Source organism: Neomonachus schauinslandi, chromosome X, assembly GCF_002201575.2.
Source record: "Neomonachus schauinslandi chromosome X, ASM220157v2, whole genome shotgun sequence".
NCBI lineage: Eukaryota > Metazoa > Chordata > Mammalia > Carnivora > Phocidae > Neomonachus > Neomonachus schauinslandi.
This window is the reverse complement of record NC_058419.1, coordinates 122,462,719-122,534,807: the sequence shown is the minus strand read 5'-3', so window position 1 is coordinate 122,534,807 and position 72,089 is coordinate 122,462,719.

Here is a 72,089-nt window from a genome sequence, read left to right as displayed (position 1 = left end):
ATTAAGCTGCATATAGCCATTCTTCCTGCCCCTAGGATAAGGGAACCTTGACCCAATGGTCTAAGAAGGGCTCAGTATCCATTATGAAAAGATCTATTTTTAATCATTTTTGGTACGATTAAATTTTCCACTGAAAATGTCATGGTCACACCATTGAGGAATCTCTTGATTCACAAAACATTAAAATTAAATCAGTGGGGCTTGAAAGCACAGTATACTTTTCTACCTTCATTTCCAATATAATGAATATATTTAATATTTTCTCCCTTTTGGCTCAAAATAGAACTTTGAAAAATGTCATACATGAGAAAGATCATGGGGAGGGAGATGGGGAAAGGGAAAAAATGAGGAATGTTCTCAAAATAGAAGACAAACATCCCTGAAAGAAGGAAACAATGATGGAAAGGAAATAAATTTCAAAATATGGAAAATGTATCCTTAAAAGAGCAGAAGAAAGAACCAGCTTGAGAAAAATTTTTTTAGAATACTATTTTCCAAAGTACTGTTTCTTATTATAAAAATAATGCTCACTCATTATAAAACACTCAGCAAACAAAGAAAAGCATACAAAGGGGATAAAAATCATTCAAAGGCCACCCTACAGAGAAAAACATTTTAACATTTTTGGGTATTTCTTTCAAGTCCTTTTTATATTCCTTATTTTTACAAAATGGGGGCATACACAATAATGGTTTTAGATTCTCCTTTTTAAAAAATTTGATATTATGTTGTGAGCATTTCCCCATGTAAAATAGTGTTTCAAAATGTGATTTTATTAGTTATATTGGGAGTCCGTAAAGTAGAACTCATGGGCCAAATATTGACCACCATCTGTTTTCACAAAGCCCACATGTTAAGGGTAGTTTTCACACTGAAATCGAATGGCTTGAAAAATCAAAATAAGAATAACTGTTTATGACACATGAAAATGATATAAAATTCCCCTTTCAGTGTCCATAAATAAAGTCTTATTGGAACAGAGCCATGTCATTCATTTATGTATTGACTATGGCCTTTTTTGCCCCACAAAGGCAGTTAGGTAATTGTGATGGAGACTATATGACCCTCAAAGCCTGAAATTTTCACTTTTTGGCTTCTTACAGAAAGAGTCTGCTGACCCCTGATCTATATAATTATATAACCTCTGCATATATCATAATTTATATGTTTTATCATGTTTATACATTTTATAATTATTTCCCTACTACTGAGCATCATGGAGTTTCTCCTGGCTATTTTAGGTAATTTGGTTATGAATTTTCTTGACCTAAATTATGGTTGGCATCTCTGAATATTTTTCTGGGTAATTAACTATGGGCCAAAAGTCATGGATATTTTTATACCTCTTCACATATTGTCTTCCAGAAAGAAAGAAAGGGTATATCCTGTTCATTGCCAATGGTGCTTAGAAAAAATGGGGGCTCTGAATTGGCACCATGGTGCTTCCTCCAGAGAGGTCTATCATTTCCAACCAACCCACAAATAGGAAATTATTAGCTGTCTTTCTCTCTCTATAATTCTTACAACACTTTTTCATGGTATTGATAGCTAGAAAATGATCTACATCCACCTAGTCCATGCACCTAGAGTGCTGCAAAACTTTCATCTTAACACCCAGTGGGCATTTGAACCAGTAAAATAACCCATATGTTCGCTTGACCTCTGGAAAGCAATCAGTCCAGGCAAGCATCAGAGAATAGAATTGTAACAACAGAGAGATCCCTGCTAAGGCAATGGAGCTGACAGATTGATGAGGCAAACTGCTCATAGAGCAGAATGCAAGGCAGATGGTTCCTCATCCGAGGCTGGGCAACCAGAATCATAAGCAATTATAAAGAATTCAAATTTCAGTGCAAATCAGCTCTTTGCACTCCATCTAATGGAATGTCAGGAAAAAAGGCAACTTGATACCACCATGGTTTGGTTTGTTAATTTGATGGGTGAAAATGGTGTGGTGGTCATTTGCATTACTTCTGTTAGCTGCCCCTTGAATTACTGGGGAGTTCATCTTTGAACTACTTTGTAAGATTTCTTTATATTTTAAGAAGATAAATGCTTTGTCTCCTAAGTACAACTCATGCAAGACTCCTATGCATTTCTCATGAGTTTTTGATATGTATGACTTATAAATGGAGAACACTGCGTTAAGTGAGGTTAAGCAAGGCTGTTTAATGGAAGGCTTCTCTAAGCCTTTAATATGATATGGTGAAATTTTGAATCAACAGGTGGGAAAGTAAAATGTGGCATTTGCTAAAATTATTGACAATGGGCACTGATGTTTACTAGGCATCTTTCAGAATATACGTTAATCTGTTTTGTAGCTGAATTTTGGGAATCTGTAGTAGGAAGCAGGAAATATACAAAATATTCTGAAAAAATATTGAATCCTACTGAAAAACAAATAGGATTAATTAGAAATATTAATACATGGCTGAATACAAAATAAATATAATAAAACAGCAGTTCTCCTAAGCACAAGAAACAACTAGTTTTAAAATATTATCTAAAAAGGGCCTATCCCAATAGAAATTAAAACAAAAAAAAAATCTAGACATAACCTTAATAGGAAATATATTAAAACCTATCTAGAATAATAAAAAAACTTCACTAAGCAATATAAAATTAGACTTGTACAAACAAACAAAAAAACATGTTTCAGGATTCGAAATATGAATATTTTAATTATTTCCATTTGGAAAAATTTCCAAATATGTTGTAGATTTATATAATGACAATAAAAACCCTCAATGGATATTTTTAGGAACATGTAATTTTTTCTAAAGTCCATCTGAAATTAATGAGTAATCTTATTAGTTAAGACCTTCAAAAATTAGCAAGAGAAGACTAAGGTGACATAGCAAAATATTTTATGTATGAGGACCATATAAGATTCACACAGGTGTAGCCAAGAAGAGACCAGACTCTTTCTTTGTCCATACCATGTGAGCTGCATTTCCCAATTAGAGATATCACAACTGGCAAATTCTCTGTAGGATAAGAGACAAGGGGCTGAAAAAAATCCTAAAAGAAATAATGGCTGAAAATTTCTCCAGTTTGAACATAGAATAATTCAAGAAGCTGAATGAACACCAAAGAGGATGAACCCCATTAAATCCATGCCAAGACACATCTTAATTAAACTTCTGAAAGTAAGCTAAACACGCAGGAGGAAAAATCTTGAAAGTAGCTACACACACACACACACACACACTAAAAAATTTAAAAACACCCAAAAAACAAAAAAGCAACTTACCCATGAGGTGGGAAAAAAAAAATCAAATGACAGCAGATTTCTCACAAGAAACCATGAAGGCCATTTGAAAGTGGCACAATATTTTTCAGATAATGAAAGAAAAAAAAAAACGCTGTCAATGCAGATTTCTATATTGAGTGAAAATATCCTTCAGGAATAGAAAGGTAATTAAGACATTCTCAGATGAAGGAAATCTAAGAGAATCTGTCATTAGCAGGCCTACATCAAATAATGGCTAAAATAAATTCTCTAAATAAAAGGGAAATGGTAAAAGAAGAAATCTTAGGACATCAGGAAGGAAAAAATACAATACGCAAAAATATGGGTAAATATTTTTTCCCCTTGAGTTTTCTAAATTATATTTGAGGATTGAAGCAAAAACCAGAACATTGTCTGATGTCATTCTTGGTGTCTGCTGAAAAAATACTTAAGATAATTTTAATATAAAAGGGAGAAGGTGAAGGGAGACAAAGTTTGTATACTAAAACTGATAAAATGGAGACATCAGTAGATGGTGGGAGGGGCGCCTGGGTGGCTCAGTCGTTAAGTGTCTGCCTTCGGCTCAGGTCATGATCCCAGAGTCCTGGGATCAAGCCCCGCATCGGGCTCCCTGCTCAGCGGGAAGCCTGCTTCTCCCTCTCCCACTCCCCCTGCTTGTGTTCCCTCTCTCGCTGTGTCTCTCTATGTCAAATAAATAAATAAAATCTTTAAAAAAAAAAAAAGTAGACTGTGGGATAGTTATGAACATATAATATCTAGAGAAACCACCAAAAAGTTATACAAAAAGACACAGTAAAATCACTGTAGATAAACTAAAATGAGATTCTAAATAAACTTCAAGTAACCCACAGGAAGGCAGGAGATAGAAAACAGAGAAATGAAAAACAGGTTAAAAAAAAAGTGGCATAATTAAGCACTAACATATCAAAAATTGTATTAAATGTAAATGGTCTAAATATACCAATTAAAAGACAGATCGGCATCCATCCGTGATAAATATCTCAGAAAAGCAGAAACAGGGAAACTTTCTCAGCTGGATAAAGGACAGCTATATACTTGCAGCTAACAGGATAGTTAATGGTGCAAACCTGAATGTTTTGCCCTAAGATAGAGAAACAAGGCAAAAATGTCCACTCTCATCATCTTACCCAACTTGCTGGTAGTTCTAGTTAGTGCAATAAGAAAGTAAAAGACAGGTCAGAAAGGAAGAAATAAAACCATTCTTAGGTGTGACACCAAAAGCACAAACCATAAAAGAAATCATTGATAAATTAGTCTTGGTCAAGATACAAAACTTTGGCTTTGTGGAAGATCCTATTAAAGGGTAAAAAGACAAGCTATAGAGTGGGAGAAAATATTTGTAAACCATATATCTGACAAAACACTTGTATCTAGAAGATATAAAGAACCCTCAAAACAACAGTGAAAAGCAAACAATCCAATGAGACTAAGTTCAGGAGACATACACGGACATTTCACTGAAGAAGTGAAAATATGGCAAATAAGAACATGAAAAAATGTTCAACTTTATTAGCTATTCCAGAGATGCAAATTAAAACCACCATGAGGGGTGTCTGGCTTTCCCAGTTGGTAGAGCATCCAACTCTTGATGGCTACCACGAGATTTCTTGGTGGTGATGGAAATATGATACATCTTGACTGTATCAATGTCCATATCCTGGTTGTGATGTTGTACTACACTTTTGCAAAATATTACTATTGTAGGAAACTATATACATGGTACATGTGACATCTCTTATTTCTCGAAACTCTAGGTCTAATTATCTCAAAATAACATGTTTAATTACAATAAAAAAGGAATAAAGCTGTTTTCAAAAACAGCAACAAAGAAGAGCCTTTAACTGGATGGAGGCACATGCGTGATATGACCATTAAAATGACATATGGGGGCACCTAGGGGGCTCAATCAGTTGGGTGTCCCGCTCTTGATTTCAGCCCAGGTCATGATCTCAGGGTTATGAGACTGAGCCCTGTGTCTGTCTCTGTGCTCAGTGGGGAGTCTGCTTGAGATCCCCACCCCATGCCCTCCTCCACCCCCCCACACTCCTTCTCTCTCAAACAAAAATAAATATATCCTAAAAAATAAAAATGGCATATGCCATTTAAAAAATTGTCAGAATATATAAAAAATTTTGTCAAGAATTTGTGAGATTTTTCTTCACTTTGTCTTTTCCAAACAAATGTTACATTTCAAATAGAAAAAATATACTCCAATGGCCCAGCACTGGAAGGTTGTGGAATAGTTATTTAGTGTAGCTAGATCTGGCCAACAATGACATGTGTTGGGCCCACTGTTAACAAACTCAAAACCAAGTGTCATTACTACTTACCATTCACCTGCCAGAGAAAGGGCTCATTGGTATCAGTCCTGCCATGTGTCCAAATTCTTGCTTTATTATGGAACTAGTTCATTAATGAGGCCCTGCATCGTCCTGAATGAAGACGTCACCGGAGGGGAGCTACTTTCTATTTTATTTTCCTCATTAGTTGGTGGTGAATGTGGAATACACAGCCTGGCAGAAATAATAGCCCATTTTAATGGGCTCACCTTGCTCCTAATGAAGACAGGATGAAGCCACTTCACCCTTAATAGCAGCTGCCCTTTACTGACCTTGGAATATAGGGCTACAGTCTTTTCACGTTTATCCATGAAGCACAGATGGGCTCAGAACCAGCTTCTATGGCACAGCTCTGGAGTGCATTAGAAATCACCCAAATGTCTTGGAAGCTCTATTTAATAATGGAGTGGCCTTCTTGAGCAATGACAAAGGGGATGCGCACTCTTTGGTCTTGAGTTTTTAAGCAACTTTGCTCTGAGCCTCTGTCCATCAGTGCCTTGGAGACTGTTCACACCTTGGAGTTGCTGGATGTGACTGGGCCTCACCGGACTCCACTTCACATTTACACCACCTACTGCTCCTCTCCTCCATCTGAAAAATTCACCTATCAGCCAAGCCACATCTGAGGGACCTCTGAGGGACTGTTAGATTGGATCACTTGAAATTGCCATTTGTACAGGTCAAGAATAACTAAATGTTGGCAAATTCATGGGGTTCATGACCAGTGGTTCTCCACCTGGGGCAATTTTGCCCTCCCTGAGGACACTTGGCAATGTTTGGACCCATTTTGGGTTGTTATTAATGGGAGGACGTGGTACCGGAATTCGTCAGGTTGAGGTCAAGGACACTGCTAAATACCCTACAATGCAGAGAACAGCCCTGCCACACGTACACACAACAAAGACTCATCCAGCCCCAAATTTCAAAGGGTCACAGTGGAGAAATCCTGCTACAGTCCAAGGAATCACCCATGGGCCAAACGGCAATCCATGGGCCACAGATAACCCTTGCAAATCATTTTGTTTGTTCTCTGCGTTGTCCCAAACTTAATGGTAGTTAGATTAATAGTACCATCAGCTGAACCTCCGTTGTTACAGTGAACCTACTCATGTCTTTACACCACCTGCCTGACCCATGGACACAGCTGACCTTCCAACCCTCTGGTGTTGAAGAACCATATACTAAATCCATGCTTCTCAAACAGTAGCAATTTTGCATTCCCATTTCCCCCTCCCCGTCCTAGAGACACTTGGCAATGTCTGAAGATGTTCTTGGTTGTCACAACTGGGAGAAATTCGTGGTGTTGGGGTTGCTATTGGGATCTAGTGTGTAAAGGCCAGGGACATTGATCCTCATCCTGTAATGCACAGGGCATCCCCCACAACAAAAAAATCATCTACTGCAAATGTCAGTGGTGCCAAGGTGGAGAAACTGTTTCCATCCAATATGATGTAGGATATAAGAACATGCACCCAAAGCCACACTGCCTGGTTCTAATGGTTTCAGCACTTGCTTGTTGTGTCTGCTTGAGTAGATTAGCTAAAACGGTAATAATGATGATTTTTGCCTCAGGTTTATAGGAAGGATTGAGTAAGTAATTATAGGTTATTTCCTTTGAATGGTGCTGGGTACATTGATGTTGGCTATTATTACCTTTAGAATTCTCTTTAAGATAAAAATTGCAGGATCTAATCATTGACAGAAAATTCATCAAAAGTATCTAGACTGCTGGAATTAATTTGAGATTCTAGTTTTTGCTTTTTGGGTTTTTTTTTTTTTTTTTTTTTTTTTACACCCAGTAGAGCTCATTCCCTTCTAACTAACATGCACCCATGTTGGCTTAATGGAATAATTTTGAACAGGATGTTCACAATGGCAGAACATTATTGTACAAGTTCTATAGGTAGAAAGCTAGCTCATCACAGGTAAGCAATGACTTTTTGTGGGCTGAGGGTTTTTTTTGTTTGTTTGTTTTTTTGCATTGTTTTCATCCCAGAAAAGTGGCCACCCTGTTGAAACCAGGACAGGCTGCCCTCCATTAAACATGATATGCTAGAGTACAGTACCACAGTTTTCCAGTATAGAAAAAGAGCCACTTAGACCAGCATAGAGCTTGAGCTGTCACATTCTTATCCCCATACTCCTAAGAATGGGTGTGCAACAGTGTATAAATGTGTGCTCCCATTTCATGAGTGTCCCAGAAAGCCTGGGTTACCCCTCCAACCTGATCCCCTGTAGTTTATCAAAGATAAGCCATACTTGAGGGGCTCCAGCCTGATTTGGACGTGTAAAAAGACAAAGATTCTGCAGAAATTATTTGGATTAGAAACAAAGGAGACAGCTGGTAAATAAGCAGGTCAGTTTTTCTCATTAAGGTATGGGGAAAAGTCGGCCGCGTCCTGAATGCCCTGCTCACCTTCAGCGGAGAAGGAAGAACAATCTTATCAGGTAAGGTCATTCCGCTTTGCAGCTCTGCAATGCCTGTCTCGCCCTTCATTAATCCACAGGGGCAGGCGGGAGGAAACCTGTGACTCTTTATCACCGAGACACCGACGAAAACAAGGCAGGCTGTCAGGAGTCTCCATTTCAATTCCATGATTCAAAAATAAAAATCAGGATTCTTCTTCTCCTCTCTTATTTGCTTCTTGTTTATGTTGTCAGGGAGGCTCTCATCTGATCACCTGTGTTGTGAGTTTGTCTTTTTCATTGTCTGAGTTTTACTGTATTTGAGAAAATTGCAAAGGTTTGTGATCACGGCAGCATCTTCTTGTGGCTTGGAGGGCTGCTTTAGAGAACCATCACAAACTCACTGAGTCTGTTGGACAGGATTCCGGGACAGCCTGGCAGCTGGGCTCTCGGTCAGAGTTAAATAAACAGCAATTGGGATGGCTAGAGAGAACCAATATGAGGAAACAGTTTCCCAGCATTTGCTGGGGTCTTTTCACCTGTGGAACCCAAGTGATCTAAAAGGAAGATAAATTAGAGGCACATTCTGTTGTACAGATGGTTTCCTTCAGTCTGCCTTGGGCATGACAAGTTTAAAGGACATGTGACTGAGTGATGTAGATACATCTTTCCCATTGTATGGGCTCTATTTTGATGGCATATTTCCCCCCTTCTGGGTCTTTTCCTTGACAAAAGGGAGCTGTCTCCTGTGAAGGGAGATGAAAGAGCTCAAGCAAATTCTGAATTTCCCTCTATCCTTGCCTTCCCATCAGAGGATATTAATAAGACCTGGGAGAGTGAGTCCAAAGATGGGTATACTATGACACGCTGGGCAAATCTGTCCATACTCATTCATGTATTGTCATTATGTATTATGGTGGGTTTTGCTCTACAATAGCACAACTGAGTCTATGTGACAGAGACTGCACTGCCTAAAAAGCCGAACACACTTACTAACCGTACTCTACAGGAAAAGTTTGCTGACCCTTGTTTGGAGGTAAGGAATCAGAGACCCAGAGTGCGGAGATAGTTTTTCAAGACCACAGAGGCAGATAAGGTTGGACGCAGGCACCATGTTTGTTTTTAGGGCTTCCTGATAGAGTCATAAGTTCGTCTCTAACATTTACCAAAAACGTTAACACTCATCACATGGTGGCACATTCTCTATCACAAATTAACTTCACCTGTAAGAGATGTCTTTGTGTGATGACAGCAAGGAAGAAAAGAGAGCGCGGATGGATGGATTGCCAGCATTTAAGTTGGGGCTGTTTCCTCCCAAACAATATTTCGGGCTACACTTCACTCACACTGTGCCCACCTGCATTAAGGATGGAATGTCACTTTCTAAATCATTCAGAACCTGACCAATGGTTATGCAATGGCAGGCTGCTAGTCAATTTGCTCGCTCGTTCCTGTGCACAGTTTGTGAATCACTTGTGTTCTCTACCTCTTAAGTCTATGGAAATCAGTTTAACTGAGTTCAGAAGTGTGTGGGCATGGGTGGGAATTCTTTTGATTCTATTAAATGGGGAAAAAAATCTGTTCTCATTTTTCTAAAAATGGTTATTTTAATCAATTCATGAGTCTTGCAGAGATGTGAAAGTGAAGGGCACCTCTGGTCGGAGGGGTTGCAGACAGAGTCAGAATCCCATCTATGAACTCATAATAACAGACTGATAGACACAATGGGGAAAATCATTTTTCATCACTTCAATACTGGGACCAATTTCATGTTTGACCTCAGAGGTTCACATGCATCCTACTTCTTGAATATTTCACACGGGTTAAAAATTACATTGATATTTCCAGCCATTTCCAGAAAAACAAATTTGAGTGTGGCTTGTCAGACTTTCACGGAAATACAGAGGGGCAAAAAAAAAAAAAGTTCATTGATGGGACAAAGAGGGCTGTTGACTTTCCCTCCACAAGTTCATGAACTTTCTTTCCTGTTTGGGTAGTTTTATTATTTATAGAAATGGAGTCATCTCAAGATGGACTTCAAAAACACATATTACACTTTTCCTTGGGCGTTTCCAGTGTTGCCTGGAAAGATTTGGTAGAAAAGTCCGCAATGCTTGGAGTTAACTGGAAAGTTGAGAATTTCTCAGGAACATGCTCAGTATGGGTGTGCTGTCTTCCCAGCTTACCTTGACAGTAGGGTTGAAACCTCTGAACAGTCCAAGGGTTAGGATGACAAAGAGCCATGTTATGAAGGGATCCTGCCCCTTTTCCCAAACTCCCCCTTGTTTTAAGACCACACTTTAGTGAAGTCTGTGGTTCGTCTATGTCAGAAACCATAGTTTCTGATTCGGTCTCTCTGGGTATGGGCACTGAGGGTCGCTCTTGACGTTTTTACCAAATTCAAGGTGGTTTCTGAAGCTTTACTTTGGATGGAGCAGGTGCAGAAGATTCAGAACTGTCCTGGAGCAGAGTTATCCTTGTAGAAGACCAGTGCCCCTCAGAATTGTCACGTGTTCCTTTAAAAGGAGTTCCATTTTTCAAACGGTTTGTGATTCGACTGCAAGCCAAATGCTACAACACTCATGGAAGGCTGTCAGATGCAGGAGCTCCTCAAAAGCTCAGAGATACAGAACCGTATGAATGTGGTTTACAAGTTTCCAACCAGCACTTCCCAAATGTGTTGGGCAGTAGAAACTGTCTGTCTCGGGAGAATAACAACCTCCCACACACCTGCATTGCATGAAATACGATGTTGGAAGGGCTGCACGATGTTATTAAAAGGCAGATTATCAGGCGCCTGGGTGGCTCAGTCGTTAAGCGTCTGCCTTCGGCTCAGGTCATGATCCCAGGGTCCTGGGATCGAGCCCCACATCGGGCTCCCTGCTTGGCTGGAAGCCTGCTTCCCCCTCTCCCACTCCCACTCTCCCTGCTTGTGTTCCTGTTCTCGCTCTTTCTCTCTCTGTCAAATAAATAAATAAAATCTTTTTTTAAAAAAAGGCGGATTATCATTCTGGAGGCCTGGGGATGGGGCTGGAGAGTGCCCCTTTCTGACAAGCTCCCAGGTGGGGCTGATGCTGCTGGTCCATAGACACTGAGAAGCAAAGGGATGGGGACCACCCACGAAAGTTGCAGCTTCTGTCTTCCCATGCTTTGTGCCTCCTTCATTTGAACCACCCGGTATCGTCCATCCTTAGTTACTGTTGTTTGAATCCCCACCAAGTCAAGCACAGCTGCACATTATAATCACCTGAAAAGCTTTTAAACTAACTCAGTAGTGCCTCAGTGGCTCAGTCAGTTAAGCATCTGACTCCTGGTTTCAGCTCGGATCATGATCTTGGGGTCGTGGGATCGAGTCCCGCATCGGGAGTCTGCTTGGGATGCTCCCTCTGCCTCTCCTCCTGCTCGCTCTCTCTCCATCTCTTTCTCTAAAATAAATAAATCAATGTTTAAAAAATTAAATAAAAGAAAACAGCCAGGTCCCAGAACGATGAAATCAGTATCTCTAGAGCACTGTCTGGACATTTTTTTTTTTTAAATCGGGGGTGACATTCATAGAACATAAAAGTAACCATTTAAAAATGTACAACCTAATAGCTTCTAGCACATTCACAAGCATGAGCTCGACCTTGTTTTTGCACATTGCATGGCTCCCAAAGAAACTCTGTACCTGGTGCCCCCGGACCTCAGCTTCGTCCCGGCAACCAAGTAAACTGCTTTCTGTCTTTATGCATCTTCCCATTCTGGACATTTGATATGCATAGAATCATACAATATGTGGTCTTTTGTGTCCGGCTCTGTTCACTCAGCTTGAGGCTCTCAAGGATCAGCCACACTCTAGCAGGTGTCAGAAGGTTACTGCTCTTTATGGCCCAGTACTATCCCACAGAGGGGCTGGACCCCATTTTGTGGATCCGTTAGTCTGTTGATGGACATATGGGCTGTCTTCGACCTTTGCCGATGGTGACTAGCACGGCTATGAATGCTTGCTGGCATACCTCTGTTTGGACACCTGTTTACATTCTTTTTAGATCTGTGCCTAGGTGTGGAACTGAAGAATCATAGGCTAATTGCATTTTTAATTTATTGAAGAAATGGCAAACTTTTTTGACAGTGGCTGCACCACCTCACATTGCCACTGGACACTGCTATTTTTTAAAAGTACCCCACTGAGTTCTGTCACCACCCAGTGTGGACAAGGACGGTCCTACAAGGCAGGTTGTCTCTGTTAACACTCCTGATACATACTTGTTTAATTCAGTGGGGTCCCTGGGCCCATAGCATCAGCATTAGCTGGGAACTTGTTAGAAGTGTAAATTCTTGTTTCCCACGTGAGGCCTACTTAATCGGACACCCCGAGGGTGGCGAGGGGCAGTCCCCATTTTAAGCAAGTCCTCCGGAGGACTTTACAACTTCGGAACTGATGCCCTCCACACAACTTCATCACTTGCAATGTGTTCACTTAATTCTACCTCCTGTGCATCTTCCCACATTGTGAATCATGATTTGAAAGTATAGTTAAATACCTGTATATACGATTTTAAAACAAAACAAGCCCATTTTGTATTTAACTGTTCCTTTTGGGGGGGTGGGGACAACATTTGGGTCTTCCCATTCTTTCTGCCTAATATAAACAGTACTCAGTGAATATTCTTGACAATAAATATTTGCCAACATGTCTGAATATTTCCACTGCTTAAGTTTTGAATTATAATTAGCAGATTACAGTCTGGACCCCTTCCTCCTTTACACGGGTTGGTTAATTCAGTGGGTGTGGGTTTTCTCTGTGCATGGAAAATGGATACTTTCATACATCCCAAATGAGGAAGACGATATGGAATATTGGTGATGTCTAGCACATTGTTGCTGTGTTACCAATTATGGGTTGATTTACTTCCCAAATCAGGGGGGAATAAATATGGAGCCGTATTCATGCTCTAGAGTTCCAGTCTCTGTTTTTTTTTTTTCCCCAATATTTAGGATGCTCTGGCCAGCTATTTAATTTCTCAGTCCGTTGTTTCTCTGTCTACAACTGAAGAGAGTTCGCAGAGCAGTTTAGCATCATCAGGTGAGAGAATGAACAAGTGGGGAACACACTTATTCACCGAAACACAATGCAACTTCTGACATGTTTTCCTAACTCTGTCCACTGCTTTGAGAAGTTCACTCCTAGAGGATGCCCCGTCAAGGAGTATCCTCATTTGATATGAGGCTTTAATAAGCCTGCCCTAAGCGGTTTTCTTGGCTCTGAATTCTTAAGGGGCCACAGAATCTTTGTTCTTTGCATGTGCATAGTTCTGTGCCTGTTTGAACCGACGACCCAAATTTCTGGGTGTCCCTTCATCTCACGCAGGATTTGTAAACAGAATATTCCTAGATTATATTCCACTTCTTAAAAAGAAAAGCCATGGATGAGGGAATGCATCACTGTTATATGACTAGGTTTGGTTTGAGTCCAAAAAGAATATTTACCTTGCTTGTATGCTTGTGTTTTTTTTTTAAGATTTATTTATTTGAGAAAGAGCGTGTGTGCACAACGGGAGGGGGGAGAGGCAGAAGGAGAGAACCTAAAGCAGATTCCCCAATGAACGTGGAGACCAACACAGGGCTCGATCCCACAACCCAGAGATCATGACCTGAGCCAAAATCAAGATGCGTAACCGACTGAGCCACCCAGGCGCCCCTTGTATGCTGGTTTTTATACACAGCAATTTTGCTCTGTCATTGGTTTGTACAGTTAAAAAAAAAAGCCCAAACAAGGAAAAATGTGGGGAAAAGCAGCCAAGGAATAAGGCCCACAAACGTGGAGACTCTAATAACTGAATACTTGAACTCAATAAATTCTAGCCAACGTGGAAAACTCTTCTTGTCTTGACGGTGTGACATCAAAAATACAGATACCATAAAACCAAACAACCTGCCCAGTTTGAGATGATAAGAATCAAGAACCCAAATCAAGTTCCCAGTGCACTTAACATAAAACATATGTTTGGAGGACATCCCAGGTATGAGGAGGAACACAGCCCTGTTGCATCTTCCCTGATAACAAAAAATGTGAATAAATCCTCACTCTCCCTCCTTTTTTTTTTTTTTTTTTGCCCCTGATGCAGGGTTAAGGGGAAAATTTAATATTGTTGGTTAGCATATTTGCTCCCAAGGCCTTTCCATGTTTATGCTGTGCTATTTCTTTTATATTCCTCTTTACGGAGGTCACTTCAAATCCTTTTTACAGAAGAGGCAACAGAAAAACAGAAAAGCAAAACCGAGCAAGCCAACAGATACAGTAAGGTGCCAGACAAACTTGGTAGTGCTTTGTCTTTTCCAAACCTCCATAGCATGGTCCCTACTTCACTGGAAACTAGGACACCAACGTGAACATAAGTAACACTGTCCATTTCCACGAGGTGCCTGTAACAAGTCTTGGCTTTCACTCTCAATTAGGAAAATCTCTAGACCGTGAGAGGTGCCACCAGCGATAATAGGCTATAGAGCTGCTTTAATAGCTTTAAAAGGTCCTTGCCCACCCAGTCCCTGCACCATCAATGATATTTCTTGCAATAAAGATGGGTTTTGAAAAGACGATTCTGGAGCAGATCAGAGGAGATTTTGACATGTTTTCATGAGCCCAAATGAGAAGGCATGGGATCTGTGAAAAACAGAGTGCTTTGGACTGCTTACGGAAGCAGAGAGGGGCGTCTGTCTTTCCGTTCCCTTTTCTCTTTCCCCGTGAAACGGGCACTGTCCCCAAAGTTTCAAAGGGAGGACTTGCTAAGGGGGCAGTGTAAAAAAGGGAAACCTGAACACACTCTCAACCTGCACCAGGACCCATGCTCCCACAGCAAATAGGATTATCTCTGTGTTTCCTGAGGAGAGGAGGGATGCACCTGTAGCCATGACTTTATGCCAGGTCTCCAGGCAAGCCTCCCTCAGCCTGTTGCCGCAAAGAGGCTTGATTTCAAGAGTTAAAGCCCTCCCCATCCACCCGAGCATCTCTCTCGTCCTGGAAGAAACGTGGTGACTCCAGGCTTGCTGCAAGGGACACAAGGTGTGATGCAGCCCCCTTTGGATGCGTCTGCTTCCCTAAATGTCAGAAGCAGGGAGCAGAGCATCATTTGCATGTGGAGTGCTGAAGGAAGCTTTTCAAGGGCGAGCAGCCCAGCAGGAAAAGGGGCTCCCCACCAGGGAGAAGGAAAAAAAAAAAAAAAAAAGTAAGCAAGAGGCTTTCTTTCGGGCGGAGCTGACAAATGCAGGGTTAAATAAAAACGGAGGTATTGGTTGGAAACCGGCAGGCTTTGTTTCCTGTTAATCACTTTGGATTTGCTGCAGCCTGAGAAAGGCACATTTGTTATGCAGACAGTGTTCATTGTCAGGGGCTGATCAGGAATGCAGTGGTGCCTGCCACGAAATGAATTAGCTCTCTGAATACCAAACTGGAAAACCAATTCGAACCAGAGCCTGGCACACTGACTCCACCAGGGTTAAAATATACTAAGCACCCATAAGAGCGCGCTTTGTGATCGCTGCTAATTATGGGCTATTTTTAGGAACAGCATCGAGAAAGATCAGGAAGAGGGGACAGCGGTGCGCCCGACAACACAGCTCATTTATGACGCTGGGCTTCGCAAGCCCTGTCTCCAAGCCCATTTCCCAGGCTCTGGAACGGCCTTTATGTGTTACTCAATAATTTGTTATTTACCCGCCTTATGAATGTTGGGAATTTCAGCTATTCTGAGCATGTGCTCTCAGAGGGAATGAAAGCGAAGCTTCAGTGTGCCCACAGAGAAAGGCAAAGGGCTCCGGGGACATTCCCTCCCTGCCCTTGGTGTCAGCCTGGAAGACTCAGGTGACGAGGACTCAGGCAAGGAGCCCATTGCGCAGAATCTGGTGTACAGGAAGCACTGAGCTCCAAATGGCTATTTAGGACACAAAGAGGGGAGTAGGGGGTACACCTCTGGTCGTATTCTGGTGGGCACCCACTGAGTCTGTCAGCCAGGTGGCTTTCACGGTTGTCCATTGTTCCTTTCGTTAACTTCCACGTTCTTGCACTTCCCAGCACAATACAAAGCTCAGATCCACAGCATTTGAACTGCCCTTGGACCAGACCTATTGCACGTGGCTGACCTTCAGCCTCCCCACTCAACTTCAAGGCTTTGTAGCTTCTAACTATCACCATGGCGGCGCTGTGAAATCAAGGGAAAGGAAAGTCCCCATCTTCATGTTCCGTAGCGTGTTCTTGCACTGATGCGGCTCCTTTGATTAATGGTAACAAGTGCAACCCCTCCCCCAAGTATCTCGTCTCAGGAGGATGTGCTAGCCAACCAAAGATGTGCACACACACACACATATACACACACAGAACCAAGGACAACAGCAACAGTAAAAATCCAAGTGGGAGGGAGGGAAACCTTAATCACATTACCTATGGGAGGAAGTATCCATTCAGCAAACTAGCAATGCACACACACGATGTCCCACTAGGAGGCAAGGAAGCACGTTGGCATGACCCACTAGAGAAGATAGCATTCATTCATCAAACTTTTATGGGCCTGGCATTGCAGGATGTCCAGGTAATATACATTTGTCTTTTTCTCGAGAGATGCATATCCCTCCAAGAGGCTGTGCGTCACCGATCACGGTGTCCCATTTTGTGATCCTTAAGACATGAGGACTTGGTGTCGTGTGGTGCTTTCCTTGGGATGCCCCTGCCTACAGCATTTCCCCCCAAATGCTACTGTTCCCCAATATTCAGAGATAAAGGTATTGATACACAACCACAGAAGGAAAAGTTCCTGCCTCTCTGAATCCCCCTCGAGGTTAAAGGGTTGGTGTTTGTTCTGCCTTGACTTTGTTGCAGGGACAGACACCACATGTCACAGATGACCCTTAAGTATCTGGGGTGTGAGATCCATAGTTCTCATCTCAATACATCTTTGTCTTCTTCAGAAAGTCCCAGGGGAAATAATTCTAGGGAAGGGGCTCTCAAGTGGGGGATATCTGGTAATGAGTGGGGTAATCTTTGGTTTTCGAAATTGCTGGAGGTCAGGGCTGGTATCTCGGGGACAGAGGCCAGGGATGCCGCCAAACGTCTTACAAGGCACACACAACCCTCCCACTCAAAGAATCACCTGGCCCAAAATGTTGGTCATCTCAAAGTTGAGGCCCTACTTTAGGAGTGGTTGTTTTCGGATGCCTGGCAGGTCGAATCCTACATGAAATAGTCGGGCCTGAACTTGACAAACCAGTAAACAGAAATGCTTAGGAAAGTCATTTCGCAAGGGGCTTATTTCTTCTGAATGTGCCACAAGGCTCTCCATATCCCATAAAACCCCATCCCGTCTGGACCACCCGAGACAAAACACAGGCTCTCCTCGGTGTCAGCAATATGCGGGTCATTCCTGGGAACGTGGGCCATATTGGATGCGGCTGGGTCCCCTCCCAGCAGGGAAATCCGGGTGCCTGGGGCTCCTTCTCCATTTTCCCCTCTGAAGGCAAACCCCGCCTGAGACAGTAGGACTCTGTCTGAGCACTGGGCCATTTTAAAACCTGTCTGAGATTCCTGACAACACCGAGAAACTGCGATAATGACACCCTGGGTCTGGCCTTTCCCGGGCGTGTTGGAGCCCACAGAGAGTAGCCTAGTCGTCGACAAGAGTGTCGTTGGGTAGAAAAAGGAAGAAATGTCCTCTGTGTTCTGTGTGCAATGAGATTAGGCAGCATTTTCAAAATATGAGGGCTGGTAGGTTTACCATGAAATCTGAGTTTACCTTATCAGATTAGCTAATTTCTCGAGGATGCTTCTCCTGCTATCAAGCGTATGTGCATCGTTTCTGAAACGTGAGTCCTGAGGTTCTGCACATATAACGGGCCCCACTCCCTCACTCGGAAAATTGGGAGAAGAGGGAATTTGCGAACAGTGCATTGTGTGAGCCCCGGGAATTAGTGCAAGCTTCTTAATCAGCAGGCGATCATTTGGCAATGCACGTGGGTGGTGAACAATGGAGCGATGAATGGGTTTCTTATTTATGGAGCGTTACAGATGGCTGGACTTTTCCATTTAGGATTCAAGAACGGCAGGTCTGTGTTTTTACGTGGGGTAGGTGCCCTGAGGCCGAGGCTCCACAAAGGCATCCCCATAACCATCGTCTAGCAAGTGGATGATGTGCCCTCGTCCATTCTGCCATTGGCGTGTTATTCACGGGCTGTCCTGGGTGGACGGGTGCTTACATCATTTGTGTTTGATGCTGGGAATCCGCAAGGTGGTAAGTACTGGACACGATCCCAGAGGTCAGGGCTGGCCTCCTCCTCCTGGAATCAGATTGCATTCCTGGGACGCTGCAGGGAACTGACTGATTGGGTCTGAGAGGACCCAGATTCTAAGAAGAGGGGTGCAAGTCTACGGCATGATGGCCTCGAGCCATCCCTTGTCAAAGGGGCGAAGCCACGTGCTCACTGTAGTTGACCCACACGTTCTGTCTCATCCAGCACATAACAGTGGAGGCCTCTCTGCAGTCTGACTCTGGCTTCACGAGCTTATTCCCTAATGCACAATAATAGAGACTTCCTTGCTGACAGGCTGGCTTCTGTATTTCCTCTGCACGCACCGCCCTCCTTACCCTGACTTCTCGGAACCTTGTTTCTGTCAGGTCAGAGCCTAGTCTCTGCACACGTGAACATGAACATGCCATCTGTGTAGGCAGGCCTCTCATTTCCGACAGAGATAGGGGAGAACGTGTCCGTGATGGAGCCGTCGCCTACGCCAGGAGACACATGCCAGGACGGACAGGAGACACGGAGACTGATGCCCGCAGAGAACCAAACGCAAAACAGAACTCGGGCTCATCACCTGCAGCGGCAGCTTCTCCGTCTCCCACAAACACTGACCACAACCCCGGGGTCTCCCCACCACACTGTACTTTGCACGGCTGCCGTGAAAAACTAAATTTAAATCCCTTCCCAGAGACACCTGCGATCCCACCGCCTGCCATCCTCCCTTCCACCAACATGAACGTTTTACCAAAGAGCGATTCCTTATTCCAATTGATTTGATGGACTTGAAATGTTACTCTGTTTGATTTGATTCCATCAGTGACGACTCAAAACGGGTTTTCTCCTTAGACTCAGTATTGGCTAATTTTAGATACGGTCCTTTCTATACAGGAACCTGTATAGATGTTACTGAAGTTAAACTACTAAATCACTACATTGCATTACCTAAGGTTTTATTTTGCTTTTCTTTTAAAATGCCTCTACCCGCCAAATAGCTTCACCTATGGGTGAGAAAATTCACTAGCGAATTTCCTGTTATCCAGGGATGCGTTTGCAAGACAGTCACCATTTCAATATTTGAGCATTCCTCTACAAATTATATTACTCTCGTCGATGTTTTCCATTTTCATAGAAATTGCCACTTCCTGAACCTTCACTGCATTATCTCCCGGGAGGGTGTCCTCACCTCACACGCATCTGGTGGGTTTGAGACTCCTTCCCGTGCAACCAATAATCACTACGTAACTTTTCTGTCCAGAAAATTTGCCTTTCGTTCCTTAATGTTACAAACTTGTGCTTTGTTTCCCCATCACTGTCTTAGCTTGACGCAAGAAATGAGCAACATGCCAAACGCTTGAACCGTAATATGCTTTCATCACAGCTTCCCCACACACACCAAATAAAAACTCTAATAACTTTATAAGGAAGATATTTTGTACAGAAGGACAAACTGGGCAGCATCTCTGATAAAACGGATGTGGGTTTGACGGCAAGGCATTTGTAGACTTGAGTGGTTTCCTACCTACCATACGCGTCTTTCTTTCAAGGGAGTGAGACTCTTTCCCTTCTCCCGCCATGCACATTCTGCGTGATGTAACCACAACATACCTTGCTCATGTTCATCGGGCGATGTTCAAGGTCTTTCCCTCGAAATTTCATCCACCATTTAAGGTCTGAACCAAGATGAACCACGTCCACGAATACTCTGCGCACTGCTCTCTCTCTCTCTTTCTAAGACCCCAAAGCATTTATAGTATAGTTCCTTGTTGGCTCAATGCAAGTGTCAACTCAATGCCATCCCATGTTTCACTCGCTTCTTCAATACCCATTTATTGATCATCTGTTATGAGCCCAAAGGCTCAATCCAAGCACATGACAATAGGGAGAGAGAGATATTTGATGCCTGGCTCTTAGAGTTTAAAATCTTGAAGCAGAAACAGACATCAAGCAGAGACACACACAAGGTATTTATTTATTAAGATCATGAGTCCCACTTCAAGAAGAGGAACATCTATATAAGATAAGGACCGGTCTCATATAGATCTCAGCTTCTCTGGGTGAAATTCCCAGCAGTGTCTCGAAAGGAAAAAAAAAGAGAGAGATAAAGGAAAAACTAAAGAAAAAGACAAGAACAAGATACCCTCTGGATGAATAATTTCTATTACTGTGTACAGATTCTTTGCAACAGCACCCACCTTTGTGTTCACAGAAGTCATAGTGCAGATTTGAGATACTCCAAACATTCTCTGATGCTTTGAGTCTCTGTATGTACAGACCTCTGACTGGGACAGGAGAGTACGTTGCACTTTTCTGCACACCAGATTAAAACATCTAACGTATTCTCAAAGTTGGGAGTTGCTCACTGGCCCATCTGAGCCCCCTTGACTGCCCCTTATCTGCAGCCCACAGTCAATACATCCATCTAATCCCTGGGTCTTGTTCCTCAGGATCTTATAAAATATCCCCACCACTCCTAGATCTTATTCAGTAACAGATAGTCATTATATGCCTTTCAAAACCCATGTTTTTTTCTCAACTTTCTGCTCCGTACCATGATGGAGAACACTTCCAGCAGATTCCCCATTTCCGTCCTGAGCATTCTCTCCCCAACCCCCCCCACCCCTGAAGGTTGATTTACACCAGAAGATTATAGCAACAGCCCGTCATCACAGCATTGGTCAAATTTCACACAGTTTACCTGATTTATGTGACTTTGCCTCGGTAGATGGACCTCAGACATGATTTGATGGCTGCTCAAAAATCCATTCGAGAATTAAGCAACACGGAGTCAGAATCGTGAATACCTAAAATAAAGCAGAACGTAAATCATGATGAGAGAACACAAAACTGCTTGCTCTGGCCTCAAACCCTTTGGACCTCGGGCTGGTTGCTGAATATAAGCTTAAAGGTCTGCGTGTCTGCTCTTTGTAGCTGTGAGCACCGGTACAGATCATCATGTTTTGACCTCTTTACTGAGGTAGACACCCAGGGAAGAAACAGAAAGTCTGTGTCATTGTTAGAGAGTATTTCCCCATTGCTTGGTCTCTTATTATTCCATTGTGTTTTGCTTTTTGTGCTGTGGAATACTGTTATTATTTTTTTTTAATTCTGTGGCATTACTGCTGAAACCAATCCAATGGACACAACTGGAGAGTAGCAGAACATGCCACCCCAAAATATGCCACTTGAGTATTCTGATGACTGTGAGCTCTAGCCACTTGAAAACCAGCAGGTGGAGGGGGCAGGCTTTCCCTGAACCTCCCTCATCTGCCTAAAGACACATCCTCCAGAAGGAACTCAGCTGTCATCAGCGCCTTCCCCAGGAGTGTCCTCAACCACAAAGATGGTCTCCTGTAACAGGAGACATTAGATGTCGACTCCACACACCCCCCAAATTCTGTCCCAAACTGTCTTATCTCCACTTGTCCTCCCGAGGCCCTAGTCATCTTTCCTAAAATCATTCACTCTCCCCGCCTACATGCCCTGTCCCTTCTGGTATTCAGTTTCTTAATTGCTGGAGTGGTGGGGGGTGGCTGTGTGATAGACTTTGGGGAGGCTATGTGCTATGGTGAGTGCTGTGAATTGTGTAAGACTGATGAATCACAGACCTGTACCTCAGAAACAATACATTATATGTTAAAAAAAAAAAAAAAAAGAAGATAGCAGGAGGGGAAGAATGAAGGGGGGGGAAATCAGAGGGGGAGATGAACCATGAGAGACGATGGACTCTGAAAAACAAACTGAGGGTTCTAGAGGGGAGGGGGGTGGAGGATGGGTTAGCCTGGTGATGGGTATTAAAGAGGGCATGTACTGAATGGAAAAAAGTTGCTAGGGCTAAGAGAGGCTCTAAACTTATCATTCATGATCTGATTTGTAATTGTGTGATTCTAACTATTTTGTGATGAATGTGCACAATCATATATTTAGTTTTCTTGATGTGTTAAAAAAAAGTAAGTTTATTTCAGGTAAAAGAGCACTTATCGAAGTACATTAAAGGCATAAAAATAAAACTATCATAGAGTCAAACAATTGAATAGTAACAGACTTTAAAATAAAAAGAAATATGTACAAATATATGGATGAACTCTATAAGTATAATATTAAATGATAAGCTTTTAATAAAATCTGGAAACATTTGGGAAAAAAAAAAAAGTAGAATGCAGTAATTCATCACTTACAACACCCAGGGCCGGCATAACAAGTGCTCTCCTTAATACGCATCACCCGTCTAACCCAACCTCCACCCACCTCCCTCCAGTAACCCTCAGTTTGTTCTCTATCCTTAAGAGTCTCTTATGGTTTGGGACACCTGGGTGGCTCAGTCGGTTAAGCGTCTGCCTTTGGCTCAGGTCATGATCCCAGGGTCCCACATTGGGCTCCCTGCTCAGCGGGAAGCCTGCTTCTCTCTCTGCCTGCCACTCCCCCTGCTTGTGCTCTCTCTCTCTGACAAATAGATAAATAAAATCTTAAAAAACAAAAATATTCTGAATTCTAAAGCCACTTCTTTGAGTTATCCATTTTTCCTGGGTATCCCCCATGTATACAGGATGTAGATGTGTTCATAAACATCTGTCTTTCTCTTGTTAACCTGTCTTTTATTACTGGGTTCTCAGAAGAAAAGGGTTTCCTTCCCCTACACAATCCTTTATGTAACTGTAGGTAATTACTTTTCCCTGAAACTCTTTTACACAGTTTCCTAGTGTTTACAGCATAATAACCTCAGCCCCAAAATGAAAATATAATCTAATTGCTGAGGATGGAACAGTATGGCCATTAATGACTTTCTTTTATATTTTCTTTGATACTTGATACGAACTGTCTTTGATACTTGAATTTAATATGTACTTATGGTTAAATTGTTGGCACTTATTTTAATCATTAGACTCAAGGATTATCTTTATAGTTATCACCAAAAGCTTGGGAAAAGTTTCACTTGTGAATCTTGAAGCAGACCAATGTTTTCTCAACACTTTGGCTACTATACTTTCATTCCTAAAGAGTGTTCTTATTGCAGAAAATAAGACCTAGTTTGTATATAACCTCAGGGTTTTTTAAAAATATATTATCTTAGTTCATAACAAAAGAATTAAACCTACACGCAATAAATATTTGGTGAGCACCAACTATGTGTTGATAAACGTTCTAAGGGGAGGCACAGGGCAATGAAAAGGACAGGTAATGTCACTCTCGTGAAGCCTATTCATACAATAAAGCAAAATAACTTATGCCACATGGTGTCTCGTATGTTGGAGAATTTGAAAGAGATGGGATAGTCACAATGTCCCAGGAGATTCAGAGTGATTCCGAGTTGGCTGGTAGAGTTGGTATTCTCGACAAGTGGTTGGGGAAGTTTCCCCAGCAGAGATGACACTTGGATTCTCCTCGTGATGACAGGGGCCAGGAAGATGCAGAGCCTGGGGAAGTGGGCTGGTCACTTAATAGGACAGAAGAAAGGACTAGTCAGAGGCTAGTGAGCAAAGAGGGGAGTAGGAAGAGAAGAGGCTCGAGAGGTGAGTAGGAAGCAGGGACACTTGGAGCCTTGGGGTCCTGGGAACAAGTTTGCGTGTTATCCTGGGCTTAATGGGAAGGCTTTGGAGGGTGTTCGGCTGGGATGTGTTTTTGCCAAAAATCATTCCATCTGCAGTGTGAACATATAGCAGTGAGGGAAGCACGAAGAGAAGCAGTAAGAGACAGACCAGCACAGTGGTGTAGGAATGAGAGCTCAAGGCCATCTGGGCTACCATGGCAGTGGTGGCCAGACAGAACATAGATAGGGCCAGTGGTATCTCATAATAGATTGTATACAGGATGTGAGGGGAGGAAAAGAATCAGGAGGTCTGGTAGGCTTTTTGTGTGTTTAACATAGATGGGTAGATGGATAGATGATACACAGATAAATAGATGATAGGTAGATAGATGATAAATAAGTGATTAATAATTCAGTATTAATGATAGGTAATAAATAGTTGATGCATAGATTGATGATGGATGGATGCATAGATAGGTAGATAGATGATAAATAAGTGATTAATAATTTGGTAGATAGGTAGATAGATGATAGGTAATACATAGTTGATACATAGACTGATGATGGATGGATGCATAGACAGGTAGGTAGGTAGGTAGGTAGATAGATAGATAGATTAGATAGATAGATATGATGGATGGGTGGATGGATAGATAAATAATGGATGGATAGACAGATAGATATGATGGATGGGTGGATGGATAGATAATAGATGGATGGATGGATAGATAGATAAATAGAATGGGTGGGTGGACGGATGGATGGATGAATAGATAGATAGATAGATAGATAGATAGATGATAGATAGGGTATTCAGTAAGCAATTTGTTTTTTCTTTCTGGTTATGTGAATAGAAAATTTCAATGGTTCTCTCCATTTACCAAAAAAGTGACTGGAGATAATTCTTGGTTTTAGTTATTTTGACTTGGTCCAGGTGAAGCTAGTTTCAGCGAAATAGCAAACTACCCCCTGAGAAACTCTATCATTGCTCAAAGAAATAAAAAGAAATACTTAGTTAAATTGAGAGTTCAGCCCAATGGGATACCCCTTTCCACCGTCAAATGGCAAAGTGTCAGCTAACACCTGAATGTGTGAATGTGGACTGAAACTCACAGCCTTAGAAAAGCAAGTCGCCCTAGAGAAGACTTTCATTCACACTGACCCGCCATCTAGAAAAGAAAGACTTGTCCCAACATTCCATTGAATGAAAGATAGCTCTCTTTCCTTCTTCCTTCCCTCCCTCCCCTCCTTCCTTCCTTTCTCCCCTGCTTCCTTCTTTTTCTCTGTCTCCTCCTTCTTCTTTTTTCTTTCTTTCTTTTTTAACTATAAATATCTTTGAATTCTTCCAGAACATAATTTTAGATTTTCAGGAGTTGACTGTGGGACACCATGCTCCTTGCACTATTTGACAGAGTGTGGTGTCTGGGGTTGGGTTCTGCAGGAAACCGACTGAGAGGGTGATTAACAAGCACAAGGTTTGTCAGGATCAACACCTGTGGAAAGAAAGGGACACAAGCAAGATTGCACGCAGGGAGAAGTTCAGACCACGGAATTTAGGCTGCTTCTAGAAGCTGGAAAGGTAAGGACACAGATTCTTCCTCGTCCCTCCAGAAAAAAACACAGTGCTGCCAACACCATGCAGGGGATACCTGCATCAGACTTCTGACCTCCGGAACAGAAAGGTACTAAATTGATGTTACTTAACCACTAAGAGTGTGGTAATTAGCAGTGATAGGAAACTCATATATCTAGTAAAATGTTAATTTTAGTTAATGAATGGTAGCATCTGTGTAGCAGGGACATAGCTGTCCAAGGGAGAATTCCTTCAAGTTTTTGTATGTTTGAAAATTTTCATTGGGGGATATACTTGTTGGGAAAAAAAATAAATTATTAAAAAACGTAAGAAGAGAGTGGCTCACCATAGTACTAGTTTGGTTTCCCTTCTGTGGGAAGAAAAGTACCTGGATTCAGAATCAAAGAGGGGACTGTGGACACTGCAGATGGGACCAACAAGTTGGGGCTGCAGTTAGGTACTTGGACGTTCTCTGAAACATGTATTTAGAAGGTCTCAGCTTACCCAGTTTTGCATACCCCACTCAGAAATATGAAACCTGAAAACTAATCAGCATCTCCCTCCAGAGTAAGGATTATTTATCTATTCCTGAGGAGGTTGTTCATTTATTCCTGAGCAGGTGGACTTGGCCATCCACAGTAGGCTTACAAGATGGTAACTCCCAAACAGCCAGTCCTGCTCAAGAGGATTTCTAGTGAATCCCATGTTCTCTGTCTCAGCTACATGTCTAGGATTGGCTGTAGGCTCACGTAGGGAGGCTTCTTCTGCCCTGTCCTTAATTTCTTTGATGCATAGATTGATGATGGATGGATAGATGGATGGATGGATGGATGGATGGATAGATAGATGGATAGATGATGGGTGGATAGACAGATATGATGGATGGGTGGATGGATGGAGGGATGGACGGAGAGAGGGAGGGATGGAGGGAGTGAGGGAGATATGGATGGATGGATAGATGGCTGGATAGATGGACTGACAGGTAGGTAGAGAGATGATAGATAGCTGATAGATAGATAGATGGAGAAGAGCCACAGCTCCATTGTCCAGGCTGTCTGAGAACTATAATGCCATCTCTGGGAACCAGAGAGCCCCACTGGTTGTCAAGAGGACCACATCCATGAACCTAGAAACATGTATCTTCTTTAACTCGTTCATTAATGCACCCCTCTCATGTTCTAGGCACTCTTCTTGGTTTGTATTATTTAGTTACTGCTGTGTGACAAATCATCCCCAAATGTAGCAACCCAAACATCACACGTCTCACAGCTTCTGTGGGTCAACAGCCCAGGTGTGTCTTGGCTGGGTTCCTCTGGCTCAAAGTATCTGATGGGCTTGTAGCCCATCTGTTGGTCAGGGCTGTAGTCCCATCTGTGGCTCGCTCATGTGGTTGAAGGTAAGCCCTGGTCTCTTGTTTCCTGGGCCTCTTGCTCTCTCTCCATAGGGTTTCCTCACAACATGGCGGCTGGCTCCCCCACGGCAGGTGCACACATAGTAGATAGTGTTGTAGGAGAGGATCCTGCACTTAGGGAACCCTACGTGAATACTAATAATGGGGGATCAGCCTGTCTGATCTTTCCTCTCACAGAAGACATTGTCTTTATTAATAAAGTCATGATGAGTAAGCAAACTGGCTACTTGTTTGGGAGGAGGACAATGTTGTTAGCAACAACCTAACCCAAGGCTGTTAGCAACACAAACATCCTTGAAAGATTGTCCAGAAGGAAGCCTGTCAGGACCTCTAATTCCAATACATGCAGAAATGCAAGAGACTCAAGAAGAATTCTCTCCACACATCTTTTTAATATGATGTCTGGAATAAATAATAACAATTATTGAGAGGTATAATACAGCCTTATAAAATGTCAAAAACAGAGATATACTGACTCTCAGTCCCCGGAGGGAAAACAGGGTGATAAACTCCCCAACGGTGAGTCTCCTTCCTGGAAATCAGACCTTTGCTATTCACACCGTCCTGTTTCACGGCTGCTTTTAGGCTTTCTAGTGCAATCCTAAAAGAAAAACTGATCTTCAGACAACTCAGGAGCTTTCCACTATGAGTCATCTTGACCATGTGAATTGTGAAGTTAATTGCTACCATAACCTCCCTGAAAAGAAGTGAAGTACAGTGATTCAACATCATTCGCAATCCCAAACCAAGGTCGTATTCATTGCGAGAGAGCTGGCCTCTTGGACCATAAGAAGGCCCTGAATGGAAGACCATTATTTCATCAAACATGACACCTTTTATCCCATTAGAGATGCCTGAGGGGTAGAAATTGAAAATAGTTTTGTTTTAATTAGGTTCAGAATGTTTGTGTGTGTGTGTGTGTGTGTACACACATGTGTGTTTATGAGCAAGTGTTTCTCGGTAAGTCCCTTCATTATGACTGATATTTTGGACTTAAATTATTACTTAAGGACAGTCAAATTGTGGATCAGGAAGAATAAAGAAAAGGAAAGATCAAAAGCTTCTTGGCCAATACGGGAGAATATCTTACTGTGCCTTTAATTTTTCTATTCAGTGAGTTTCCACAAATTATCTCCACATCCTTCCTTATGGTCACAGAATTGAGTAAAGAATTCACTGTAAGGACATCTTAGTGGCTCAGTGGGTTAAGCGTCTGCCTTCGGCTCAGGTCATGATCCCAGGGTCCCGGGATGGAGCCCCGCATCGGGCTCCCTGCTCGGCGGGGAGCCTGCTTCTGCCTCTCCTTCTCCCCCTGCTTGTGCATGCTCTCTGACAAATAAATAAATAAAATCCTTTTTTTTTAAAAAAGAATGCACTGTAAAACAAGTTATATTTTGTAGTTTATATCTGTGTGAATCACTGGCACATCCAACTCTGTCTGCATTATAGACTCCTGTGTGTGTTTTGGGTAATCTAAAACAGAATAAGTGGGAGGGATAGAGGGATGAGGGATGCAGGGAGAGAAGGAGAGCGAGAAAGACAGATTCTAAGGAAGGGCAGGAAGCCACAGGACGTAGTCCTTCTTAACATGCACCTCATCTGAGTCTTCTGGAACACAGTACAGATCTTACAAGGGGTGAGATGTGGCCAGCAAAAAGGAGGTATTTATCCAGCTTGTTGGAACGATTCACCACGTAGCCCTGTTGGGTACATCGCAGACGGTATAATCTCTGGTGCCTTTGGCAATTTGAGCTCTTTTGGTTTAGGAAATAATGTTCAACCTAAATAAAGAATTAACTATGGAGAAGGAAAAAATCATTAAATTTTAAAAAGAATGATGTTAAAACAAAGAACTCCATAACTTAAGAGATTTCCCCTAAGGGTGACTTTATTTATTTTAATTTTTTAAAGATTTACTTATTTGACAGAGAGACAGAACGTGCACATGAGCAGGGGGAGTGGCAGGCAGAGGGAGAGGGAGAAGCAGGCTCCCCGCTGAGCAAAGAGTCTGATGCAGCACTTGATCCCAGGACGCTGGGATCATGACCTGAGCTGAAGGCAGATGCTCAACCCACTGAGCCACCCAGGTGCCCCCCACCAAAGGTAATTTTATTGGCCACATTCATAACTGTGGTTATGGTAGCCCACTACATTGCACATGCTGGTGATGGTGCCAGATTATCAAAGGAAAGCACTGGACCACACACAATTGAAAATTTGAATACAAATGATGCGTTTCAGGCTCCAGAGAGAGAACTGAAAGTATCAGCTCTTGCTCACTGCCATAGCTGCACTCAAGGGGGCTGTGAGGCTCCCTGCCCCATGCTGTTCACACCCGTCCATCATCCTGAACTGCCTTCTACCAGGATCGGTTTGTATGGCCAGTAGGACTCTACTCTCTGTGCCATGCTGGAGCATGCCTCCCAAAGCGAGCTCGTGAAATACATTCTGGTTTCTCTCTCGCTCTCTGTCTTGGCTCCCTCCTTCTGCAGAAAGCCAGCCGCTGTCTTGTGAACACACTCATGCAGCCCAGAGGAGCAGGCTGCACAGTACAGAGCGGATGTTCTTCCGACAGATCCGAAGGAGCGGAGGCTCGGAGCTAACAGCCATGCAAGCGAGCCATCCTGCACGCACATCTTCCCTCCCCAGGCAAGCCTTCAAAGGACTGCAGTCCCAGCTGACACCACGAGGTGCCCTGAGCCACAGATACCCAGCTCAGCCACTGCAGGACTGCCGAGCCACGGAAGCCGTGAGAACATGAATGTGTGTTATTGTAAGATGAGACATTTGGTATGTATTTGTTACACGGCATGAGACAGCTGACTAATACACACACCAGCACCATCTTCCACTGCGGGGGCAAAACGAAAATATGCAGACTATGGCTGAGATGACAAGTATTCAGTACAAAAACGTTGACATGGGTTGACACCAGTGTTCAGTGAAATTGGTGTCAATAACATCGATGACATTGATAGTAAATGACTATGATAAATCCCATTCACTGGCAACTCATCATCAGGTGCCATAATCTCATTCTTGCAGATATTATATTCAATATATTAAAATACAGAATCTTTTCAGATGATTGTCCCAGAGTATAAAAGAGGTTTATGTTTTCATTCTTACACTTCCATGTTCACGTTTCAGAAAAAAGATATAATTAATCAGATTTATGCTTGAAATAGACAAGCTTATTCTAAGATTCACAAGGCAGGGGGGAACTGCAAAAAAAAAAAAAAAAAAAAAAAAGCCAGTAAAATTCATGGAAAGAAATTCAGGTAATTAAGGGGGGAAATGATGCCGCACAGGTATTAAATCATATTTTAAGCAAGAGTAATTAAAATATAATTGACTCGTGAACAATATGAGTTTGAACTGTATGGGTCCCACTTGTTTTTTCAATAAAGACACTCAATAAATACTTGTATCCAATATGTAACATACAAGTATATTTGTATACAATGTAATATATATTGAATATATCAATATATATACAATAAATAAATATTTACAGTACTATAAATGTATTTTCTTTTCCTGATGATTTTCTTAATCACATTTTCTTTTCTCTGGCTTATTTTATTGCAAGAATACAGGCTATAATGATATAACACACAAACTCTGTGTTGATCAACTGTTTATATATTATTGGTAAGGCATCTAGTGAACAGGGGGCTTTTAGTAGTTTCATTTTCAGGAAGTCAAAGGTCATAGGTGGACTTTTGACTATGTGGGGGGTTGGCGCCCCTAACCGCCCCCATGTTGTTCAAAGGTGAACTGTAGTTTGGTTCTAGCTCACAGGATATGACAAAAGTACTTAGGAAATGATAGTTTATAGCAATAAAATTTGGATATAATTTAAATGTCTACAGATAGAATAATGGTTAAATGAATTATGATATACTTTCTCAATAAAATGCATGTAAGCATTTAAAAGGATGAATCATCTCAGTATAATTATGGATCGGTCTTCCAGTGATCCTTTATGTGTCTAAAATAAGATGTAAAAACAGGTGACCTAGAGAGGTTACACGTGGTGAGCTGCTACCCTTTCCCTTGTTCCTACAAAAAGAGCCCTGAGCTTCACAATGATGCATCTTTCCTACGGCATTTGACTCTAAAACGACCAGAAGGACTTGGTGGAAGTGTCAGCTCGTAAGGTGATTATTTCACTGGTTGAATTAGACCAAACTCTTTCCAGAAGAATTCAAAATGAACGTGGCTAAATGTGCAAAATAAATAAATACAGTATCTTCAGACATAATGACCTCTAGATATTTGAAATGTGGTCTGAAGATTTTCACAAGGCCTTCATTTCTATGTATTCAAATATCATACTAAACCCCAAGATCAATGCATATTTGGCTATCAAACCAGTCAAGCTGAACAGGGCAAAACTCTCTTTTTAAAAAAAAAAAAATACCTAGGGAAGAGAGAAATAGAAATATATATTGATTTTTTAAAAATGTTTCCCTATTCCCTCAAATCAAGGTTGTTAAGTATTTGGGTCTAAAACTATGATCCCCTAATTGTTCACAGAGTATCTATTAATATGGTTTTAGTCCTAACTTTTTTTTCTTCTCATTAGTTTCTCAAGAAAGACAAAATGGATATCCATTTAGAGAGTGCTATACAGAAGACTAAGGATATCTTGGCAGAAATCTGTGAAGTCCTGAACAGAGCTCCTTAAGAGATTGCACCACCAATTAACTGGAATACAATAGGAAGAAAAAAAGTCGCAGATACAAAAACAGCCCTGGCATCTGAAATAGTCAGAGTTGATTAAATTTTCTTCTTTCAGATTTCACTGTAAATCTAGATTTAGAAATAATCCTCCCTCCTCTGCCTTTCAAAGTATTAAATAATGAAGTTCGAACTCTTTTGTTATTTCCCCAATGCTACCAAATCGTGGTAAATCTGTATTGCTTATCTTTAATGGAAGAAACATCTCAATTCTCAGCGGAGCAAAAGTAAATGACAATAGCCACCAGAGCAAATAATTCTTCACAGGAGTTGTTTTGCATAACAATTAGTTGTTAGGTTTACATGCTGGCTATCAGGTGTGAGAACAAATACACAATATTTGTTCTTCTAGCTGGCCCAAGCAAACTCTGAAAAGGTGACTTCTTTGCTACTGTTAAATGTTTCAGCTCTCAATAGGACCCCCCAGCCCACACCTTCCCAGCACTTAAACTTCATTTTCCAGTATCAGGTGAAGGATGCTCAGACAACATCACATTAATTTCAACGGACAGTAAATTTTATCTAATTCAGCAAGCAAGCCTCTGTTAATTAGGCCTCCCAGGACGAGTGATGGCAAGAGAGCCTCGGACTGTCACTGATCGATACGCACAACTCAAGCAGCTCTGGTGGTCAATTACTTGGGCTTCTGGGTAAGAAAGAGGGTCCTATTCCTGGGAGCAGCTTACACTCACCTACGATCACAAGGAAGGGGGAGAACACTCCCCCCAACATCCACAAACAAGACTCCAAACTGCCTTCCAGTCTTGAGCCTGATGGATGGGGGAAGTCAAGCTGCTGACACAGCTGCCAAAGATCTGCTGTTTGATCCCAGGGGCGCAAGCTTTGTTTGATGAGGCCACAGGGGAGTAAGGACGCGCAGCCTAATTTAATGTAATCCTGCTCTGCGGTTACTTAAAAAGGAAAGCGCATTAAAAGCCCACACAATAGTGTTTCCTTCCTGGCGCCCCTTCCCCCGCAAAGAGCCCCACGCCTGTGTCTTTGGGGGTAAACACCACCCAGGCCAAGGGTTTACATATTCACGCCTCCATGAGGTGGCAGACGCCTCAGACTTTTAGGATGAATAGAAGACCAAAAATGGGTTCTTGAAGCAGACGGTGTGGACGTGTGTTTGTGTGTATTGCCTTCAATAACAATAGCGTCCTGGGTGATAATGGAAATGAGCCTGTGCTTTACGTGTTTCAGCTTACAAAGCACCTTGGCGTCTGTATTCTCACTCAAGTCCCCACGGGGATCATATGAGGAAGGCAAACTATGGAACCCATTTGACATGTGGGAAACTGAGGCTCAGGGAGCTTGAGTGGGGAGCCCCAGCCTCCTCCAACCACCATGAGGTTCAAGCTGAGATCACACCCTCTTGGCCCTACTGGGCTACACTATCCTCTTCCATAAAAGGAGCATGATAACACTGGCCGATGGTAGAAGGACTGTTATCCCATTTCACAGGTGGGGAAACTGAGTCACGGAGACTTACCAAAGACCATGTAGGGGTGTGATGGGGGCAGTCTGGCCCCAGAGTCTACGCCCTTAGTCTTCACACCAGACTCAGTGACAGCTGCTCATAGATGAGGGATGACATCAGGAGGGTCTAGTCCGTGGCAAACGGGGGCACCAGAAGCGGGGAGAGCCCCGAGCTGATCTTGGAGCCATGAGACTGCATCAGAGGCTGGGTCAGACCTTTGCCTGTCATCCATCCGTCAAACGAAACCCATGCAATATTCTTGTCCGATTAAGAATCTACCTCTTAACCAAAAGTATGATGCGGCAACAAGTTGTCAATTAAGGGACATAGACTGGAAGAGGGAACGAGTCACTGAGACATTTACATCTTCTTACAGTGGGAATCTTTACAGAAAAGAAGTGGAGAATCCAGACTAAGACAAAGCAATGATGGCATACAGTTTTCAGTTTTTAGGCGATAAAATATATCACTCTCACCAACCTCATCCCTTCCGAAACACGTGCTTTGTAAGTAAGCCATGTTAAGCAGAAGAGGAAGACGGGGTAGTGAGTGCAAAAGGAAAAGTGTGGGCCCTTTTGAAAGACCACCTTATGGGAATTCAACCTTATCTCAAATTTCTCTCTTATGAACATGATAATTCCTAAAATTTTGATAAGAGATTTACATATCTCCGAGCTTGATGCATTTCTTCCCTGGTGAAGGCCACGGTACAATCCTATTTTACACTGCTGAGAAATTTATAATGGTAGGAGATAAGAAAAATAGGCTGGAGCGTCTGAGACACAGAGATTAACAGTCTGCATTGATCAATTCGCCAGATAATTGCACAACCGTTCGTGTCACTTCCTACAGCAATGGCTTCAAGGTAAATAATATTGATGCTTTTTCTTTTGTGATATTTTAATTATATTCGAGAGAATTATATTCATGGGCCAACATATGGAAATTTAATCCAGGGGAATGCTTTCGTTCCTTCAATATTAAAATTAATATTTTTTTCGTTGATGATTTTGATGTTATATGCAGAAGATGTAGCATAAAACCTTAGAAAATTGTTTGCGATGGTGTGATTGGAAAGGCTCCAGAATTAACGGCATATAAGATGAAAGAGCATGGGGTGCCGTCAGCTAAATGGGTCCACCAACTCCCAAGGGTTTGGACTGGTTTTCCAGGACCCCTACGCCCTCCCTGTGCTTATTCTTCATGGCACGTATCATTGATAACATGCAATTTATCTTGCACTTATTGTCTTTCACGTGTATCTCCCTTCCTAAATCCTCTTCCGGCCACTCCCTCATCCTCAAACGGGGGCCGTTTTGAGAGTAAGCATGACGAGATCTGGGGACAGATGTGAGGTTGGGATAGGAGGATGGTGGGAGAGAGAGGGCGTGAAGGTCAGCTCGTGGGTAGCACGTGCGTCCTGCGGCTATAGGTGCGTATTTACCAAGACAGGGAGAACATGCAGGAGGGTTAAGTGTTGAGCAATGGACAGCAAGAAGGGAGAAGCCAAGAATTAAGTTTGTCACTTGTTAAGGCTAAAATTCCTCTGGGGAACCCAAACAGATGCATTAGTCAGGAGAATGCATGGTCTTGGATTTCTCGAGATGTCTGGACTGGAAATGTGACTTAGGGATTCTGTTAGCATGCAGAGGGCATGAAGGGCATAGCATAGCAACCAGGATACAGAGAGGCAATGCCAGGCTCGGGACGCCACTCATTACGGGACAGGGAGGTGATGGAGAACAGGAAGAGACGCTCACGAGGAGCCATCGGAAAGGGTGCCAATCACAAGTTTGCATGTTTTTTTTTTTTTTTAAACAATCCAGATCATCTTTATATAGCTATGCTAAAGCAATGCTTCCACTCAAGGAACCCTTGATTGCTTTCTTAGGTCTTAGGTAAGTACAACACAATAGATCATCAAAGCAGCCGTCTCCATGAAATGGTGGATTGAAATATGTGTGAGTCAAAATTTAGTTTTTGGATCCTTCATGTCAGGGTTTGACTACTGCGTGTGCAAGAGAGACCGCATCCCTGCTTCTCTGGGTTTTGACATGGGGACAACAGGAGCTTTGGCACCGTGCATTTTTAGTGTGCGTGCTGTTGGAAGAGAAGGTGTGGTGTGTGAGGACCGGATCAGGCTTGTTGTGGGAGAAGACAAGAAATGACATGTCTTTTCAGGAGGACAAAATCAGGTCTGCACCATCCTACAAAAAAGACCATCTTGCCGGCCCGAAGATCAAAGCCATCTTCCCGTGCTGGCTGTTGGCTGAACAGTGCTTGCCCTCACACCCACATAGGAGGATGGATACTCAAAGCAATATTCCAACGGGCTGAAATGTCCCTTTGCCATACGCAGAGAGATGAAAATGTATGCGTCTCTATTATAGATGCTGGGAAGCATTTGTTAACAAGGAGAGACAAGGAAAAGTGGCTAAATTTGACTATGGTAAAATATGTTCAGGAAGGGAAATAGCCATAAAACCATGGTAGCAGCTCCATTTAGGGAAAGGAAGTCTGAAAAAAAAAAATGTCAAGACAAAAGAAAGACATCACCTAAATGAGGAACAGAGTCTAGCAGAGCAATGTTTTTAGAGTTAGGGAAATCTGGCTCCAACATATCCATCATTTACTGGCTGTATAACCATCTTTCTGGGTCCCAGCTCCCTCATGTAGAAAAGGAAACTGGTGAGTTCTACTTTAGCAAGTTTTATAAGCATCAAATAGGATAATATATATCAAACTACTTACTAGTGTGGCATGGCATGTGATTAATGTCTAGGACATTGTAGTCTTTCATCTGCAGGTATTTCAACTTTTTTTACATTATTACTCTCACGTCTTGAGAACAGTGGTGGATCCAGCCATCCATTTACTATATAATATTTTTCACACCTTGGCCAAACTCTAGGCAGACTCTCTATTAGAAAACCTATAAAAATTTCATAAATACAAAATTAAAGCCTGCAGGAATGTAAATTTTATTCTGTGGTTATGATGTGTGCCTCCAGGAAATGACCCTTGATATGCATAAAGCTGTATCACATTTATGTTGTGGTTCTGATGCCTGGATAGTGGGGAGTGGAAATAAAGCCACCCTTTCTCTTTCATTGAAAATTGCAAAAACAAGGGAGAATTATAATAACCACAGTGGCTCTTAAGCAGGTTTATGCTCATTATTGTAGGTAGGCACAACAATGGTTCTGGCTACTCAAAATCAGTTAAGTCAGAGGCGTGAAAACTGTAAAACTCACCTAGGCTTGGAATAAATGTATGATTGAAGTAGTGCATTGAGTCTACCCATATGTTTGAAGTACCTCATAGTTTTCAATACTCAAGTCCAAGGACACAAAGATGGACAAGAAATACCCGCTATCCTTAGAGAGAAAATGGTTGGGTCACAGAGTCATAGCTGGAAACAAATCATTGCAAAGCAGTATGAAAAGAGCTAACCTTCCCAGAGGTGACAACAGAAGAACACGTTCTTGTTGGTTGAGTGGACATCCACTCAGTTACTGGACACGTGGGTTTGGCGTTTGGGACATGAAGACGATGGAGCCTATTAAGATCTGTACATGGTCTCAAAACCTGTGGCCAAGCCTGACCAAATGCTGGCCCACTGCTCTTGCCCCGCTCATGAGCTCATGTTTTTTTTCAGTCAGGCATCCAAGGCCTTGCGTGCCTTCTAGCACCATTGTGAAGTGCCATGTTTCTTGGAGAAGGCAGGCTGCGGTGGGGGTCCCTCTCACATTACTTTCCTACCTGTATCCTGGAGTGCCTCAACATTATCTGCATCAAGTGCCTTCTTTATAAGAAATGTAATGCCTTCTTTCTCTTGACATAACACTCATGTATGATATAAACTACCACAATCAGAATTTGAAAATAAAGCAATATAATGCCCTAGCCATGCTATAAAGGAGAAAAGCAAGGAAAATAGCTCCTAAAAAATAATAGGTATCCTAACGTATTAACAATTAGGCATGATTGTGCAAGCATACATAAGGAAGTAAAGATGCTGGTGCCTGCTTAGGATGCATAATCTGAGTTTAGGAGGAGATCAGAAGACATTCCTACAGAAAATTCAAGAGTGAGAAGAGTAGAACCCAAAAGGGACTAATAACAATAGCATTAAGATAAGGACCACCAGACAAGGTTTCTTGGATGGTGGTAAGAGGAAAAAACCACAGAAATAATGGCAAATAAATTTAGGCAAATGTGCCAAGACAAATTACAGGCTGTCCAAGAGGAGAAATCAAGACAGGCTGGTATTTGCTCACATGAGCTTGGGTTGGCTTTATTTATAAGCATAGTATTGAATGTACTTTTCAGAATATGGAATGAAACAAGCTGTGGCAAACTATCACAGAAAACATAGTCCTACATGGAAACTCCTCTGTATGTGAAGATGATTCCAATATGGGGAGTGGAAGACAATTCCAATATGGTCAGTGAAATAGTTTTCCATAATGGTGCTCAAGCTTTGGCAAAATCCTACACAAAACCGAGTATACTTGACCTTTGCACAATATGGGGGTTAGGGGCATCAACGCCCACCTTTGCTTGCACAGTCAAAAAGCCATGTATAACTTTTGACTCCCCCAAAACTTACCTAGTAATAGCCTACTGTTGACCAGAAGTCCTACCGATAACACAAACAGTTGAATCAACATATTTGATATGTTCTGTGTATGATGTATTGTAGTCTTACAACAAAGTGAGTTAGAGAAAAGAAGATATGATTAAGAAAATCCTGAGGAAGAGAAAATGAATTTATGGTATTGTACTGTATTTGTTGAAAAGAACGTGCATCTAAGTGGACTGGCACAGTTCAAACCCATGTCATTCAAGGGTCAGCTATATAATTTAATGATATATGATTCTTAGACTCAAGAAACTCACTGTTTTAACACTGTGAGGGAAAAGTACATGAGTTTACAGAGAAAATAGAATTCCACTGTAGGCACAGATAATTACGAGAAGTTTTTTTGTTTTGTTTTTTTACCTAAAGGGGTATCTAGGAAGGCTTTTGAAAGCCATGCAGGATATGGGGTCGTTCTTTGTTGTGGGGCTGCCTATGGGTTCCAGCATGTCATGCAGAGCGGACCCAACCTCCAATGCTTAAGGGCTGCCATTTGTTGCAACTGCTAAAAATGCCCCCCCCAAATTTCCCACATGCTCCATAAGGGGGCAGCACCATCCCCATTCAGAATTATTAGAACTCCCAGAAGTCCCTGAGATTAGCTAATTATTAAGTGAGTAACCACTGACCTCTGAGTGGATGAAGGATGGGGGAGAGTATGTAGAGGGATGGTAGGGAAAAGAGAGTGGAAAATTGTGAATACCAGCTAAGGCTCAGGATTTAGATATTGGGCCCAAGTCCATACAGTGACTGAGCTACTACCTGTCCCCCTGGTCTGTCTACAGACCCCAGGCCCTTCCGGTGCTCCACACTGAGAATGGCTTACTGGACAATGTTCATCCTCCTGGTTCATTATACAACTGCTTTCTGGCAGGAGCCTACATGTAATTTAGGCCTTCTTGGGGAGGCCCAACCCACACTGGAAGGCATTGCTTTGTCCTGAAGCAGAACCCAGCAAATCCAACCACTCCTCTCTCTTCCTCACCAACAATCAAGTTCTGATTCTCACAAATGAAGGTTCAGCTTTAGGTATTGTTAAGAGAACCTTTGCGTGAGTGAAGTTCTTCTTTGTCTCAACATCTTCAATATTTGGGGAGGAGTGAGTGACCCATGGGAGCAGGGATGCATAGCTCTAGAACAGGTATGTTCTTTCATGGGAGCCATCCTCCATCCTCCATGCACGTCATTTTCGTCTGTCAACACTTCCTGCTCATCCATGCAAGAAGGATGGCATGAATCAGAGGGTTCATCTACAATCAGTGGGTAAACATGGTGGATGAAAAAGCCAGGCATCCCTGACCACCCTTACGGACAATTCAGAAGTGAAAAAGAAGGAGGGAGAGGCCTCCAGGAAAATAGGTCACCCTGAGAGAGAAACAGGAGAAAATAGAACATGCAGGGGGCAGTGAGAACAGTGACTAACAAGAGTGTGAGCAGCTAACATTGAGATGTTTCCGGGGTTGGAATCATGCCAGGGGTAGAGCAGAACAGTGACCCTGTGACTTAGGGGTGCGTCCTCTGAGGAGAAGGATTTGCATCTCCAGGCAAGAATCGCTGCTGTAAATTATGGTGAGAAAGGCATGCACAGACACGCCTTCGTCTACCATCCAGAGGCTCAAGGTGAGACATCTCAGAGCAGCGCCATGTGGAGTGGGGAGCGATGTTACACGGGGAATTTTGAAACACTCATCTTGCAAGGGTGGTGAGTGGGAGTTCTGACAATTCTGTCAAACCCTTGAAGTCTTAAATGAAAGTTCCAGTAATCCCTTCTTTTAAAACCTGTGGAACGATAAGGTTTCATTGTCATGCAAATTGCCATCCCCAAGAGGTCTGTTTGCACTTGCTAGGGTTCTGGGAAGCTGCTCCCAGAGCCTGGGTGAGGGCAGGGACCGGGATGGGTGCAGAGCTTAGGAAGGATTCCTTCAGCTGCAATGTGGGGAATGGTAGACACCAAAGACAGGATTTTCATGTGATATTTTATGTAGGAGGCAATTTTGCCTCTCCTTCTGTGTGGGCACCATGAAAGTATGGGAGCCCATCAAGGTCTGAATAAGGGTCAACAAAACAATAACCCACACTTTCCCCAGCTGGACATTGAGCAACTTCAGATTTTAAAGATTGCTCAGTCCCCATGCATGGAAAGAGCTCTTCTCTTGGCTTTAAGAAATCAAGTTTGGTCCAGAACAAATGGGAAAAGAAGTCTTGCCTGGAAAGGGGATGGAAAACAGAACAATGGTTGCCAGGGGCTGGAGGGAGGGGAAAATGGGGAGACTGTTCAGTGGGTATAGAGTCTCAGTCATGCAAGGTAAGTTCTAGTGTTTTCAGAAAGTGTTCCATCAACTAACCTCCCTATTTCCACCAACACCAAACATCTTCCGATGATAGTGAGGTGAAAGAAGTGGGTTGAGAGAGGTTGGTGCTTTTGTTACTTTTGCTGATTGTTTTTAAAAATCATTTTCATGCTAATAGAGAAGAGATACCTCTTAGGCAGACAAATGAACAAATGCTTTCCTCTAAATTCCAGAAGAAACAGTGGAAGAGTTGATGGCCTCTAGGGAAGTCCTTTAAACGGGAGGCGATGAGGTGGGACAAGGAAGTGATTTTTGGCTGCAAGCCTTCTTTAAAAGATTCCCGACTTTTAAAATTACGGTTGACCTTTGAACAACATGGGGAGGGAGGTGGGACACCAACCATCCCCCCAACACACACACACAGTCAAAAATCTGGGTATAACTTTTGACTCCCCCAAAACTTAACTAATAACAGCCCACTGTTGACCGGAAAGCTTATCAATAACATAAACAGTCCATTAACACATAGCCTGTATGATCTTGTATTATATACTGTGTTCTTACAAAAAAGAAAACCAGAGAAAACAAAATGTGATTAAGAAAATCATAAGGAAGAGAAAATACATTTACAGGGCTCTACTGTATTTATTGAGAATATTCAAGTCTACGTGGACCTGCACAGTTCAAAACCATATTGTTTAAGGGTCAACCGTATTTGCAAAAAATTCTTCAAATGCAATTAAATGCGCCATCCCATGCCCCAATCTTTTCTGTACCAAAGCTAACGGTGATCTTCTGAAACAAGGTGGTTAACTCCCCTACTTGACATTCTTCGGCACAACGGAAAATGCCCTTAGAATAAAGTTGTAATGTTTTAGTACAGCCTCAGGGCTGATTCCACATCTCATCTCCCTTTCCTGCCGTCAAATCTGGGTTAGGTACCTCTTTCCCTGTTTCATGGCTCTTGGGACTCCATTCACATCAGAATGTTTCTGCACTTCCTCTGGCCTCCGGGTTCCTTGAGGATGGAGACTTTCTCTTTTCTTTGTGGCTATTTCAGTGCTAACACCATTGGTATGTATTTATGAGGAGAATGGACACACAGTCTTGTCTCATGTCCTTGACCAATCTTTGGCAAAATGTTCAGGTTGTCAGGAAAGACACATCAATGAAGGTTTACTGAAAACGAAAAATGCTCAGTGTTTGTATTTGCGAAGGTAATGAAAACGACATGCCCCCAAACATGCGAGGTGCATCACCGCATTCCTCTCAGGGAAGAGATGCTCATTCCAGTATTTCCCCTTGCCCACTTTGTTTTAAATGGCAGGGAATATAGGGATAGAGGGAACATTCCTCAAGTTCATAAAATCCATCAATGAAAAAACCCACAGAGAATATCATCCTCAATGGGGAAAACCTGAGAGCATTTCCCTTAAGATCAGGAACACGTCAAGGATGACCACTCTCACCACTATTGTTCAGCATAGTACTAGAAGTCCTAGCCACAGCAATCAGACAACAAAAAGAAATAAAAGGTATTCAAATTGGCAAAGAAGAGGTCAAACTCTCTCTTTTTGCAGACGACATGATACTTTATGTGGAAAACCCAAAAGACTCCACCCCCGAATTAGTAGAACTCATACAGCAATTCAGTAATGTGGCAGGATACAAAATCAATGCACAGGAAGCAGTTGCTTTCTTATACACTAACAATGCAACTGTACAAAGAGAAATTAGAGAAATGATTCCATTTACAATAGCACCAAAAACCATAAGATACCTCGGAATAAACCTAACCAAAGAGGTAAAGGATCTATACTCTAGGAACTACAGAACACGCATGAGAGAAATTGAAGAAGACACAAAAAGATGGAAAAACATTCCGTGCTCGTGGATCGGAAGAATAAACATTGTTAAAATGTCTATGCTACCCAGAGCAATCTATACCTTCAATGCCATCCCGATCAAAATTCCAATGACATTTTTCAAAGTCCTGGAACAAACAATCCTAAAATTTGTATGGAATCAGAAAAGACCCCGAATCGCCAAGGAAATGTTGAAAAAGAAAAACAAAGCTGGGGGCATCACAGTGCCCAATTTCAAGCTATATTACAAAGCAGTGATCACCTAGACAGCATGGTACTGGCACAAAAACAGACATCTAGACCAATGGTACAGAATAGAGAGCCCAGATATGGACCCTCAACTCTATGGTCAAATAATCTTTGACAAAGCAGGAAAAAACATGCGATGGAACAAAGACAGTCTCTTCAATGAATGGTGCTGGGAAAATTGGACAGCCACATGCAGAAGAATGAAACTCGACCATTCTCTAACACCATTCACAAAGATAAACTCAAAATGGATGAAAGACCTCAATGTGAGACAGGAATCTATCAAAATCCTAGAAGAGAACATAGGCAGTAATCTCTTTGACACCGGCCACAGCACCTTCTTTCAAGATACATCTCCAAAGGCTAGTGAAACAAAAGCAAAAATGAACTTTTGGGACTTGATCAAGATAAAAAGCTTCTGCACAGCAAAGGAAACAGTCAACAAAACAAAGAGGCAACCCACAGAATCAGAGAAGATATTTGCAAATGACACTATAGATAAAGGGCTGGTATCCAAGATCTATAAAGAACTTCTCAAACTCAACACCCAAAAAACAAATAATCAAGTCAAAAAATGGGCAGAAGACCTGAATAGACACTTCTCCAAAGAAGACATACAAATGGCTAACAGACACATGAAAAAATGTTCATCATCATTAGCCAGCAGGGAAATTCAAATCAAAACCACATTGAGATACCACCTTACAACAAGTTAGAATGGCAAAAATGGACAAGTCAAGAAACAACAAATGTTGGAGAGGCTGTGGAGAAAGGGGAACCCTCTTACACTGTTGGTGGGAATGCAAGTGGGTACAGCCACTTTGGAAAACAGTGTGGAGGTGCCTCAAAAAATTAAAAATAGAGCTACCCTATGACCCAATGCAATTGCACTACTGGGTATTTACCCCAAAGACACAGATGTAGTGAAAAGAAGGGCCATATGCACCCCAATGTTCATAGCAGCAATGTCCACAATAGCCAAACTGTGGAAAGAGCCGAGGTGCCCTTCAACAGATGAATGGATAAAGAAGATGTGGTCCATATATACAATGGAATATTACTCAGCCATCAGGAAGGATGAATACCCAACTTTTACATCAACATGGATGGGACTGGATGAGATTATGCTAAGTGAAATAAGTCAAGCAGAGAAAGTCTATTATCATATGGTTTCATTTATTTGTGGAACATAAGGAATAGCATGGAGGACTTTAGGAGAAGGAAGGGAAAAATGAAGGGGGGGAATCGGAGGGAGAGATGAACCACGAGAGACTATGGACTCTGAGAAACAAACTGACGGTTTTAGAGGGGAGGGGGGTAGGGGGATGGGTTAGCCCGGTGATGGGTATTAAGGAGGGCACGTACTGCATGGAGCACTGGGTGTTATACAAAAACAATGAATTGTGGATCACTACATCAAAAACTAATGAGGTAGTGTATGGTGACTAACATAAGAAAATAAAATTTTAAAAAAATTAAAAAATAAATGGCGGGGAAGATGTATGTGGTGGAGAAAATGTGAGCCTGGAAAGAACCTGGACACAGAGCATTCCCTATATTAGTTATGGACGTTTTAAATTGCAAACTAACATCCAAAGATTGGGTATCCAGATCTCTTCTAGGCAAGTGAATTCCCAACAATAGTCCTTGGACTTCCCGCATCAAACAGACATGAGGAATTTGTCAAAGAATATGCAACTTGAAGAATCACTGCCAACTGGCTAGATCAGAATCCCTGGTGCTGAGGCTCAGAACTTGGCATCTTCTAAAATTCCCCCATGTGATAGGTATCCAGGTTTGAGAACTGGAGATCTAGTCCATCCCTGATACAATGGCTTAATGGCCCTATGGCATTTCGGAGATACGGTCATTTGGTCTCCAGTTGAAACTGTCTGACTAGACCTAACTGCTTTTCACAGAAAGTTATTCCATTCCCAGAAATCTCAAATGGTTAGAAAGTCTTTTTTTTTTAATTAAGTACACCGGCCCCCCCTTTTCACTTTGATTCATTTGTACTGACTTGCTCTTAGAGAACCAAAAGAAGAAATCTAAACCTATCTCAGCTTTTAAAGCCCTTTCAATATTCAAGAAGGGCTACCATATTGTATTGATGATGGCTGTGTATCCAATGATCAAACTATCTCAAATTTAGTGACAGGAAACAGCAACATTGATTGCAATTTCTGCAGATCAAGGCTCCGTGCTGCTTTGCTGGGTTCTCCTGTCAGGAGGATCTCTCACAAATTACAAATCCAACCGCCGGCCAGAGCTATGGCCTTGTCTCCAGAATGCACCTGGACAAGACCTGTTCCCAAGCTCCTGGATGTGGTTGCTGATAGGACTCAACTCCTCACGATGGATGGAAGAAGGTCCTTTCGTCTCATGCTGATGTCTGAGGAGGTCATGAGGGTGAGTCCCCGTGGTGGGATCAGAGACATCATAGCTTGAGGACACAGGGAGAAAGCCCACATCTGCAAGCCAGGCAGAGGATCGTCACCAGAACCTGACGTGGAGGCACCGTGATCCCAGACTTCCAGCCTCCCAGGATTCTGAGGTTTTTGAGGCACACAGTCTATGGTATTTTGCTATCGCAGCCTGAGCTGATGGAGACAATATGCTAATCTCAGATCACTTTGTCTCTTATTCATTGTAGAGGAGTCACCGGGCATCCTGCACATACACATACAGGGGTGTGAATATCAGGAGGTCGGGATCGTTGGGAACTATCTCAGAAGGCCACCTACCACACATGTGGTTCTGAGTTCTCTTTTCTCCAGATCTCCATATCACTTGATAATCTCTCATGAAACCCACGTTTGCATTTCTTCATCCTCTGGACCACTTGGACCCTTGGCCATCGTTCTTCAACCATCTCACTAAAAAATGACCAGAAGGCTGTGTCTGGGTTTGTTCTTCTTCCCAGATTTTAGTTATATTTATTTTAGGACATTTCTTTTCAATCTGGCTGCAGTACCCCAGATATTTTTTGCACGAGTCCATAAAGCAACAACTTAGAAGTCCGGATGTGTGAACGTGTATTGTGACACTTACTGTCGCACTATGGTTCTTTTCTTGTGTCTGCCTGATGTTTCCAAACCCGTGTTAGAGATGAAGCCTCATCGCTCAAGCTGGGAAACCTTTGTTCTCCAATAGCGTTGAAGGCTGAGATGCACATGGAAACTCTGTCGAGCCACCCCCATCTCCCCGAGGGGCCGCCTTTAGGTTATTTTGAACTGCTCCAAATCTCGGCAGTTTGAAATGCACATGCTGAAGAAGTTTTCAGCAGAACTGAGAAAGACTGCACTCTCCTTTGGTCTGTGACTACCATTGCAAGAACCCAGCAAAACATTTCGTGTAAGATTCCATAAATCGGTTTATCTGCCAGCCATAGCGTCCTGACTGAAAGTGGATGGAGTCTTGAACGTGCTGCGCTCCTAGCACACTGGGAACAAACCCTCTGTGTTTCCATTTTCTGCATATTCAATTCTGTGTTTTCAAAATGTGCAAAGCTGTGTCAACCGTCAATCTCCACCCCGCCTTTAAAATAGTCGTCGACATTTGTAGTGTTGGGTCCATATGGGATTTACCTCGGGTATCTAGCCCTCGGGAAGAAGCCCAGAACAGAGCAAGCATCTATGATCGGGGATGTGCCTGCTTGCTTTCTTTCCTCTGGCTTGTGTCCCCTGCCACAGCTAAACTATAATATCCATGTAGCGTGATGGAAAAAAAATCATGTGCTTTTCAGGCACACACATTTGGGGGGGGTATAGCTGAGTTTAATTAAACCGCTTGAGAAGTATGTACAAATAATTGATTCTCTCTGAGCCTACTTTTTTTTTTTTTATCATTTAAGAAATGTGAATAATCTGGGGCATCTGGGTGGCTCAGTCGTTAAGTGTCTGCCTTCAGCTCAGGTCATGATCCCAAGGTCCTGGTATCAAGCCCCTTGTCGGGTTCCCTGCTCCGCAGGAAGCCTGTTTCTCCCTCTCCCACTCCCCCTGCTTGTGTTCCCTCTCTCACTGTGTCTCTCTCTCTCAAATAAATAAATAAAATCTTTTTTAAAAAAAAAAAGAAATGTGAATAATCACATTTAGGATGATGGTCGTGGTGATAATTCAAAAGGTTTAATGAAATAGTTAAAGAACAAAATGTTTGTAAGAGTTGTTCATTCTTTGTCTCTATTATTTCTAGAGCTTGGTAACACGTTCCTTCCGGAAAGACATACCTGTCACTGCTAATATTTGGTAAAATGTACTTAGACCCCTAAAAGTTTAAAGCTTAAGGGACAGTACTTAAGTATGAGTGGAGAATGAAGGAATTTGGTGAAATGGTGATGTAAGTTAACAACGTGAAGATGGGGTTTTCTGTCCAAGAGGAGAATAGGATTCAGAAGGCTGCTCATTGCTTTCCATGGAGGTCCCACCCCATAATTATTGATGCCTTCACCCTGAATATTACTGATTTCACAACACACAGCCTGACTCTCTGTCTCTCTCTCCTGAATTTTAAACTTATTCCCCCAAGGAGACACGGTTCTATTTCACACGTACTACTATATACATTCAGTACGCATTTGCTGTTCTTGAATCCAGGGGTGGTCCGTGCAGAGGCTACACAGACAGATGTAGAGCACTGTCAGTGCAGAGATTTGCATGAACAAATGACATTTGTCATTCCTCCTCTTTATTACATAGAATGAATGAAGCAGAGGAAGAATGGATTCAGTCAAAATCAGATTCGAAAAAAGCCTTCATGGATTCAATGTTACTTGTATCTAACCGGGCCCACAGGTGCAATAATCTGTCTCCACTTACGATTGCAAGGTTCTGACAGCTGATTCTGCAGTCTCCTCACATTTCTGAGGGGCTTTCTTTTCTCCGTGGATATTCATGTGTAGCCACAGACTAGGAGCAGTGTGCTTTGTGTTCGGCATAATATTTTGAAAGGGGAAGATAGAATACAGAGGATAGTTTGAGACAATACGGTGAAAGATTCACACCGTAAAGCAGCGAGACATCGTGAGGCGGGTCTCATGCTCGTGTTGTTAGGAGGTGTGGGTCAGGGTCACAGAGTCTGGGGTTATGCGAGCAGACATCAGGAGAGACACCCACCAGGGTGGAGGCGGGGTTCACGATAGAGCTGGCTGATCTTTCTAGGGTGGTGGAGTGGGGAGCTAAGGGTTGAGGTCACCTTCTTCCAAAAAGGAAGAATTCAGAGAATACCTGGGAGGCATGTGTGCAATTACATTTATACTTTTCCATATAAAATTGTCTCTGTAGTGGGCATTCACATTAGAAAATTAAATTTTAAAATGTTCAGTGTTAAAAATCTCTCTAAGAAAACCCCGTGTTTTGGAAGCCAAGACTTGTGATGCTTTGAGGAGCATCTGATGGTGAGCGGGCTCCTGAAGGAGAAGGGAGTCCTGGGGGACAGGTCTGGGGTGTGGGCCGCCTCGGGGACGAGGAGCAGGACCCCAAGAGAGTGTGCAGGCGGCACTGACTTTTGCTATAGCGCAGAATGGCTGAGGACCCCATACAGTGACATAGAACAAAATACCTGTTGGCCCGGCCCCACGAGATGCTTCCACACGGCTCTTCAAATCACCTAAGGGCACACTAAGCAGGCTTTGCTGGTCCCAGAGAAAGAAAAGCCATACGTCACCCTGTGGGAGAGGAGCTTATAGGTGCAGGGAGAGAAGTAGGGCAGAAAGGAACAGCTGAGCGGGAGTGGTTTGCAGCCCACCTGGGTGGTCTGAGCCCGCGGAGCGCTCAGCTCCAGGTACGTGCAGTACATGTGTGAGAAAGATGTACTGCACTGTAGGAAGCAAATGTCGTGGATGCAGTGAACAGGAAAGGACGCGCCCTGCGGTGGGGTGATATCGAAGGCCAAGTTGTCCAGTGGAAGCTCGGGGGTGGGGCCGGGTGTGTGTGTCTGGCTCTCCTTGGACCGTGGCCTGGTGGGCATCAATCCATGTCCCCAGGCGTGCTGCAGGGGGTGCCCCAGAGTGGCGCGGCGGGTTCCAGCATTACTCAAACACGATGCTTCTCCAGCACGCAACCCACGGCCCGCCTGTAGCGAGGTGCCCGGTATTTGGGGGTTTCCTCCAGAATCCCCGCTTCTCCTTCCTATTCTGTTGGCCCCAGCTCTGAGCCCTGCCCCAGCTGCTCAAAATGAGAACGCGCCTTGTCAGGCATGTTCCTTCTCCCCCAGACCTTCATACCACAAACAGGGCTCATTTCTGGCTGGTTTGTTCGTGCCTAAGACTCATTCAAAGGAGCAGGTCAAAACCAGCTCAGCGACTTGATCTTGGGAAAACAAAGTTAAATTAATACCATTGCTACTCCTATGACCATGAATAAGCCTTGTTGGATCAATTCTCAGAGTCACTACAAAAATGCCTCTTGATCTCGTCTATATTCCAACCCAAAACATTTACTACCACCTTTACAACTTCTCTTGACTTCATCGGAAATAGTGTCCAGGATTTTAAAAATTCTCCCAAATTTAGACTGCACCTCCTCTTCTTTTCTCATTTCCCAAGGGAAGATGATCTTAACTGGAGTTTTAAAAATTTCCTATGCACTTTTAAATGGAGACTATTTTATTTAACTTTATAGTGTATCTTTTTTTTTTTTTTTTAAAGATTTTATTTATTTATTTGAGACAGAGAGAATGAGAGAGACAGAGAGCACATGAGAGGGGGAAGGGTCAGAGGGAGAAGCAGGCTCCCTGCCGAGCAGGGAGCCCGATGCGGGACTCGATCCCGGGACTCCAGGATCATGACCTGAGCCGAAGGCAGTCGCTTAACCAACTGAGCCACCCAGGCGCCCTAACTTTATAGTATATCTTAAAGCAATATATTTATTGCAAATTTCGACACTTGAAAAAATAATATCTACTTGCAGCTGAAAACAAATGTGCAGAGTCTACCAAACAGCAACAAGGCTAAGTTCATTTTTGGCTCTAGTGATGCGCTTAACAGAATCTTTATAGAGGGATTTAATGTCTCATTTTAGAATGTAGTTCTTAACTTGGTCACTCCCTAAACTCCTTTACCTTTGACCAGAATACACAGTTTGGACAACTGACAGGAAGATATATATATTATATATATATATATATATATATATCATAAACCTTATGGATATACAAAGTATCATAAGCTCACATGTATCTACACCGCAATGTAAGCTTCCACAGATACACATAGCAGCATAAACATATATGTGTATATATATATATACATATACATATATAAGCATATATATAGTCGCATAAATTCACAAAGATGTATAGTAGCAAAAAAGAAGAACAATTCAAGAAGCCTTGGTCTTCATGTCAATGTAGCAACAAGCTATAAGTCCTAGGTTTGAATATCTAGGAGCAAATCTATAAAGTCCTTGCACTGATGGAGAAACACAGGTAATACCTGGTTTTCCTGCTGCTAGACAACATCATCTGTAAGGTTTTCTCGGTGTTTCTATGATTTTCCATGTAAAAGGAAAACCACAGAGCTACGATAATGTGCAGGAGAAACAGGGGTCACATCCCCCCAGCTGGTCTGCGGGTTCTGGAAGGGCAGGAAGCTTGGCCCTTTGATACAGTGAGCTAGGCTGGGTGCATTGCAGAGGCCAGCGCCCAGGTTGTCATGGGAGTATAGGACATCCTCTCTGAAACATCAAGAGCCCGGAGGCAGAAGACGTTTCTGGGACTCCTGCGCAGTGACTCTGTCTTCTGCTCTCAAGCAAGAAGGTGTGGCTGGCAATGAGTGTGGCTCAGTCATCGAGGGATCCCACACTGTATCGTATTCCCTAACAGAAACCTCAGGGTGTATTGGTACCTTCTTCGGGATCGGCGCCCATTTTCATGAAAGGACAAGCGCATGGCAAGGATTCCACCTGTTTCTGAACTGGGGAAAATGCCTAGCTGAGCACAAACGTCACACACACGTGTGCACTCCTAAGGGTGGGGGCAGCCAAAAGCCTCTCCAAGGAGCACCTACCCTCAGCTTATGAAGCTCCTGGATTCTGCAGTCGGGCTCCTGGATTCTGCAGTCGGGCTCCTGGATTCTTGCAGGGACCAACACGTTTCTTGGATTATTTCTGAGAGTGACACATGCGTGTTTATATAATGGCAATGTGGGCATGCAGGCGCTGTTGGAAGTCATGGAAGACAACGTTTCTGCTCTTAGCCCCGTGCTTGAAGAATGTAGTTATTAACAGGATTTTCTATCAATAGACCTAAACACATGGATAGGTTTCCTGGTGCTATTGCTTTCACCAAGTACCTGAGTGACTTAAAATCCCCAATGTATCGGTTTTTGTACAGTGGTTTAGGTTACAAGTTTAACACAGGGTCTCACGGGCGCAAGTCAAGGTCTTGGTGGAGCTGCCTTCCTTCTAGACTAGGGGAGAACCTATGTTCTTCAGGCTGCCCCCATTCCTCAGCTCACAGCCCCTTCCTCCAGCTTAAACCCAGCCAACGTGCATCTCTAACACACTGTAGTCACATCTCCGTGGCATTAATTCACTCTTCTTCCACCTTTTTTTTTCCTTGAAGATTTTATTTATTTCAGAGAGCGAGCGAGAGAGAGAGCGAGCACAAGCCGGGGGTGGGGAGAAGGCAGAGGGAGAAGTGGATTCTTCGCTGAGCAGGGAACCCGACTCGGGACTCGATCCCAGGACCCTGGGATCATGACCTGAGTTGAAGGCAGACGCTTAACTGACTGAGCCACCCAGGAGCCCCTAGAATACCTTTTCATAACCTTTTCATAGCACCTACTTTACCATGCATGCTGGAACAAACAGAGCAGCTAAAATACATGCGATCAATGAACACAGCACCCCAAGCTTGCCTTGCTTCCACTGGACAAGGCCTCCAGAAGAGCACAAAGAGGAAGACTGCCCCAGATCTGCACACACAGTATACTGTTGCTTTTTAATGAGGAATACTGGTCCTTCCCTCCTCCTCTCCCAGCCCCTCTGCCCCTAGAGACGGCAGCTCTCAGGAAAACCACAGAGCGAGAAGCACAGGGAGGCCGTCAGCCACAGAGAGGGCCCGGGAAGCATGAGCCCTGGACACAGGATGCTGAGTGGGTCCAGGGAGGCCGTGCTCTGGCTTCAGGGCACCTGGGGAGGGGGCTACGAACCACATTAATCCAGAATGGGAAAGAAAACATGATCTAGTACTGGGACAAGGGGACTTTTCACAGCAAAAACAGCACCGCAGGAGAGAATGTCTGGTGTTAGCAGGAAATACAGCCCCCCTGCGATGTGACCCTGAAACAGTATGAAATCTGCCCCCCCGAATAAGGGGACAGACAGAAGAGCAAAAGAGAAGCCACAGACCCAGCCTGTTGCTATAACGCAGCTCTCCTCATTCAAGCATTTAAGAAAAGGGGTGAAAATTGACATGGATCAATGGGGAAAAAAAAGTAAAACGGGGAAACGTATTATCAACCCGAAGACTAAGGGGAAGTCACTCACACAGAAAATGTTATGCAGAATCTTTCTTTTCCTGAATTTTGAAGTTAAAGGAAAAGAGGTCTTCAACCATTCAGGTTGTGAAAATAAGTAAAATAAAATAAAATGAAATGAAATGAAATGAAATAAAATAAAATAAAACAAAACAAAAATCTAAAATAAAAACAGGCTACCCACAAGAAGTCAAAATCATGCGATGCTCAGACATTTCCTACGGAAGCCTGAATTAGAAATGTCTTTTTTTTTTTTTAAGATCTTATTTATTTATTTATTTGACAGAGAGATAGAGCCAGAGAGCACAAGTGGAGGGAACGGCAGAGGGAGAGGGAGAAGCAGGTTCCCCACTGAGCAGGGAGCCCAATGTGGGGCTCGATCCTAGGACCCTGGAATCATGACCTGAGCTGAAGGCAGAAACGTCTTTTTCTTATGAAAGTAGAAAAATGGGTATCTGAAGAGTTTTATATCAGACCAAGAAATCTGTCATATTGTAAAAGCAAATATTCTCAAATATTCAAGGATTCCATTTGTTTATAACTCAAATATTCTTCTCAAAAATAAAATCTACTTCAACTCACAAAGAGATGAAGCACAGAGAAGAACTCAAGAATGGAGAAGTTAGGGGCTCCTGGATGGCTCAGTCGTTAAACATCTGCCTTCAGCTCAGGTCATGATCCCAGAGTCCTGGGATCGAGTCCCGCATCGGGCTCCCTGCTCAGCGGGAAGTCTGCTTCTCCCTCTCCCTCTGACCCTCCCCATGCATATGCTCACTCTCTTTGACAATTAAATAAGTAAAATCTTAAAAAAAAAAAAAAAAGAATGGAGAAATTATGGGTTTGATTTTAAATTAATTCTAAGCAGGGTCTGAAAGTAAATACACCAGATATGCACAGTGTTTCATACAAAAACAAAGTTGCAAATATGGTTATCCAAAAGAATTAAATGTCAAAAACCTGTCAAAAGGGATATATTAGTTGTAACGTGCCTCAGAAAAATAATTTGGGTTTAAAATCCAATCATCTGTTGGGAAAGAATATGAAAATACGAGTCAATAAAATATAAGTTGCCATCATTGGATATGGTGGGAGTGTAAAGAGAACCATTTCATACATGATGTGAAACAATGTATCAATAATAATGAAAGTAACTCATATTTCTGAGACACTTACTAGGTACCAGGTGTTCTTCTCGGCATTTTTTGTGTAGATCCGTAACATGGGTTCAATATTGTCTTAGTCTGTTTGGGCAACTGTAATAAAATACCATAGACTGGGCAGCTTCCAGACAAGAGACACTTATTCCTCATAGTTGTCCAGGCTGGACGTCCAAGATCAAGGTGTCAGCAGATTCAGTATCTAGGGAGAATCCGCTGCCTGGCTCATAGATGGCTGTCTTCTTCTTGTGTCTTAGAAGGGCACTGATCCCCTTCATGGGGGTTTCACTCTCATGACCTGATCACCTCCCAAAGGTGCACCCCCCAAATTGACCCCCCAGATATCATCCTATTGGGGTTAGGGTTTCAATATGAACTCGGGGGAACATTTGGGCTATAGCAATCAGGTTCTTGAAACACTGAAGGGGAACCACAAGAGCCTGTTTTTAAAAGCAGGGTCTGCCCTCCTAATCTTTGGAAAAGATGTGAACAAACAAGACAGAATCTTAGGACAAAAGACGGAAAACAAAGGAAATGGCGAGGAAGCCTTAAAATCCCTCACCAGCAAGGAGATGCGTGCAGCCAATCACACCTGTATTTTCACACGTGGCTGGAACAGAGGAAAGGTTAAACTCCCACATAAACAGACCGAGTCTCTCAGATTGGGTAAATAAACCCAAATCCAAACATTTGGGGGAAAATAACAGCCTAAGTGCAAGTCCCTTAGCCCCGTGCTTCTAATTAACAAGACCTAGAGAACCTGACAAAAATTACCGAGGGAAACACGAACCCGGAAAGAAAAACAGTCGCGGGTTCGAACTAGCAGACGGCAGCAAGAGAGGTGCGAACCGCAAGGAAATTCTGCCATGTGTACAACAAATTGGCCTAAATTCAAGAGGCCACCGGAGCAGCTCAACACACCTCCTCCCGAGACAAGTGTAATTCTGTAGGAAATAAGCGGAAGATAACCCAGAAAACTCCACCAGCACCGTCCACACTGGATCTCCAAAGGGCAGGGCTGTGGCCAGCTCCCAACATCCCCGGGAGACCGAGGCTGTGTGTGACAAACGGAGTGGAGAGATCAGCCACTGTGGTGTCTGTCTAAACTGTCCGTGAACAGCAACCTCAGACTCGCCCATCTGGGGTAAAGGAACAGGATGACGGGGCTGGAAGGCCTGGATCTTGAGGCAAGAGCTAACCGTGCAAGAGACGCCAACCAGGATATTTAGAGCATTTCCAGAGTTGCAGAATGACAAGGTGGTGAAGAAGCAAAGCCCCATCAGGGGGCTGGAACGGGACCCCTCAGGCACTGCCCACATCCTGAACCTGCTGTGGAGCTCGGCACCTCCCCACCGCCGGTCCCTGCTGCTCATCTCTTACTTTGGACTGAGTACAAACCACTGCTGCAACAAGACCTGCCTTCGACTAGGTCTGCGGTTGTCCTGGACATCCTGCTGGACATGCACACACTCACAAACACTCACATACACACACACTCACAAACACATACACTCACACACACACTTCCACATGTGTATTCGGCTAACTATTAAAACTGGCCATTTACGACCACATAAAAATGGTATGAATAGGAAGTTAGGGTGAAGAGGAGGGCAAAACTATGTTTTTACGATACCAGTTTTGTATAAAAAGCATATCTATAACATGCATATATATTAAAAATTGTAGGGATGCCTGAGGGGCTCAGTCGCTTAAATGTCTGCCTTCGGCTTAGGTCATGATCCCAGGGTCCTGAGATCGAGCCCCACGTCAGACTCCCTGCTCTGTGGGAAGCCTGCTTCTCCCTCTCCCCCTCCCCCTGCTTCTGTTCTCTCTCAAATAAATAAATACAATCTTTAAAAAAAATTGTAAAGTAGATGTTGCACAGATGGATGAATAGACACAGATATATAGATAGACAATAGATGGATAGATAAATAGCTAGCTAGCTAGCTAGCTAGCTAGCTAGATGATAGAGACAGAGGGATAGAGAAAGTTCACAGGAATACATTGACAGAAAGACAGACAGACTGACAGATACTGAGGTATTTGTCTACCTCTATTTGGATTCTTTTTGGAATTATTCATCAACGTGACTCTCAGTGACCTAGGAAAATGATATAGACAATAAGACTGTCTGAGCCTTCGTTTCCCTATCCGTAAAGCAGAGATACTAATGTATATTCAGTCTAGTTCTTGCAGAGAACAGTGGAATATTATCTGTCACGTGCCTGACCCATAAGAGTTTTTCAACAAATAAGTTTCCCGACTATTCCAATGTGGAAGTGCATGTACCCACAAAGACTTTTTGTAAAAATAAGCAGCATTAAATCCCGGACCCCATTTCAGAGCAAATTAAAATCTAATCCCAAACTGTAAATACATCTGTGCATTTTAAGATAGCTATTTTTGAGATAACCAAAAAGTATTACACAACTGTAGTTCTTCAAAGAAAAAAAAGCCCAGAATACACGAAGGTGTGTGTCTGCTGTAGGTGTGTGTGTGAGCTGTGTGTGTAAGGGTGCATTTGGCAAATTTCTTCAATGGAAGAAGCTTGAAGCAGACATGATGGACCATTTGTTTTAACGCAAATAGCTCAGAAGATCTCTCAAATGCTCATATTCTTCTATTGCTAAAATGAATACGAAAGGATAAATGAGTTTCTCCGCCAGTTTAATTTTCATTTGGGGGGAAGAAATACTTTCCAAATGCGCAGAGTAATACTGTGAAAAATTTCATACAGATATGTATGTATATATATTCATATGTATATTTAAATATACAATATCTTATTGTCAATCTCTGTCACTTACTCAATCTCTTTTAAAATCCTCAAAAACATTTGTTTTTCACCTGAGGCAAGTACCCATTGTGCCTCTCCTGTTGGCACTTTACCTGCAGTGGTAAGCTTACTGTGGCCACTTTACAGAATCGATTTGCATGTCCTCGGATCATTAAAAACATGACTCAGGACACATCAGGTGTTTCTGTGTCTTGGTAGTGTTTAATAGAATTTCTATGACTGCAAAGATATTAAAACAAGAACAATGTTAAATAGATCTATGTTGACAATCAAAATAGTCCCATCCGTGGCATTGTCTCCCAACCATGAACGTAGGTAGGAAAAGGTACATTCAGAAGTTATGTATGGTTATATTTATTGGGAAAATACATCCATTCAGGTCTGCGCATAAATGAAATTGAAAATGGAATAAGATTACCAAACATTGGCATTTCTTTTTTTTTTATTTTTAAGATTGTATTTATTTATTTGAGAGGGAGAGCACAAGCAAGGGGGGAAGGGGCAGAGGCCCTTTGGCTCAGGTCATGATCCCAGGGTCCTGGGATCGAGCCCCGCATCGGGCTCCTTGCTTGGCGGGGACTCTTCTTCTCCCTCTGCCTCTGATCCTCACCCTCCTCCTGCTCATGCTCGCTTGCTCTCTCCCTGAAATAAATAAATAAAATCTTTAAAAAAAAAAAAAAAAAGAATCACTCAGTTAAGCTGCTCCAGAATTTCTGACCCTACAGAAATCATAAGGCAAAAACAAACAAAAATGTTTGTTTAATCATTCTAGACCCCTGAGTTTCAAGATGATTTGCAGTAGACCACGAAGACAATCATCTTCTTGTACATGGGGCACCCAGAAGCTCCAAGAGACCAAAGACAGAACACAGTGTGGTTAAAGATTCCCTCAATCACAGGGACCCTGACTGTAATGAAAGGACTGTATCCTCCTGGATCCCTCAGGAATGTAAGGAGGTTGGGAAGGCATCTTCCAGGCTCCACGACCTTGAAATGACAATCCTTCCATGAATTCAACGTGTTTACGCACCAGTAGCCGTGATAACATAAAGATTCTGCCTCAGGTCTATTAGCAGACTATTAAGTTGGTTCAGTGGTCCCCAGTGGAAGGTTAATGAGAAACAAGACTTGAATACCCCATAAAGAAAGAAAGGGAGTACCGTGAATGTTACCCCAGGTCCTGTTGTCAAATTATTAGGGTTAGTAATAAGAGGAACTTGGGGAAAAAAACAAACAAAAAACCCCACAATCAGTGTTTTGTCTGTATCCAAAAAAGTCATGATCATGTTGAGGAAGACAGAGTCTCAGTAACAGAAAGTCGAAGATGTATGGAAAAACACTGTCAAAGAAAGATAGGTTTGCCCTGACCCTGTAAATATCCACTTGATGGAAGCCATCTCCCATGCAGATTCAACACTGTCCTAAGCACAATACTGTCCATGAAGGGGATTGTGGACAAGAATTTCACTCATTTGTTATCAAATTCATACATACACTCACAACCCTGAAAAATTCTTCTCCCCGCTGGGTGAACTTTGCATTCATTTGTCCAAACCAATATTGAGTAAGTATCCCCTATTTGTAAGTGACTGTATCAGGTTCCCATTGTGGCTGTAACATTTGCTGCACAACACTATACATTTTTAATCTTATGATAATTGGGATATTGATGGGATGGGATATTGAACTCCAAGTAAAGGGAATAGCACGGACAAGGCATGAAGGCCAGAACTGATGAATTAACAAGCAAGTGGATTTTTATGGTGTATTCTTCCTAGAAAATGGGCAAAATTAAGGATTTGCCATGCTAAAACCTATAGGTTTTGTCATATAAGATTAAGTTAGCAAGGGAATCTATATTTTCTAAGCATGGTCTAATGGGGAAGCTTCAAATATAATAAAGTGTCTGGCTGGGAAGAGAAATGGAAGAGTGACAGTGATAAAAAGGCAGATTTTCACCCCATCAGGCATCCCTACTCCCTAACAAGTGGAAAGTGTATGGAACATTAGACATACAAGGAGTGTTCAACAGAGTACTCATACATAAATGAGCAGCGATATCAAAAAGTGTGAAGCTGGGGATTGATATGACCAGACCTGCACACTGGGACAATCCCTCTAACTACAACATGGAGAAGGGACCACAAGAAGAAGGGTCTGGAGGTAAGAACACCAGTTACCCTGCACCCTGACTACCACAAAAAGTTCTAGTTTTGTTTTCTGGTGACAACCTTCCTTGCATTTACAGTCCAAAACTTGGGCGCTTTCTCTCCCTAACTGCATGCTCTAATTTGCAAACCAATGTTCCAGTCTCTGGGTACCTGGTAAAACCGTCATGATCCACCCACTTGGACTTGCCTAAGTTCTGCTTTGGAGCATCCCAGCAGGAAGGCAGGATTGTATTCTCTCAACCCAGCCACTGACTCCTGTCTTTTTCAGACACTCATTGAGGTCTTGGAAAGATAAATTGAAGCTGTCCAAAAATAGAAGAAACCAGGTCATGAAACCACAAGTGATCCCTCCCTAGAAATAATGATGGTGGCTCAAAGATGTATGAAAGGTACCATACAAGGAAGCACTGCATTGTGAAGAAGGTTCAGTCAGATGTCTTTAGGACAGTGCGACCCATCATGTAGACTATGGATGGCTGCCATTCCCAGTGACCTAAGTACAGGAATGGAGAGTCAGCAAGTTGAAATGTATATAGGAATTTGATACAGTCGATGCTCGTCTGTGGACTCTAATAATGAGACCGTGAGCTTGTACTTTGTAGGTCTTTTTACTTCATCTTTCTCGTACTTCATTTTGGTTTACAAAAGTTTCGGTCCATGAAACATCGGAGATTCTTTTTTTTTAAAGTATTGCTCTAGGGTCTTTTCCATTTCCTGAGGCTGTGATGCAGGTAGACTCAGATTGATGGTTGTGAAATTCCTCTACTATTTCTTTTTTTTTAAGAGGAAACGAGTGGGAGGGAGGGGGAGAGAGAGAACTTTAAGCAGGCTCCACATTCAGTGTGGAGCTCGGCACGGAACAGAGCTCCATCTCACAACCCTGAGATCATGGCCTGAGCCAAAATCAAGAGTTGGACACTTAACCGACTGAGGTACTCAGGCGCTCCTAGATCCCTCTATCTGTGCTCACCCTCCCTCCCTTTCAGTTAATCCTCCACCAAATGCCACCCTACCTTCTATTGCTATTGTCTTCACGCTTTGACCTTCGCTTTAGCACCTTAAATGATCTTTTCAGATATAAGCAAAATCATGTCCTCAAAATTCCAATTTGTATTAACAAAACGTTACTACCTATTGAATGTCTACCACGTCCCAAGCATTACTGAGCATCTTATATACATTATTTTTCACCCTTTTAATAACCGTCAGGGGACTGAGTCACCTTATGGATGAGGAAATGGGAGTCCAACAAGAGGAACGGCCTGTTTGGAGACCAGGGTATATTCTTTCCGCTCTGCCACACTTAATTTATACCAAGGGAGCATGTCTGGTTTCACCAAATAATTTTAATGTAATCTTTTCCTAGTTCAGGGTTATAAATAATCTAAAGTCCAGTCATGCTGACCTAAACCTGTAAAAATGCTATACAGGAAGCTCAGTGGCCACATTTCATGAAGGCTTCTAAAGATTGGAATTCTAAATAGCTAATTGCAAAGGTTCTTTGCTCAACAGTAAAATTAATGATTTCAGAGGCATCATTTAAATAGGATATAAATTTTGATAAAAGCTCACTGTCTCTTGTAGAAATCATGAGAATGTCACTTATATGCCTTTACTTTCTCAAAGGCAGATTGTCAGGCATTAACATTTGATGATGCAAATCTATTTTTTAGACCAAGGAATTACAGTGGAAAGATATGAAACAGAGATGATTTTAAAGCTGCTCCCTGTACCCACCCCCTGCAAAAAAGAAAAAGGCAAAAAACATTTTTGCCTAAATCCAAGCTCTTAAAAGAATTACCATAATATCTAAAATTCAAATAGTATGACCAAGGAGAAGACAAGAATTCTTACATTAAAAATCTGTTCTGCTTTAATCAGAAACTTGCTTCTCCATGACACAAAAAGACCCCAGTCTTTCTACATTATCATCCTTAAATTCAGTGACCACTTGGACATCTTGAGTGTCCCAGATAATTATAAAGCTCTTTATGTACATTTATTTCTCACAATAACCATATGCAATAGGTATAATAACCGTCATCTCACAAATGAGGGAACTGAGTGTATCAGTGAGCTATTGCTGTATAACAAAGCACTGCCCATAACTTGGTGGCTTAAAACAACAGCCATTTATTATTTGTCCCAAGTTCGAGTCAGCTAGGAAGTATCTCTGATCTAGAATGAGCTGTTGGATCTTGAGTGGGGCTCCATCCTGAGTTTGTGGTCAGATGGTGCTCTAGTTTGTGGGCTAGCTAGTATAGAATGACTTCAACTGGGATCCTCCCACAGGCTAGCAATTGGGATCAAAGCAATTGGGGTCAAAGACAGGAGGCAGAAGTGCTTTCTCCAATGTTGGCTTACGTCATGTTGGGCAACGCAAGTCACAAGACGAGGTTCATAGTCAGGAGAAAGAGAGGGACTATAAGGTGAGTTCCTTTTTTAAAAAGATTTTATTTATTCGTTTGAGAGAGACAGGAATTGAGAGAACGAGTGGGAGGAGGGGCAGAGGGAGAAGCAGACTCTTTGCTGAGCAGGGAGCCCAAAACAGGACTCAATGCCAGGACCCTGGGATCGTGACCTGAGCCGAAGGCAGACACTTAACCCTACTGAGCCACCCAGGCACCCTATAACATGAATTCTGAATGGGTTTGTGGGTCAGGTCTGAGCCCAGTGCATATTCTTTTATTTTGCCACACTTATTTTATACCATGGGGTTATGTGCATTTTCACCAGATCATTATAGTTAATCCTTTCCTAGTTCACAGTCATAAGGAAACTAATATCCAACCATGCTGACCTGCTTTATAAAAACATACCTCAGGAAACAAAGCAGGGCTTTTTGCAAAGCAATTTCAAGTTCTGAGCTGTAAGTAGCTAATTGCAAAGGACATGGATGTGGAGATGGATGTTACACAGGGCAATTTATGCAATCAATCCACTACACTGAGGCTCGGGAAATATGAGAAGTTGTCCATGGTCGGGCAAATAGTAATTTGAAACCAGGTCTGTGGAACTCCAAAATCTATGTTTGTTTCCATAAAGCCATCTTTTCTCTGTTATATGGCCCTAAGAGGATGGACTTCATCTGGTTCACTTGTCAAAAATTTTGTATACATTGACACATGAAGGATGTTGGGGCTCCAGGATGTAATTGATGCAACATACCAAAAGGAGGTGAGACACAAAAATGCAGAGTTCAGAAAGGATCTATTCCCCAGCTCTGAGATCCTTTCTCCACATCAAGCCTGTAACAGTGGATCATAAGACAGAAGCAACATTTCTTTGGGGGAAGCTTCAAAGAGAGTAAAGAGCATGAGTTTTCTTAGAAGCCCCGAGAGAGCTTGATGTCATTCCCTGGAGGTGAGATGCACTGAGAACTGCCTCAGGTGCCTGACTCACACCAGGGAAGAGAAAGAGGACCACAGGTGTGGGAGCAGGTGACTGTGTCACGGTTGGTGTGTGCTCCTCTGTGTCTGTGTCTGACTCAATACAGGAGGGTCTCCGAGGAGGGTCTCCTGGGAGCCCACTAACCTCAGGACACTGAGCCCAGTGTGGCAGGATGACACATGCCCCCCAACGATGTCCATGCCCTAATCCCCAGATCCTGTGAATATGTTACCTTGTGTGGCAAGAGGGACTTTGAAGATGGGATGAAGTCAAGAATTATGAGATGGGGAGGTGATCTAGTGTAATCACAGTGTCCTGATAAGAGAGAGTCAGGAAATCAGAGTGGGTAGGAGGTGGTATGAAGACCGAGGGGGAGACTGCAGCAGGCAGGCTAATATCCAAGAATACAGGATTCCTCCCTAGGGCTTCTGGAAGGAGTGCAGCTCTGCAGAAACCTTGGCTTTAGCCCCAGGAGACTGACTTTACACATATAACCTCCATAACTATAAGATAATAAATCTGTGTTGTCTCACATTTGTGGTAATTTGTTACAGTGGCAAGAGGAAACTAATATGGTCAGGGAGCATTTCAGCGGCCCAGCAAGTCTGAACTACTCAAACTTCTTCATACTTCCAGCCTCCACAACAGATCCTGGCAGGTTCTGAAACATCCAGATAGTAACTAGGGAAGGAGAAGTCGACCGCTACCTCTTCCCAAAATACTGGCAGCCTATTAACCACAGTCCTTAGCTGCGGAGGCAGAGAGGATGTCTTTGTTTTCAGTGAAATTGAAATGGACTGGACCTTCTCATATATAATTCAAAACTGCATTTTTTCCCACATAAATTGTCTGTAGCCTACTTGATACTTGGGGGTTTGCATAAAGCATGGTACCTGGTAGCAACAGTTTCCCACTAAATAACAGCTAGAGAGGAAACAGAGATGCGGTGAATTTTCATTTTGCTTCCATCGTAACTGCTGTGCTGGTTGAACTGATTGGATAAATGTAGAAACTGGACGCAAATAAATGGATCACATGAGCTTTTCTTCATCCTCTCCCAGCCCCTTGAAGACAATTCCCCATCTCTCTCCTTAACAAATAGAAGCAAGGGAAAGAGGAGCGACGTCAGTGTCCGCTGTGTATTTTGCACAGAACATCAACTAAGACCCCATAATCCCACTAGGAGGTGGTCATTGTCTCCATCCTACCGATTAGGAAACAGAAACTCAGCGAGATGCAGAGATACTCCCACATCTTCACCATGTATCTCTCTCCAGACCCAAGCTTGCCCCTACTTCTGCCTCGAAATCAACCCACGTCAGCAAGAGTTGGACTCAATCACATTTTTTGCCCCCAGTACACACTGGATTACCAATTTTTGCCACATCTTTCACACCTTCACCTGACAATATCCTAACAATCTTTCCACCTATGTCTTCTGGATGGAACTATCTGAACTCCTTCCACAGAAAAGATGGACCGCTCTCCTTTCTCCACATCTGTATAAATCAAGAGTATATTGATCTGCTTAAGGCCCATCAAAGATACCTCTGAAGTTTTCCATGTTCTGGGTTTTCCCCACTCTCCCTAGGATTCACTTACGCATTTATTTATTGGAGCATTAATAACCACAGACTGCTAAACTGTGGCCTCAGACGAGCACCCTATGTCTGGGGTGTCATCCATGACCCCACATAATTTCTCACGTATTTTATCAGAAAATCGCACAGATGGTCTTGGGCATCTTCGCAAACTATTTTTGGTTCTTAGTTCTCCCTCTGGGAAATGCTAAATTTCTCAGGGTCCCCCAACATTCACCACCCACAATTGGCAACTGTGCCTTGGCTTGAATGTCCTCTAATAAGTGGGCACCACTTAATTACTGCCTTCGTATAGGTTGGTTTTTAGATCTGACTTGGGCCATCCTAGGAAAACTTCAAGTCATGAACATCAGGCCCAGCACAAAGAGCAGGAAGAACTCTACAGGAACACACTGGATTCTTCACTCTTGAGCTGTGTGATTCTGGGCAAGTCACTCAACCTCTCTGTCTCCTCTTCCGTAACCCAAACAATAGTGCTCTGGTCAAACTCACCACACATGATTCTATATTCCTGGACCATTTCTATTCAAAACATAGAAGATGTTATTTATTACTAACATCACAAATCAAAGTAGAAATTTCTTGGAGGTTTAGAGCAGCTTTTGATTCACCTTTCTTACGATGTACATGACTTTCTCTAGTTCCTGATTTGGAGCAAGACATAACATTCCATTCTGTAGGCACACTCAGTGTGTTTCTAGAAGAGGGGAAACACTGGTAAAAATAGGTAAAGATTGCAATTCTGAAAGAACAAGTATTTCAAAGGCCCCAGTGTCATCGAGCCACATGCATCTTAAACTTAACATGAGTGTGCATGTTTCAATGAGCATTTTCAACACACTCTACGGTCATGAGGCTCTGCTTAGTGTCTTTGGAGAGAAAAATGTGGCACATGTCGGCTGTTCAGGAACTTAATATCCAGTTGGCAAAGGACCTTGCTACTGCTACATCCATTTTTAAAAACGGAACTGATAGAGCAAGGCTAGAGATGGTGGTGGTGGTTGTTACAGAGACTGTCGTGGGGTAAAGGATTACTGTCTTTAAACTGAAAATTGAGATTCCAGCCGACACCAATTTGTCACATATCATAAAGAAAACCACAGAATTGGAGTATTTAATTAATCTAAATGATAAATTACCTGTGAATCTCAAACCAGGCGGGCAGCACCTACGAGCAGAACACCCACGTGAAAAAGAATAATAAAGGGGAAGTCTGGTCTAGCAATTCACCTTATAAACAACATTATTCTAAATTTTACAGCCTAATACCGTGGAGCCTCATAACGTATTTGCTCATGATCCCTAAAGAAGAGAAAAATTAGGAGCATTCTTTAGGGTCTCTCCAAAGATGTATTGCCATGCTTTGCTATTACCAAATACACCCATTAAAATAAAAGCAGCTGACACCACAGTCACCCTCAGGAGATGTATTAAAAAAAAATAATCTGGGGCTAACAACCAATGCAGACAACCGAATGCACACATGGAGTATTATACAGAAAAAATAAAATATAAGCTGCATGATTATTCATCCGACAACAATAGTGCAGCCTTTCTAGGGACAAAGATAAGCTGAAAATCAATGAAATATTTTGAAAAATTAATTTTTAATAAAATCTTCCCGGCATCTAACTTATATATAGGTGTTGTAATCATACAGACATGTATATATATTTTAAAAATCTTTATCCCTGGAAAATTGTCATTCATTAAGGAAAGATACATTCTAGAACCTGTGCTCCCCTTCTTCCCACCCCAAAATCACATTCACATGAAAAGAAGATAATTTCCTTTCTTGAATTCTGAAGCATCTCTGAAGAGGGAGGAGAATTTGCAAAATCAGGAAAGAGCTACTCTCAGAAAACCCAGTCACCTTTCAAGCAATGAGACAATGCCAGATGTTAACATTTCTCTGAGGATCTCCAGAGAAGCAGAAGCAATTAGGCGCTACCCTTCATTTCTTCTGTTCTGAATCTCATTACCAAACATTGCAGACGTGCCGGTGATGATGTACGTATTGCAGGTGGCACTTTGTCATTGCGAAAATAAAGCGTGGACAGAATTTTACTATGAGCTTCCTCGGAGCGGAGAGGGATGGAGAGAGGGGGAGGGACAGTAAGACATAGGAGTTGGGGGGGGAAGAGGACGCTAAGCCCATAAAAGAAACCGTATGAATTACATTATTTTGAAACGTTATTTCACCGTCTTTATAATTACAGAGCATTTTTAAGCCTGTTACAGGGAATACGCAGTGGTAAACTCTACCATATCGACCTTCTATGCTGTGGCCCCAAGCGATACTACCACAAGAACACCAGGTGGTGCTGGGGAATGTAAGGTAACATAGGCATCACCTTAACCCAGGCATCAGCAAGCCCAAACTTGGAGTCAGGGACATCATTTCTACTCTTGACCTACTCCGAAACAGCAAAACTCCTTTTCCGAGACACCAGTCCCTTCCTCCATGAAATGATGGAGGAACAGCAAACCTCCCCCCAGGGATCCTCTCTGTCTGGGATGCCCTGATTCTAAGCAATCTTGACCATTCCCAGTGGCGAAGTGGGTGTTTGTGCACCATTCTTTGTGGAAGAACAAAGTTGAGATATCTGTTAAAGGACATGCAGATCTCTCTGTTTCTGTCTGTCACATTCAGCTTCTGGTGTTTTCCTAGGCACTGCTGAGGACATTGCGTACAAGAGGATAGCCACGTGGGCAAAGATGCTGCATTTGAAGAGTGGGCTTGGATAATTCTGGGAGGCCCTTCTCTGTGTGGGTGCTGGAGAGGTAAGAGAAAAAGCACGGTCCCCACACAGGTGCAGTGCTCCTGTGAGGTATCCCAGTGAACATCCTGTCACCTGGCAGAGGAACAGAACTCATAGGATAGCCCCACCAATTAGAATGTCACACGTTCCTGTATGAGGGAGACGAATATAGCACAGCCCCATCTGCCTGATGGCACCCTGCATCCCTTTGCTGGCCTACAGCAGCCGGAGCTTATGACGTTGATTTCCAGGCTGGAGGAGGTAAGGCTCCCCCAGCAGACAAGCCACAGCCAATGGGCATAGGACCCTCCGAGAATAGGACAGACCATCCAGCTCAATGACTACTGTTCTCCCCAGGGTCTATTTGTAGCCAAAGAAGTGTGGGAGTTCTGTAAAACACTAGATTATCATAAAGTCCCTCTCAAAACCACAATTGCAAAAACCATTGGTTAAGCTCCTACCATCTTATTCACAGAGAGAGAGGTTCCTTTAAAAAAAAATAAAGAGATAAATATTTTAAATTCATTGTGTGTGTGACATATTCATTATGGCAATGGAAGGAGATTCTCTGGCTCATGGTAAAAATTTGTCCCCTAGATCCCATGTCCAGAGTCATTGGTATCAGCGAAAAATAAGTGGCCTTGGCAAGTCCTAACGTGTTTTGCCCTTTAGTTTTTTCTTTTGCAAACTAAGGTTAGATTTACACAATGTAAAATTAAGCATTTCAAAATATACATATAACTCTATGGCATATAGTGCAGTCAAAGTGTCGTGCTGTCTCATTGCAGACCTGCTCACCCCCACAAAAGGAAATACTGACCTCATGAGTAATCCATCTCCATTTCCCCTGCTGCCTACAACCCACAGAAACCACTAATCTGCTGTCTGTCTCTACACATTTGTCCATTCTGGACATTTCATATAAATAGAATCATATGCTATGTGGCCTTTTGTGACTGGCTCCTTTCACTCAGCATACTGCTTTTAAGGTTCATCCATGTCACAGCATAGGTCAGGACTTCATTCCTTTTTATGAACAAATAACATTCTATTTCCTTCAGTTTTTAATCTTCCATCATGTGTATATCAAAGACCATCAAAATTTCACATGTAGTTCTTTTTTTAACACTCTGACTCATTGATGACTTCAGCCCAGAGCAATTGTAATATACATATAATTTAAAGGAAGTAGGGTCCCAAATCTCAAAACACTCAGAATCAGAGAAAAAGAGAAAAATCTGCTAGAAATGTGAACTACATATCAACAGCCATCTCAGATTGTAAAAATTGTTCTATGGGTTTTCTTTTTCTTTTAGGTTTTGAAAACTGAAACACATGTTTTTGATCCAGGGTTGAGCCGTTTCTAAACAATTCATGTCAATGACTAGTTCTCACAAAATAATACCAAGGCACCAATTGTATTACTATAAAGTAGAGTTGAATTTGAATCAATGTTGCATCTTTGCTCATCTTCTTTAATCTTATTCTTAGCTGGATTTCACCCAATGCAGTCGGAGAAATCGTAGGCTCCACTTTCCAAGATGTCTAGCCACACTATGTCCTACACACCAACACAGTAGATACTGAGTCTTGAGTTTAAAGTCTTGCTCCTGGGTCCCTGGGTGGCTCAGTCAGTTGGGTGTCTCCCTTTGGCTTGAATCATTCTTCCGGGTTCCTGAGATTGAGCCCCACATCAGGATCCCTGCTCTGCGGGGAGCCTGCTTCTCCCTCTCCCTCTGCCTGCCACTCCCCCTGCTTGTGCTCTCTCTCTCAAATAAATAAATAAAATCTTTTAAAAAGTAAAGTCTTGCTACATATTCCATACACATATCACTCTAGATTTCTAGATCACTTTTGACCAGCATCTCCCAAATTATGGTAAGAACAACGGTTTCAAAAGACACTAATAGATGCAAGGAAAGAGGAAAAGAAAGGCACTGTAATCTGGTAAGTCGGAAAAATTTTAAGTTTAAAGTTTTAATCAGTTTCTTATCCTGGACACCCCTCTGAGAACTGTGAGGGCTAATTTTCTGTGACCATTTGACTGAGCCAGGGGTGCCTAGATACTTGGTCAAACATTATTCTGGGTGTGTCTGTGAGGGTGTTTTGGGATGAGATCAACATTTGAGTCAGTAGACTGAGTAAAGCAGATTGCTTTTTCCTGTGCAGGTGGATCTCATACAGTCAGATGAAGACCTGAAGAGAACAACAACAACAACAACAATAACAACAAACTAAGTAGGTTTGCCCACCTGACTGTTTGAGATGGGACATAGGTCTCCTGCCATCAGACTGGAGCTTACACCATTGATTCTCCTAGTTCTTAGACCTTCAGGCTCAGACTGGAACTAATTTCATTGGTCTTCCTGGGTCTCAGTCTTTAAGACTCGGACTAGAACTACACCATTGGTTTTCCTGGGTCTCCACCTTGCAGATGACAGATCATGGGACTTCTCAGCTTCCACAGTCACAATTCTTTAAAATAAATCTCTTTTATATATCTCCTATTTGTTCAGTTTCCCTGGAGAACCTGTCAAATATACCACCTTTTCTCCTAAAACACCTCCTTCTCCATCTCCCTTAGAAGGCTCCCCCTGAGGGCTCTCTAACCATCACTGATGATTACTGACCATTTCCAGCTCTGGAATCCAGACACTAAGCAAACACACATCCAAAAAATTCATGCTCAATGTACATGCCCTTCACACAAGACTGTTCCGTTGACCTATTATATGGTGTTGGCCTTGAAGTAATATCGCAACTGACCATCCTCCTCTTCACCTGTCTTCATAAATTAATTATCAGTAGATGTTGGCAGTGTCTCCCAAGAATATTTGAAATTTCACAAATTGAATCTGATTGTGGGAAGGACCCTCTGAATAAATCACACTATGTCTAACTGTAGAACACAGCAACTCTCTGGAATCTATAGATTATGAAAAATGCAATAACTCAGCCAGGAGGGTCAGCAGTTTAAAGAAACAGATTATAGCTGATTTATATACACCATAGGCCCCATTTTCTTGTTTTAGTTTTGATTTTCTACCTGATGCCTGACGTTTTGATTTAAACTAGCCAATTAAGAAGTCGGATGCTCCAGCACAGACACATATATTCAAATTAAATTAAAATTTGTTTATACCTTGTATCAAATAGTTTTAATTAGGAAACCATGGCCAGTCACTAGGAAATTGAGATGGTTTTCATCTGGCTGCTATGATGGATAAAGATGTATTGAATGAAAGAATACACATGTTCATTCCATATATATCTGCTAAGAACAAAAGCAAAAGGTTAAAATCTGAGGAAATTCAGCAAATATTGATTCATTTGTTCAAAAAAAAAATCACTGAGCATTTACTGTGGGACATAGGAAAAATTCTTGAGCAGACAGAATGAAGAATAAAAATGTTCCCCAAAGAAATGAGGAATACAACAAACAGGAAATAATGTGATAAACTAGGGGAACCAAACAGGAGCAAATAATTTGGAGGAGCACAGAAAGAGTTGATAAATTTGTTCTCATAGAATTTCTTCTGAGTGGACAGAACAGTGGAAATACAGAAACTTAAATGCACCTGAACATGTTTCAAATTAAGAAGATTTTAAAATGAGATGAAATATGTCCCTTGATACTCTGTCCCCTTCCTACTCCAAGTTTGGCTGCCATATATTGGCCACTCACTATGTGCCCGCCTTAAATGAACATCCTTGACACATATGGGATAATAAGTCATTTGTGGGGTCTTGGTGCCTAAGTGCTGGGCCCAGCTGTCTAAAATCCTTGGAATGTCTTGAGTGACAGGAGTATCTTTGTTATTCAGATGAGGTGACTCATGGTGGGGCCCTTGGATAGCTTCAGGAAGGGGACCTGGTCACCAGAAAGACCAAATACATGACCAGAGTCTTGGGGCTTTCAGCCGCCCAACTCCTGGGGAGGAGAGGAAGCAGGACACTGAATTCCTGCATGTGGCCAATGATGCAATCATTCAGTCTTGCCTACCAAATGGAAACCCCATAAGAGCTGTAGACAGTGAAGATCAGAGGAGCCCCCTGGCTTGTGAACACTGTGGTGTTCTGGGGTGGTAAGTGCTGATTCCATGGGGAGAGGGCTCAGAAGCTTTGCATTCCTTCCCAGACCTCAGCCTAGGTGCATCCTTTATAATAAAACTGCCATTGTAAGTGTCCTCTCCTGAGTTCTGTGAGTCATTCTAGTGAATTTCACAACCTGAGGGGTTTGTGAGAGTCCCCCTGAATTCAAAGCCAATTGGTCCAAAATGTGGGTGGCCTGGGGACCTACAGGCTGGCATCTGAAGCTAGGATAGTCTTCTTGGGGTGTTAATTTGTGGGGTCTGCGCTAATAAGTCCAGGCGGTTAGTGCCAGAGTTGAATTGCAGTACACACAGTTGGCATTGAAACAGAATAACACGCATCAGCACATTTGGAGGTAGACAGTCACATGAATCTCATTTTCCAGCTGAACAAAGTGGGGCACAGAGTGGTCCGCTCAGGGTTGAGACAGGATTGGAACCCAGCAGTTTGCTTTCAAGCCTATGCTGTTACTAGTCTCCCACTCTGCCTCCTAATAAATGCTTCTGTCTTCGGAAGATACATTAGTTAGGTTACCACTGCACTTTCCAAAATGATAGTATTATTTCAGTGGTGGGTAGTCTTTTGTCACAGAGGGTTCAACCCTAGAGAGAGAAAGACAGGTAAACAAGCGTACAGTTACCCTATAATGAAAGGAATAGGCACCACCATGCAGATAGCTTTATTGCTATAAACCTAAGTAAATTCCCTGGGATTTTATATAGAGAGAAATATAGCTGATTTGAACCCTGTGGCCATATTTGCATATGCAGACATTTTCCAACATGATAAAAGCCTTGAAAATCCCGTCTATATTGACTTTAGTATAGAGAGATCTGATGAAAGTTTCATCGGGTAATACCTTTGATTTCGTTTACAGTTGGTACATAACTTGTGTTTCCACGGAGGAGCCAAGTCTCTGATTTGCCTCCGGGGGATTTCAAGGTTGAAGTCCCCAACACTGCCCATGGCTTTCAAGACTTTACTAGTCCCTTATATACTCCCACACCATAAAAACCAAGATCTGTGCCCCCAGATTTGAAATGCTATGAGAATAGAGAGGGTTTCCAGATGCAATTTTTTTATTTTTATTTTTTCAATCTATTTATTTGAGAGAGAGAGCAAGAGCGAGCACATGGAGGGGGGAGGGCAGAGGGGAAAGCAGAGAGACAGTCTCAAGCAGACTCCCAGCTGAACATGGGGCCTGATGCGGGGCTGGATCTCATGACCCTGAGATCATGACCTGAGCTGAAACCAAGAGTTGGCTGCTTAACCAACAGAGCCACCAGGTGCCCCGAGAGAGTTTCTAATTAATTTATTTAAGTGGGATTCTTAACTGTGTGTGAGACTCTTGGTCTGTCACCACTACCTTCTCCCCAATGTCTTCTTAATAAATTCTGTAATGTTACATAGCAATGCTTAAGGTGGCATGATTCCATATGCCATTAATGTTACCTACTATTAATAAAAAAATTATGATATTTGGAAAGTGCATGTATCAAAATGTCAAGAACATAGACATGTTTTGAAATTCTGCTAATCCTGGCTCAAAATAGCATCTTCTTCTTATGGATGTCTTCTTTTGAGTTTCCCTGGGAGCAGACCCTGAGACAAGGAGTTGGGTGTAGAGAGTTTATTCACAAGATGATTCCAGGAAGCATAAATGAGGAAGCAGAGAAAGTGACAGAAGGAGATAAGCCAAAGAGAATGTGTTAGTAAGGGGCTAACTTGGACAGTGATTGAGGCTGCAGTCATTCTGGGGAAATCCTTCAGAGGGCAAGCGTGGTCTTGGAAATAACACCCCTGCCCTAGGATGGAGGCTAAAGCACTTGACCCATCCACTCAGGCCCCGCTGTGAAGAAGGGAGACAGAAGAATTTGACTGAGAAGCTGTCCGTCTTCTGAGAGCCCTTGTCCACTGAATCTGCTGGGGAACTCGGGTAGGCCAACGGGATGAGGGTAGGGCATCTACAGAACTTGCAAGAGAGGCTTAGGGCACCATACTGAAAGTGCTCCCTGACACATTTATTTTGAGTTCCTATTTTCAGATGCTCAGAATACTAAGGAAATTCCTGTCAATTCTATTTGTGCTTCTACAGTACCATCCAGATGAGAAAGCACCCCAGGGCTGCGCTCCTGGGTACCCCAGAATTCTTCCTGATCACCTCCCCCACTAGAGTTGGAAGGCCACAGAGATAGGCTCTAGGTTTCCTTTGTTGGCAATTTGCCTCATCCACAGAAAGCACTCAGTCATTATTTTGTTAAATAAATGTGTTTAACAATGTGGATGAATGTGAATATAGACAGATAAACAGTCTCCTAAACATTTAGGTCATATGAACAGAGGGACATGTGCTGAAATCCCAGAAGATGCTCACTTTTCATTCAAAAGTCTGAAAGAAGAAATGAAATTTTAGAACCATCTTTTTTCACATCATCTTAAGATTAGACAGCACACAAAATGAGTCGTTAGGTTGAAAATTATAAAAAGAACCGCTGAAAGATACTCTGTATCTCCTATGATCCTTTTATATCTTCTTAATTCATTTTGAATAACTTGCTGTACCTTCTCTACA